This window comes from Malus domestica, chromosome 09, assembly GCF_042453785.1.
Source record: "Malus domestica chromosome 09, GDT2T_hap1".
Lineage (NCBI taxonomy): Eukaryota > Viridiplantae > Streptophyta > Magnoliopsida > Rosales > Rosaceae > Malus > Malus domestica.
Genome location: NC_091669.1, coordinates 16,569,393 through 16,640,829, shown reverse-complemented (window position 1 = coordinate 16,640,829; position 71,437 = coordinate 16,569,393). Strand labels below are relative to the sequence as shown.

Below are 71,437 nucleotides of genomic sequence, written 5' to 3'. Positions count from 1 at the left end.
ATTAGAGGTGGATAAAATTTTAAATATGTTATACATCCATGACAGTACTCATCAGAAAATAACTTCCAGCTTCCAATACTCGCCTTCGTTTTTATTTTTCTTTATGTTTTTTGGTGGTAGCTTATCAAAGTTTCAGTGTACGCATTTTTTCCGTATTTTTGGCTGTTCTAAACGTTCTCTGCTGTTATCCCCGTCACTTAATCACTGTGCTTGTGAATAGGCGAATATGTTGACATGGTGAAGGCTGGAATCATAGATCCTCTAAAAGTCATCAGAACCGCCTTGGTAGACGCTGCCAGGTGAAATCAGTAGTCGGTTTTGTGATAAATAAAAAGCTTTAATCATGCGGTGTTCTTGTATCTCAAACCAGTATGTGTCCTCTATTGCAGCGTCTCGTTGCTATTGACGACAACGGAGGCTGCCGTGGTGGACAATCCAGATCAGAAGAAACCTCCTAGCCGTGTCCCTGATATGGATGCTTTGGGAGGATATTGATCGTAGAAGAGATTCTCAAATCTAGTGGTGGTAACTTGGTCTGGATACAATACACCGGAATATGCCAGTTAGATCCGGTCCAAGAGTTGGACTGAACGGTTCTGAGTGTCGGAGTATGTATGCGTATTCCGGTGTATTTAGAAAATTTGTCAAACATGAACTGTTGTGTAACAGTATCTGGGGACTTCTGTCATCTAGTTTTTGAGAACTAGGAATAAAATTGTACTGTGGAAATTCAATAGAGTTTAATTTTAAAAGATAATAGTACTCGGATACCAATGTTTTAAAAGGCGGAGGCGTGGACGAGGCGTCTCATAAATAGCCTCTCCTAGGCGAAAGCCTTAAGACGTGAGGTCTCATGAGACCTAAATTTGATTAATATATATTATACACAATTATATATAATATATAAAAATATAATACTTTGTAAAATAAATATTCATTGTTATTCAAAAGTGCACATGTCACAAACAAATTGAACTCACATCACAAACAAGTTTAACCAAGCAATCAAATTAATCAACAGTCAAACAAATAGAGTGGAATATTTGAATAAGGTATGTAGTCTTAAAAAAAAAAAGGATAAGATAATGTATCTTTTAAATAAGGGAATTTTAACAAAAAGCTCGCAGTATTGTTCACTTTAACGAAAAATCACATTTTTACACTAAAAAGTCAAATCTGGTACTATTCACTTTACCTTTTATTTTGTCCTTATCATTAAGACTCAAAGTTTTCAAGCTATTTTCATTAGTTTTCCTTTTAAATAATATAACGTTAAAAAAAATAAAAAATAAAAAACTGATGTTTATCTTTTTTTTTCCTGCTGGCAGAATATCCAGAAAAATATGCTTCTTTATCTTAAAAAAAAATTAAAAAAAAAAAAAACTAAAACTAAAAGATGCTTATCTATTTTGAATTTGAGAAAAAAATAATATAAAAAACAAAAAGTGAACATAAAGGAAGATGGTGGGAAAATAAATGTCAACAAAGTAAGGTCATTTTAAACTTAAAAAGAAAAAAATATTAAAAAAGGAAAAAAAAGGCGCTCGCGACTTCATCTTCTTCGTTGGAAGACTGCAACTTCTTCATCTTCTTTAGACAAACGACCCCCTGATCAGAAAATTTCAGATATGGGCAACTCCAAAAAGAAAAAGCGGACGCCCATTGAATGCCTCAGGCACGCCCCGGCCACCCAGGCGCCCCCGACGAAGCCTAGGCAAATTTTTGCCCACTCCCACAAAACAGAGGCGATTTTCCTCACCCACCTCCAAGGCCGCCTAAGCGCGCCTTGGGGTGAGTTTTTTAAAACACTGTCGGCTACGCAGCTCAATTATTTTATTAAGATTTTAGTGTCACAACAACATTATAGAGGAACTTGTAAGAAAGTTTTAGGTAGCAGTGAAGCTTCGAACGCTAGGACATTGTCGAGTTTGAAGAGCCATGATTATCATGTCTTACTGCAATGGCTCTTTCTGATTGGAATTCGGCCCTACTTGGACCACGATGTGGTTGAGACGGTTGTATATTTGTCTCAGTTCTTCTAGCAACTACGTGCCAAAACGTTGCGAAAGTGAGTGTTAAGGCTTAAAAATGTCACACACCAATCCAAAGAGTCTCAAGGCCCAATTGTCACGCAAAACTTACATTCAAGCCTAAATACATGCCAAGGCACGGGATTGACGAGGAATATATTTACAAACATGCCATGCCACGATAATTAAGCCGGATACGCACGTCATGCTTATACCTATTCATCACGCCATGCTTCTCATGCTAGTCATTGCCATGCTAAGCCCAAGTCACATATTTAGGGCTTGTCAAGTGGATTGTGGTGTGGATGGTTACGGAAGATTATCGAGCCTACGTGAAATCAGGGTCATGGAAGACTTTGGGCTGCTTAGGAGCCCAATGATCCAAGCCCATACCCTTTGTATCTTACACAGGCCTCATTGAGAGAGAATTAGCCTAGTTTACCCATTTCCCTAGCAAGCCAACTCCTTTAGTTAGGACTAAACTAGGTTCTTGCATTAAATGCATGTTAAGCCCAACAAGTCAGGCATTTAATGCTAACTTTCCCTTCCCAGCTTGCACAGCCAACCTAACAAGCCCCGATCCCGATGTCCAAGGGACATCGGGATGGCCTCGTAGACAAGATATACGCCCATAGGCAGGACATTCGCCTGTTGGTAGGACATACGCTTGTAGGCAGGACATTCACTACTAGGCAAATCATTCGCTCGTAGGCAAGACATTTTCCCGTATGCAGGACATATGAGTAACCACTACATAAGCACAAAAATCATTGAACATAATCTTTCCAAAGTATAAGTATGTATATCTCAACGGAGCTCAGTAGCTCAAACATCATATCATAAATCATGTTCATAGTATATAGTCATCAATCATATATACCATGAAGAACGAAAAGTCGATAAAGCATGATAATTCGTAAAGCGTGAAACCAATTTACTCATAAACGTTTCATAAAACGTATCCATAAATCATGTTTTTCATGTATGCATTTCTAATAGTAAAATCATGCATTTTTAAAGGGTCCACTCACAGATACTCCGTCGTCGAAGAGCTGTGCAAATTAAGAAGGACGGAAACGCCGCTAATAAATGCACCTAAGCACATAAAGGGTCCAATTAATAAAACTTTATCATAACGATTGAATTTCGAAAAATGGACATCATAAACGGATTCAGGAAATCAAAAAACATAAAGGGGACCTCGGGTACCCCCCATGTGCCGCCACGGGGTGGCTGCTTTGACGGCCATGTGAAGTCGCACGTGCCGATTTAGGTTGTCAAAAAGTTGGCCGAAAAAGTCGCTGGCGCTGCCGGGGACGGCGGTGGAGCATAATACCTCCCATGGAGGCACGTGTGCTCCACGCGCCGACTGGGATCTGGGCTTCGACTGGGTTTGGGCTTGGGGTTTTGGGCTTAGGCCTGGGCTTAGAAGCTTGGCCCAAAGATATATGGGTTGGGCAGTAAGGTTGGGTCGGGTTTCAACTTGGGTTTGGGTCTGGGTTTAAGGGTTATCGGGTCAGGTTAGTTTGTTTTTGGGTAGAACTTCAAACGCCCATAACTTCTTCGATACTCAACCAAATCAAGTGATTCAAAAACAAAAGTTATAGTATTCAACGAGACGAAGAAAATGGTACTTTGCACGACACTAACTCGTCGTAGTTTAGCCAAAAATTGCCTCGAAAGTGGTGATGCTTGCTAGGGAAGCTTTCCTTATGAGATTCCTACGTCTAAACATCAACAAAACTTCTCGAAACTACTTCCAAACATACACCAAGACACGATCTACAATTTTTGGATAAGATTCAAGGCTTACCTTCACCGGAGAACGTGGAAACTCGTCGGAAAACTCAGTGAACAGTACAAGCACTATGCAGCAAGTTTGGGAGGGTTTAGAGAGTTCTCGTTTGAATCTGAGTTCACTAAGATGATGGTGGGGATGTTGATGTTGTTGTTGCGTGGTTTGTTTGTGTGAAAAGCCCTCGGAAAGGGTGGTTTGAAAGAGACTTGAAAGTGTAGAGAGGGAAAGAGATGAAAGTGTTGTGAGAGATAGAGAAAGTATTGCTTTCTAGAAAATAAGAAAGAGAGGATCATGGGGAGGGAAAGGAAGGAATCATGTGGGCCCTTTGCGCCTACACGTTCGTGGCAATAAAGACATTAAGAATCATTTAATAAGATTAAAACTACGCGTTTCGAAAAGATGGTCAAACAAAGTCAACTCAAGGGCATAATGGTAATTTCATAAGTCCGTTAATATGAAAATACACTAAATTTGGGATGGGGTTTCACACAACCAACACCCGAAAGCCATGAGGCACGCTACCAGAAGTAGCGTCTGCGGAAGGCCGCCCTGGGAAAGCCATGTCTTGAGAAGAAGAAAAATGCAGGTCTCAATAGTGCAACTATCTTACACCAAAATGGGAATAATAGAAGGGCTAGGGAGAAAGAAGGGGAAGACCAAGCCACAAAAGGAAATTCCTTTGAAGCCTAAAGAAGAACCCTTCATCTACAAAAGGAGGGAGATAAGCCATTAGAGGATGGATTGGAGGAACACACAGAGTAACGCATGGAGAAATAGAGATAACATAGTGAGAGAAAACCACCTAGGAAGAAGCCGAGAAAGTTTCATTTAGCCCAGAAGCACACTCCAAGTCTCAAGAATCACCGTTCATGCAACCTTAGTGATTCCCACAACCTTCCATCAAACATCTGAACCATTAGAAGCCTTATTATCACCCCGAGAAATCCTAAATCATGCAGCTAAGAATGCCATGCAACCATGCAAACCCTTTCTCTCTCATGTAAACTTATAATCTTCTAGCTTCCACACGACGCTTCGCTTGAGTAAGTCATTATCTTGATCAATCATGCTATCTTCGAGCCGTTGATATTACCGGGGAATTTCCTAAGACAAGCTATCTCTTTCGAGATATTCCGGGACTTGTCACGAATCCGCACTAAGTAAGATAAGAGGACATTTTCAAAGCCCAAATCCACCTCGACCTAAAAGTCCCCCAACAATGAGAAGTGGATGATATGATCGAACTTATTGTGTACATCCTATGTTGGCTAGAGCAAATACATCAACCGGCATTTTTTCACAAGTATGGTTCATGTAATGATACATTTGTCATACGAGGCCAAACTTGTTGACCGGTAAAATTTAACATAATTACAGAATAACCATTACATAAAATAACAAGTAAAACTTTTGTTTTTGCTAAACAGTTAGAACTTTTATTCATAGAACTGATTTCCTCTTATTACAAATGAAAAAAAGTTACATGATAAAATTAACCTAATAGAACAACCAAAAGAGAAACACAACAAATCAAACGGGACTCCTAAGTCCAACCTAAACACAGCTCCAACTACTCAATTTTGTGTACAAGCTTCATTGTTGAATGATGCTTCCAAATCACATTTTGGGGCATTGAACCTCTTAGACCCAACTCCCTCGGCAGTAGGCTGTCTCGGCGTTGCTGGGCACGTCACTTTTTCTGGTATGCTTCCCTTAGTTTTTCGGGTTGCCGAATCTATTTCTTTCATCTCGGTTGCTGAAATCACCTAGAACAACTACACTACACAACAATAAACAAACTCAAGATCAATTGAAGACGTACATCCAAAGCAAAATACTCGACGAGGTTGATGGTGAGCTCGTTGAGAATACAAACACCTATAGATATATATCTATATATCTGTATATCTATATATCTATATATCTATATATCTATATATCTATATTAGTTTCTTGTAGGTTAGTTTCCTTTCCACAAAACAAAGCTAACTCCTATATAGAACTTAATTCCACTGAGAAAGGGAGAAAAGAACAAAAGTAAGATGTGAGAGGAGGGAAAAAAAAAAGAATAAAAGCGGCCAAGGGAAAACCAATGCGCACCGTTATAGCGCTAATTCCTTTTTCTTCCTTCCCCCTGTTCCCTTCTTCTCCGTTTCCTACGTTTTCTGGCAACCAAAAACGCCAAGGGCAGTGACAAATGCAAAATTTTAAGGTCATGGGTACCAATGTAAAAGGATCAAAGATAGTAATTACAAAGTTTATATACTAAACATCTTTTTAGCACAGCAAGGTCATTAGAAAAATCTGTTCCTCAAATTTTGAGCACATAATAGCTACTCTACATTTTATGGGTGAAAAAAAACAAGAGGGGTTTTTTTTTTTTGTGTTTAAAAAGAAATGAAGATAGTTGTTCTTTTTTTTTTTTTTTTTTTTGGTCAAATGAAGATAGTTGTTCTATATTAGGATTTTGTGGTATTAAAGAAGTTTTCTCTATTAGTGGGATAACGTTTTGTTGTTGTTATTGTTGTATATTTAATTAAAATGAACTTATTAACTAGGGCTTTATCACTTAACTTAGTTGGTCAAGGTAAAGTGGGATTCCATGTGTTTTATTTTTTATTTATTCTTTTGTCGTAATCATTGTGTTAAAAAGCTCAAACATAAACGTACCATTTCATTAAAATTAGTATGACAAACCAAGAAACTACGACGTTCAAATGAATAATGAAGGTTTTATATGGGTCTTCTTTCTCACGAGGTGTATGCTGTAAGCCTGCAACTCATTCACCCTCATTGAATGAAACTGCTTAGACTATAAGCTCCATAACTACGTGGCATTTAACAATACAAATAAAATTGCTTAGACTGCATGTAGAACATATAGCCCTGGTACTAGAACGGTCCTTCCTGCCAAACATTTGGAGAGTCCTCGAAGGACCTTAATCGACGTTTTTTCCCAGACCTCGATGGTCCTGAGACCACCCCGGTCCCTATATGAATCTGCCCCTGCAAGGGTGAAGCGCCCCAATCAGTCGATGCTCGCTAAGTTTAGAATTATTACTCAGTTTTTGTACTTTAAGGGTGTATTCGATTAGGAGTTTAAATGATTTTAAAAGAGTTAACAAATCTACATGTATTTCATCAAGATCTTAAACGAATTCATGGAAGTCCATGGATATATATTCAATCAAGATTTTGAAAGACTTTATAAAACTCAATAGAAATCTGAGTGTATTTGTTATGGATTTGAAGTAGTTTATGAAACTCCATGTGTTCGTTTAGATTGGATGTTAAAGTATTTTAAAAGATGCAAGATTTTAATGGATTTGGAGGGATTTTATAGTGTTTTTTTAGGCTTTAGGAAATCAGGTCTCTCCCAGAAGATTTTTAATGATTTCATCCAAAATTCAAATGGAGTACGTGGAACTCCATTAATCTCCATGGATTTATCTATTTTCAAATTTTTCAAATTATATAAAGCCATTTCCAAACTCCGCCGTGTAAGTTTATCTTACATTGCCGGTCCCAAGCCCGGATAAAGGAGGAGGGGGAGGGCGTCAGGTAGTCGACAGCCGGCACTCCATGATCACGTCGAATCCTTATGAAAATGAATCCAGAACAAAATCGCGCTAAAGCTAGGGCGTCACCCGTAAGTGGCGCGCTGTGTGGCCCGAGCACAGTGATAAGTGAGCAAGGGTCGCTGTATCTCCATCGGCACCCGGATGCAGTGTTAAATCAGCAAGGGGGCCATAGAAACTTCTTTTCGAACGACTCCACTCAAAGTTGTTTGGGAGCATATGCTCCTATCAACTTTACACGGGACACACAAAAGAAGTACTTTGATCCTATTAAACGGGGGAGGGTGAAGAAGCTAGGACAGAAGGGTAGAGTTCAAGAGAGCAAAATGCGTTTAGGAACGTGGAATATAGGAACCTTAACGGGAAAATCTATGGAAGTAGTGGAAGTTATGGTAAGGAGAAGGATAAATATTATGTGCCTACGAGAAACTAAGTGGGTTGGTAGTAAGGCAAAGGATCTAGAAAACTCAGGGTTTAAGCTTTGGTATTCGGGCACAAATAGAACGAGAAACGGTGTTGGCATCATCGTGGACAAGACCTTGACACAAGATGTTGTAGATGTCAAGAGGGTAGGAGATAGAATCATGGCAATCAAGATTGTAATAGGACAAGAACTTATCAATGTGATTAGTGCGTACGCACCTCAAGTAGGGTTGGATACGAGTTCGAAGGAGAAATTTTGGGAAGACCTTGGAGACTTGGTGCAAGGAATTGCTCAGACGGAGAAGTTATTTATAGGAGGAGATTTAAATGGACACGTGGGCAGGGAGACAGGCAACTATGGAGGTTTTCATGGTGGCCATGGTTTTGGGGAGAGAAACGATGATGGGGAAGCTATCTTGGATTTTGCAATGACATATGATCCTTTCTTAGCCAACACCTTCTTTAAGAAGAGAGAAGAACATGTGATCACCTACAAGAGTGGGTCATCAAAAACACAAATAGATTTTCTTCTAATGAAGAAAGGGGATCGTATAACTTGTAAGGATTGCAAAGTTATACCAGGAGAGAGCGTGGCTAATCAACATCGCTTGTTGGTGATGGATGTACATATCAAAAGAGTGAGACAAAAGAACAAGACTTGGAAGTGCCCAAGGACTAGATGGTGGAATCTAAAAGAAGAAAAACAAGTCATTTTCAAAGAGAAAGTAATCACCCAGTGTGTGTGGGATAGAGAGGGGGAAGCTAGCCAAATGTGGGATTCCATGGCTAGTTGTATTCGAAAAGTAGCAAAAGAGGTATTAGGAGAGTCCAAGGGCTTTGCCCCACACCAAAAGGAATCTTGGTGGTGGAATGAGGAGGTACAAACAAAGGTGAAGGCTAAGAAGGAATGTTGTAAAGCCTTATACAAGGATAGGACTGATGAAAATGGTGAAAGGTATAGAAAAGCAAAGCAAGAGGCGAAGAAAGCTGTGAGAGAAGCTAAGTTAGCGGCTTACGACGATATGTATAAACGACTAGATACCAAAGAAGGAGAGTTGGATATCTATAAACTAGCTAGAGCAAGGGAAAAGAAGACAAGGGACCTAAACCAAGTGAGGTGCATCAAGGATGAGGATGGAAAGGTTCTTGCTACAGAGAACGCGGTTAAAGACAGATGGAGAGGTTATTTTCATAATCTTTTCAATGAAGGATATGAAAGGAGTGCTTCTTTAGGGGAGTTGAGTAACTCAGAAGAGTGTAGAAACTACTCTTTTTATCTTCGAATCCGGAAGGAAGAAGTGGTTGTAGCTTTGAAGAAGATGAAGCATAGAAAAGCAATAGGCCCAGACGATATACCAATCGAAGTGTGGAAAGTTTTGGGAGAGACAGGTATAACATGGCTCACTGACATTTTCAATAGGATTTTGAAAACGAAGAAGATGCCAAATGAGTGGCGAACGAGCACTTTGGTGCCTATATACAAGAATAAGGGCGACGTACAAAATTGCATAAACTATAGGGGTATTAAGCTAATGAGTCATACAATGAAGCTCTGGGAGAGAGTCGTTGAGCATAGATTGAGGCAAGAGACACGGGTTTCGGACAACCAATTCGGGTTTATGCCAGGGCGCTCAACCATGGAGGCAATCTATCTCTTACGAAGATTGATGGAAAGATATAGAGATGGGAAAAAGGATTTACACATGGTCTTTATAGATTTGGAGAAAGCGTATGATAGGGTCCCAAGAGACATTCTTTGGAGGATTTTAGAGAAGAAAGGAGTACGAGTAGCATATATCCAAGCTATAAAGGATATGTATGAAGGAGCAAAGACTGCCGTAAGAACTCATGAAGGACAAACTGAAAGCTTTCCTATAACTGTAGGATTACATCAAGGCTCATCCTTAAGTCCTTACCTTTTTGCGTTGGTAATGGATGAGTTAACAGGACATATTCAAGATGATATTCCTTGGTGTATGCTTTTCGCAGACGATATAGTGTTGATAGATGAAACTCAGGAAGGGGTAAATGCAAAGCTTAACCTTTGGAGAGAAGTGTTGGAATCTAAAGGTCTTCGCCTAAGCCGATCAAAGACAGAATATATGGAGTGCAAGTTCAGTGCAAATGGAGGCCAAAACGAGTTAGGGGTGAGGATCGGAGATCAAGAAATACCAAAGAGCGACCGTTTTCGTTACCTAGGATCTATCTTGCAAAAGAACGGAGAATTAGATGGAGATCTCAACCATAGAATACAAGCTGGATGGATGAAGTGGAAGAGTGCATCCGGCGTGTTGTGTGACCGCCGTATGCCACTGAAGCTCAAGGGAAAATTTTATAGGACGGCAATAAGGCCGGCGATGTTGTATGGCACAGAATGTTGGGCGGTGAAGCATCAACACGTACACAAAATGGGTGTAGCGGAGATGAGGATGCTTCGTTGGATGTGTGGGCACACGAGAAAGGATAAGATTAGGAATGAGGATATCCGGGGTAAAGTAGGAGTAGCCGAAATTGAAGGAAAGATGAGAGAAAATCGGTTACGATGGTTTGGACATGTGCAAAGAAGGCCTACTGACGCTCCGATTAGAAGATGCGACTATGGGACAGAGGTTCAGGGCCGAAGGGGTAGAGGAAGACCTAGGAAAACTTTGGAAGAGACTCTAAGAAAAGACTTAGAGTACTTGGATCTAACGAATGGCATGACATAGGACCGAGCACAATGGCGCTCTAAGATTCATATAGCCGATCCCACTCAGTGACTTGGATTTTCCAAGTCTCCAACCGAGAAGTTTTCCTCACTCAGGAAATTAAGGGAACACTACCTCAACCTACATGCTCTACTCACAAAGCTTCAACAAAAGAAAATTCAAAGAACTTAGCGAAGAAGGCTTTGGTGTAATTAACACAATACATTGAAATGAAGGAAAGCTTATTTATTGATATCCCTGATAAGCTACAAATATGTACATATACATAAGTCAAAATAAACAAACAAGAGGGAGCCTTCACAAAGGTTGCTTAGGAGAAGTCTCAGCAGTCGGTAGAGCCCCAGAAAGAGAAGGCACCGGAGGGGGATCATTCGGAGCCTCAGTACTGGACAGAACCCTAGAAGGATGAGGCATCAGAGGTTGATCATTTGGAGCTTCATCACGCGGTACAGCCCCAGAAGACGAAGGCAATAAATGCCTTTGGAATAAACCCACAAATCTCTGATGATCAAGTAAAACCTGACCATCAGATTCCTTCATCTGGTCAAGCTTCCTCTTCATGTTTGTAGCATAGTCATGTGCGAGCCGGTGCAACTGTTTATTCTCATGCTTGAGCCCTCTAATCTCCTGTTTGAGATTCATCACTTCAGCCGCCAATGATTCAACTTGGCGGGTTCGAGCAAATAGGCGTTGGGCCATATTAGACACAGAACCTGCACACTGAACACTGAGAGCCAGAGAATCCTTAACAGCTAACTCATCAGACCGTTTGGAAAGTAGTCTGTTATCTTTGGGAGTGAGAAGGTTCCTGGCCACCACCGCAGCGGTCATATCATTCTTCATCACGGAATTCCCAACGGTAAGAGGACCAGTAGGGGAGACGAAGGATGGGCGCCATATGTTGTCTGGAGAAGGCGGAGCTGCCTCTTCAACAATGTTCAAGTCAAAACGACGGTCGGAGGGGCCAGACATTTTCAAAGGTGTGAAGAGAGAAGAGGTCGGACAAATCAAGATCTTAGAAGTGCAAGAATGGAGCTTCTACTGGTGGAGATTCAAGTGTGCTTTGGAACTTAATGCCAGCCCCTATAAAAATCTGCACTCGACAGAGCTTCAGAAATCGAAGAGGCGCCTGCTCAGAAATCGAAGAGGCGTTTGCTTTCTCAAAAGCTGGGCTGCTCAGAGACCACGAGGGTCGATCTCAGAAATCGAAGAGGCGTTTGCTTTCTCAAAAGCTGGGTTGCTCAAAGACCACGAAGGCCGATCTCAGAAATCGAAGAGGCGCTTGCTTTCTCAAAAGCTGGGCTGCTCAGAGACCACGAGGGCCGATCTCAGAAATCGAAGAGGCACTTACTTTTCCAGCCTTGTCAGCACCTGTCACACGCACACTCAGCTTTGCGGAAATTATGGGCATTCTGTCGAAGACTTCTGGTGAAGTAGAAAGCACATGAGTCTTACTGTTCAATCACCCACTTCCCACACGCAACAGTAGCTCATGGGTACCACAGATAACTTTGCCAAAGTTCTCTGCCAAAGTTGAGCACGTGAAGCTTGCAGCTCCCATTACATCGCTCTGACCAAGAAGGGTAAAACAATAGCAAAGAAACAGCACTAACAAAGTTTAGACACATAAATTTTGAAGGTCTAGCTACCATATTATTACCCACAAGGGTAAAGGAACAGTATCACTGCTGGATAATTGGAAAGTCCCTGTGTGTCAACCTCTGTGCTTCGTGGCAAGGTAGACTAGCAAACATGCCCAACCTTTACTCACATTCAAGAAAACACTCCCAACAAGATTGCTTGCTCCAAAATCGAAGAGGCACCGTCCTCCGAATCTCGAGAGCCAGACTCCCAACATGACTACTTTCTCAAAAATCGAAGAGAGGGTAAAGGAACAGTACCATTGCTGGATAATTGGAAAGTCCCTATGTGTCAACCTCTGTGCTTCGTGGCAAGGTAGACTAGCAAACATGCCCAACCTTTACTCACATTCGAGAAAACACTCCCAACAAGTTTGCTTGCTCCAAAATCGAAGAGGCACCGCCCTCCGAATCTCGAGAGCCAGACTCCCAACATGATTACTTTCTCAAAAATCGAAGAGACACCGCTCTCCGAATCTCGAGAGCCAGACCCCCAGCATGATTGCTTTCTCAAAAATCGAAGAAGCATCGTTCTCCGAATCTCGAGAGCCAGATCCCCGATAGGATTGCTTGTTCGAAAATCGAAGAGGCAACACTTTCCCAACTTCAAGAGCCGGATCTCCTTGGATAAAGCTGTTTATAATCTTCACACGCAACATCACCTTTCCAGATACCACAGACCACTTTTTCAAAGTGCTCTGACAGAGTTAAAACATGTGAAGCTGGCAGCTCCCACTACCGTGCTATGACCAAGTAGGGTAAAGGAATAGCATTACTACTTGTTGTTAAGGAGATTCCTATATATGTCGACCTCCATCCCCAACGGACAGGCAGACCTGCAAAAATGCTCAACCCTTCCTCATATCTGAGAGGGCACTCCCAACGAAGCCTTTCGAAATATTCAGCTTTCTTTCCCCCCGATAATATCTCTGCAAACAAGCTATACTAGAGCAAGAATATCTCATATCATCAGGGTTAAAAGCAAGAGTATCCCATATCATGCTTTTTCCCTGTCTTTTCCTTTGGCCTTGTTCTTATCTGCAAGACAAGGAGAAAGAGAGCAATCAGTCAGCACTTGGAATCAAGCTTCCAGCCAGGAACTGACTGCCTGGAACCCCTTACCTGATTACTTACCTGCCATTGCTCTCGAGTACTCATCTTCAACATCTTATGCTTCCAGGGAAGATACCGCATCTGCCTGAGGAACAGATAGGGCAAGGGAGAAGGATACAAGGAAGCATGTGGAGACAAGCGAAACAGCACACGTGCCGATACATCCATTACTCTGTCAAAGCAAAAGTATCCCATATCAGCAGGGTCGAACGTACTCTAGATTTGATGGACTTGTTTTGACCCTCAAATTCTTCAGTCGGCCTTATACTCTGGAGGAAACCAGAAAACCCTCCAACTCAGTTCAAGAATAAGCCTGTGGAAAGTTACTTCTTCAAAAGCAAAAGTATCCCATATCATCTCTTCTCATGTTCTTCTCTTTATCCTTCATGCTGCCTGCAAGATAGGGAGAATGTGAACAATCAGCCGGAGCTCTGATTGCTTACCTCGTCTGTCACCTCTTTCAGCAGATCCTCTAGCTCGGCGACTTGGGGGACTCCTACTACATGGTTTGTATCGCGCTTGACCAAGCCTGAAACTACAAGTAAGCTTCAAGTGAAATTGATACATTACCTTGTGCATCTCCACCAGTTAAAGATACCACCCCTAGATGGAGGAAGAGTACTTCCAAAGAAGATGCCACATCTACCTATGAGACAGATAAGGCAAGTCAAGATGATACCGCACTCCGATACTTAGAAGTTTCGTGATTACGAGATCATTCTCCCACAATATTTCCTAATGTCATTCGTACTAAATCATTCACTTGTACTCACTAAAGGAGAGCTTGAACCTATGTACTTGTGTAAACCCTTCACAATTAATGAGAACTTCTCTATTCCGTGGACGTAGCCAATCTGGGTGAACCACGTACATCTTGTGTTTGCTTTCCTGTCTCTATCCATTTATATACTTATCCACACTAATGACCGGAGCAATCTAGCGAAGATCACAAAAAGCGACCGTTTTCGCTACCTAGGATCTATCGTGCAAGAGAACGGAGAATTAGATGGATATCTCAACTATAGAATACAAGCTGGATGGATGAAGTGTAAGAGTGCATCCGGCGTGTTGTGTGACCGTCGTAGGCCACTGAAGCTCAAGGGAAAATTTTATAGGACGGCAATAAGGCCAGCGATGTTGTATGGCACAGAATGCTGGGCGGTGAAGCATCAACACGTACACAAAATGGGTGTGGCGGAGATGAGGATGCTTCGTTGGATGTGTGGGCACACGAGAAAGGATAAGATTGGGAATGAGGATATCCGAGGTAAAGTAGGAGTAGCCAAAATTGAAGGAAAGATGAGAGAAAATCGGTTCCGGTGATTTGGACATGTGCAAAGAAGGCCTACTGACGCTCCGGTTCGAAGATGTGACTATGGGACAGAGGTTCAGGGCCGAAGGGGTAGAGGAAGACCTAGGAAAACTTTGGAAGAGACTCTAAGAAAAGACTTAGAGTACTTGGATCTAACGGAGGACATGACACAAAACCGAGCGCAATGGTGTTCTAGGATTCATATAGCCGACCCCACTTAGTGGGAAAAGGCTTTGTTGTTGTTGTTGTTGTTGTATATAAAGCCATTTCTGATTTTTGCTTTCTTTTGGTTGATGTGTTCTTAAAAAGACCTTTTGGTACAAATGTTTTCTCAAATTCTTGTACTTGAGAAGCGGAACGGGTTGTCAAGCGGCCGCTACTGGTTTGTGCTTACTGTGTAGAGTGAGCCATTGAACGGTAAGATAGTTCGTAGTAGAAATCATACGATAACATAACAGAGTCAACTATATTACAGGCAGCCCCACAAAGTAACCTTATGCCAGTTTTCCAGTAACTATTGTACAATGATTTCTGTTACCATTTACGTACACACTTGAGGTTCATTTTGTACACATAATTGGATTCTATACATGATTGGTGCTACCATTACTGTACACATGATTGCTGTCTAGTGAGTTGGTGTTGGTGGAATATGCTTAAAAAAATTTAAAATGTTTAATCCCATGTTCTATAGTACAAGTTGTGTACGTGTGAGTTTGAAACAATTTCCCTAATGAAAGTTATTACATGAATGTTTTACGCTGGTCTTTTAATGTTCCCCCGTCTTCAGGTGTATGCCTAGAAGGAAAACGAAACAATTTTTCCAATCAAAGTTATCAGTTATCGTATATGTTTTCTTTGTCTATGATAGTGGCGGAGCGAGAAATTGTACAACGATAGGGTTATAAAATGGAAGCTTCCAAAAATTTGCAACCCCAAATGGAGCACTACGCGTGCAAGGTCTCGACCGTGGTGGGTTATTGCAGGAAGGAAGCCACATTGTGAAAAACATATCAATGGAACCCAATGCTTGTGTTTTTGGTGTCCTTAATTCTTGTAGGATGCACAAGAATACAGATATTGCAGAAGAAATCGCCATCAACGTTATCACTATGAACTTTGAAATGACCAGGAGCTACATTATGCTGTCGATTATATATGCTGCTAGCGGGAGATGGGAGGAGTCATCAAAGTTGAGGATCTCAGCGAAGACAAAAGGGTTGAAAAACATCCGGGGCGAGTTGGATCAAGGTGAAACGATAAGTTCTTTATGTTCTCGGCAGGGGACACTATGCAAGTAGGCTTTGAGTTGATTTGAGGTATCCTTCAAGACTTGGCGCTTCAGATGGAGAGTGAGGGTTATTTGCTCAATAAGAGAATGATTCAACATAGCTGGCTACAAATGTAAACATTTCCAAATGATAAATTGGATTGCGTTATTCTTGGAAACTTCAGTTATACTATCAATATCAATGTGACCATACTATACTATATGCATTGTTGCAATTTGCCACCCCCAACAAAGAAAACTAGTCCATTAATTTGTTATGTTGTTGCGGTATGCCACCTAAAAGCCTAACTCCATCTATTCTTTCGTCCAAAAAGTTGTGAGTGATTCGCACTTGACCTTTTTATTAATGTCTAGAATATCGGTACCAACTTAGTTTGAACATTCATGCGTAAATCACATGCAACTTTATGAATGGAAAAATTGATGAAGTTAGCCGTAGGTGGCACAATGCAACAAAAATTTAACTGAGATCTGTAATGTTTAAGTAGTGTTGGTTTAATTTTCCCATTGTTTGGAGGGCCAAAATCTGTTTTTAGATGTCCTAAATTTTGGGTTTAGACCCTTAAGCATTGGACATGGTCTTATTCTACAAAATTAAAAATTTCTTTATGGGGGAAATTGTGCGTTCTCATATCCGTTTACCAAACTTAATAACACCAATAGGAAAAATACTAATTAATTAAAAGAATTGAGCTAAAAAAAGATGATTGGTTCTGTGCGAGCTCAACAACTGGTAAAATATGTGAGGATGAATAAGAAATTCTTATCGTGTGGGGCAACTAGGGATTTCTAGCTCAAGTGGTAAAACAACTTTACCCTCAAACCTAACCCAACTATCTACCTCAATTTAAAAATAAAAACTGAATAAATAAATAAAAAACATTAGGATGACATGAGTAATTCTGTGTTTGTCACTAAGAACCTTTGTTGATGATCACCATTAATATCGATCACCTCCCCATTATTTCTCTCATGATCGTCACCACAAGCAATCTGATCAACGAACGGCTTCAAATCCTCACATACATTGGTAATCCCATTCATCCCACCACCACATTGCTTGATACCCAAGCAAGAGACAGAATCCTGCATGGCCCACATGCTCAAGTCTTCATGCAAATGCTGATGTGGATATGGATGTGGGTCCCCATTAGTAATGTCACTATTGTTGTTGCTATTAGTATTGTTTTGAACAAGCACATAAGGCACTTGTTGTTGTTGTTGTTCTTGTTGCAGTGCAACTGCATGGTGAGGAGGCTGAGGTTGTTGAATGTAATAAAAATGCCCTATTGGGTTGCCGTACAAGCTCCAAGGGTCCACAACTTTCAACGGATCGCACGCGTTTTGATCTCCGATTTCGGGCATTGGAATCTGGTTTTGGTGTTGTTGTTGATGAACTTGTTGTGCCTGTGCTCTGCATATGGCTAGCTGGTGAAGAACAATGTCGAGCTCGGCCTTGTTGTACTCGATCAAGCGCTGCAGCTCACGAATGATTCTGTAGCAACCGCCAACAGGGTCGTTGGCGCGAACGTCAGACTGGAAGATGATGGTGCGCATGGCATCGTCCTTGTCCGGCTGGTCAAGGTGTTTGATGATTTTCTTGATGTTGCTGACACCGAAGAGCTTGTGAGCGTTGAGGAACTGGCGCTGGCGGTCGTGGGCAAAGTAGGGGGCTAGAATGCAGTCGGAGGCGCACTTTCTGCGCTGGTATTTGCACGCAGCGCAAGCCTGCGTGTTGGCGTTGGCGTTGCCTTTGGTTGGTGGTGTTGTGGTTGTTGTCGTGGAAATGTGATGAGTGTGTTTATGGCTATGGCTACTACTACTCATGATAAATTTCTTTGCTTTTTTGGGGGGTTGATGCGTTGTTGGTGCTGTTGGAATCGGATGCGTTTCCGGCGGGGGTGGTAGAGGCGGTTTTTTTTCTTGATGAGGCTTTTTTTTCTGGGGGTTTCCCTTATTTTCTCAATGGAAATGAAGAGGGAAGGGGGAATGAGGGATGGGGAGAGATGAGAGGAAAGGTGGACACATAAGAGAGACAGAAGGGCATAGATCTTAACGGTTTCTGTTGGGAAGTTTTTGATATTTTTGGCTAATGAAATGTGATTAATTTAGGTTGGTGTCTTAATCTGATCATTAGCCAAAAATAGAGAGAGGTTGTTGGTCTGTTTTTTGGGTAAAACCAGATAAGCATTGCACAAATCAGAACTATCACACAATATGTGCAAGCAAGTAATCTTAATTTCAATAAAACTTATGATCAACGAGTTAATAAGCGTTGAGGTATGGAAAATATTACTACACGTTTCACACATGGTCTAACCCCTTGTGAGGGTGCGGGTGTGGGTGTTTATGCGCGGCCACACATAAGAATTTCTCCATGCGCAATGTATGTTAAGTTCAGAGCTTAGAGGAGTGTGCACAGGAGTCCGTCCAGGTCTCCGGTCTGATGAACAAAGTAGCAAACTCGAGTGAAATTATAATCGGCTTGGGTTTGACAGTACATAATGCGAAAAAGAAGAGAGATTAGGGCAAGTTTTGCGTATGTTTTGTAATGCATTTCACATCAACGTTGGCACCGTGAGGGAGCATTTTGACATGAGGTTTTAGACTAAAAGTCTGGGATTTATGTTCGTGATTCGAGTATCATCGGCCTAAAACGTGCACAAAAACAACGGCAGGAGATTTGATAGCTTACGAAGGAACCAAAAAGTGTCAGTAAACCTCCATCTCGTTCCATGAAATTGTCTATAGATACAAAGAGCAGAAGAAATGACAACACCTCAGCAGCTAAAATCAGATACAGAAATCAGCCTCAATGTACAACAATAACTTTAAAAATCTGCTCAATAACTAATGAACATATAGTACACCAGAAAACAAAAACTATCCAAAGCTCGCCCATGCTTCCTCTTGAATTTCGGCAGTTGTGACCTGAATTCATGTTTCAAAATGGTGGTAAGTAGCTTGTTCCATAACGCTTTGGAGATCGTAAACAATAAACACGCAATTCCTTATTCTGATTTCTGAGACGGGTGAAGTCAGAAACAGCAAAGAGCATATATATAGTTACTTGATCGAAATTCTGAAACAGCAAGGCGCCAAATGCCAAGGAAAAAACAATTACGAGTTCTACTTTTAGAAGGAAGGAAAGATGGCTTTACAATTCACAAACAGCTACGGCTCAGACTTGAGGAGGTCTTCAACAGATTTTCTGTACTTGGTCATCAAGTCCCTGGAATTCAATTCGATAACAAGAACAAAAGCAACATGTCATATAATTGAATCAAGAAACCAATATATTTACGTAGTCTTAGTACATCCAACAGAGCACTCGAGTGTACACACCTCCTCTGATGCAACGATTGCTCACTTTCTTCCAACTTTCGCTTCTGTCCCTCAACCGTCTACAACCAAAAGCCACACAAATCTTCAACATTCCACTCCAATACTAAGAAAAAACTACCATGCTATATAGTGTGGCATGTTCCGCTACCAAATTATTAACCCGAATCATTGGCCATGCTTAAATTCATGAACCAAATGGACTGACAACATAACATGCCGGATATCTTAAGCAAGACCACATTACAGATAAAACTATCACACTAAACAATGTCATACCCCATTGATTATTCTGCAACCAAACAATCAAAACAACTCAATTACCATGGCCTTGGTGCCGATCGATCCAGATATGGAGTTGAGCAGCTGCTGGCACTTCTCAAAATGGTTCTTCAGATCGCTAACCTATCAGAACCCATAACACAACTCATAAATTCAGCCCTAAATTCATCACAAAACTTCAAAATAACAACTCTAACAAAAAAAAATATTCAAATAAAAACCCCAATTACAAAATAATACCAATGCATCAGACTGCTGATCCCTAGTTCCATTCTCGATCGTGTCAGCTAATTTCTCCACCAACTGCATTATACCAAACCAAACCCAACAAAACTAAGCAAAAATTCAAAACCAATAAGCATGTATGATTGTACGTACATACATACATACATATATATATATAAATGTTAGGGTTTTTGAATTTGGGTACATGGAAGAGATGGAAATGTGAGGCGAGCGACTGGTGATGCTGCTGCTGCTGTTGTTGCTGTTGTTGCTGTTGCTGCTGCTGCTGTTGTTGTTGAAGAAGAAGACGCTGCTGCTGCTGTTGAAACTGCTGTTGCTGTTGCTGCTGCTGATGATGGAGGTACATATGGTCCTGGCTCGACGGCGTAGAGGGGTTACTGTGAGTCGGCACGCTTGGAATCATATTCCAGCTTCCTCCTCCTCCGCCGCCGCCACCGGAGTACGAATGTTCCATTCTCTCTCCGCCGTACAGATTCTCCGGAAATGGAAAAAGGTTTGAACTTTGATTTGTGCACTGCAGACGGCAGAGATTGAATCGAACAAGAAGGAACCTGGTACGGTTCGACATGTCGTACGATTATATGACTAATTGGGCTGATAAAGATTGGGCCTTTAGCCCAAATGCAGCCCGGTGCAGAAACTACGTCGTTTGTAGGAGAGGGGACTGAGGGCATTGCCCTTGTGAAGAGTTGCAGACCCCAATTCTAGCTTCCGACGAGTTGGGAGTTATATAAAAGGCGGGGCAGCGCTTGGATTTCCATCTTCCCCAAATTTTCCTTGCAGACAATAAAAAGTTTTTAACTTGCGCAGGAATCGGGCTTCTTTTCTTTGGGAGGTTCGTTTTCTACCTCCATCATGTATGTATGTATGCAAGTATGTATGGATGAATGCATGTATGCGATGTTGGTATTGGAAATGTTGTGATTTTGGGTGATGAAATTTTATGATGATATGTGAAATTACCATCTGGGTATTTGTGATTTGATTGCTTTATGCAAAAGACACCTACTTTCTGAGGTTAGGAGTCTGATTGAAAGATGGGAAATTGTTGCAAGGAGAAATGTTGTCTGTTGACCCATTCGATTTCTCTGTGATTTTTTTATTATTTTTTTATGTGATATTTTGTATTGAGCTACATGTTATGCTGCAACATTGCGCCAAGTAAATTGCAGTCTGCAACAAACTCCATGCCTGCGAAAGTTGTATGTTGATGGACTCTTTACCATTTTGTTTCAACTAGTTTGAAGGCTTTTGTGTTGCTGAAAACGCCTCGTCTAAGAATTTCGTATGATGAGAATATTTTCTAGGAGTAGGAGGTCCATGAAATGAAATTCTGCAGAAGGTTAGTATTTATAGAGATTTCCATTTGGGAGACGCATTCGGTTATCGTGCATTCATGTAGGACATGAGAACCATTTGAAGCATATGCCCCTTTCAGTTTCAGATGCGGTGCTGCGTAATCTGTGATTGCTGCTAAATTTATAGCAGGAGTATACGGTGTAATGCATGATCATCGTCATTTATCAATTCCTGGTGTGGAATGCATAATTTTTAAGTTGAGGTTTTCTTTGGCCCAACAAGAAAGAGTCCAATACCGATGGAAATTTGCAGGTAGCGGGATAAGATATGGCAGTAAAACCAACAGTTGCCTTGAGAGCTATGTTAGTGGGAGGGATAGCTGCATTTGCCAAAGTAGCTGGTGTAGTCAAGGCTGCCGGTGGTGCCAAGGTGGGTGTGGCGGCAGCTGCCATGACAGCAGCAGCAACTGCAGCTGTAGGAACAAGACAAGACGACGCGAAGAAGCAAATGGAATGAGTTTTTTCTTTAGATGTAATCTGTAATTTCTGTAGCATTAGTGTTGGCTGTCCTGGTGCGTCGCGGGAACAGATTTGCTGCATTTGATTTGGAATTTTTGAATGTAAGACAATGTTGAAACACTTGAAATAAACGAGATGACTTCCTAATTAATCTCAATTTACTCCACATACAATCTGTACAACACAGGTTTCTTTTATTTTCTCGTTTTTCCTACCGAACAAGAAACCGTGTACACTGCCACCCTGTTAATTATTATTGACAAACACTGTAGTAAAATTTTCCGAATGATCAGCATTTCTAAATGGAGATCTACAGTCCGGTTCTCCATGTTTTCATACACGAACATCTCATGTTAACAGTGGCACTAAAGCTGATGCACATTCGATTTCCCTTGACCACAAGTGAAGTCTGGCTGATCAACAAAGCGTACCACAAGCTCCGGGTTTGGGGACTCTAACTCAAATATGACCTGTGCAATCGTAAAACAGAAACAAGTGGATGTTCAAGCCGAAGTAAGCACTGAAAAAAAATAGGAGAAACGAATTGTTTTTTTGTTGCAGCCACTGGAAACAGAAGAAGATAACTCAGTTCAAAATAAGTGACAGAATAATAACTTTTGGATCTCATACCACAACATTATTCCCACGATGAAGGACAGGAGCGGGAACATAGAGGTTACACTGCGGTCCCTTTAACTGCAAAATGGAACATATTTCAAAATCTTAAAGAGAAAGAATCAATGTTCTGTAACCAACACACAGGAAAATTTGTACGACAAGGGAAATGGAAGCATTGTTTTACCGGCCAAAATCTTCCGATGTTGAAATTGTTAATAGTTACTATCCCTTTCCCCCAGTCACTCAATGATATGAATGTATCTTTGATTTCGTCCTCTTTGCTGATAGAAATATATCCAGCATAGAATGCTGGCACGTTCGAATCATTCCCTGAAAAGGAAAGCAAATGTTTTTAATCATTGTTTCTCTTGATTACAATTGCGACCTAGCTTATGTCGTGGTTTTGCAACATTGTATGGGAAAGAACATGGAGAATGTATTTGGGACCATACCAGACTTTTTTGGTTTTAATCTTTTGCGCGCTGACATAGTAATGACTCCAGAATGTGAAGCCTGAATTATGGGATTGATTTTAGGAACCTCATTCAGATTTCCTATAGGTATCAAATGCATTTTCCATCTTCGGAGAATTCTCCCGTCAAGATAAACAGGAGATAGAATACCCTGAAAAAGAGAGTACGAAATACCAGTCAAATATCGTCAATTACGCTAGGAAGCAACTTGCTTTTCAGATGTCAAGAGATAAACTGACAGAACTGCAATTCTAGACTTCAGTTAGATGCCAAATGGTACAATTGAGTACTGACTTTACCTTCCTGTCAAAGATATATGGTCCATAATTTAGACGGCCCATGTTTTCAACCTATAAGAACAGAAGAACAGAATATATCAAATTAGGGGGAAAAATCTGCTGAGACATATTTGATGTTAAGAAATGAAAGTACGAATGAACAGAAAAACAAATAGAGACGATATTCAAGTACCAACACAAATAAGCTGATGTTAGAGTGACATTTCATATTAGGAAGGGTTAGAGGTTGATTTGACCATCTTTCAAAAGTGCCAACATATTTTGGTCTTCCATGACCATCTTCAGAAGAGCACGTTACAAAAACTTGGGCTCTGTCGTGCACCTGCAAGTTCAAACCCGAAAAAATTAGTAAAACATTGTTGGCTATTTTATACACACTCAACATATGGTAGATAGATGTGTGGCTTGGACTCTGAATAATTGTAATGTCTACAGTAATGAACAGGTAATTAACTTTATATAGTAAGGGAAAGCTGCACCTTTGGTATGGATACAACTCCGCCACCATTGTCTTTTGCAGCATACTCAGTCACGTATAACATAAATCCGAACATCTGAAAATAAGAAGCATTCATCTCAGTGTAATAATTATATCACATGATCACCATGAGCAATTGCAAACAAGTATAAAGCTACAAAGACATAATTTTACATACCTGTCCCGCTGACTCCATAGATATTGGGCTCTCGGATTCAACCACATCAAAGTAGTGGATCATATCAAATAAAGTCCCTGTTTTAGTTACATTTATGGATCCATATGCTTTCTTCTCATTATCGGCTGGAACTGCAGGGATAGATCCTAAACTGTGTTGCTCTATGACCCTCCTAATTGCTGAAAGCAGTACAACATTTATGATAAGCAATCTTGTTGCAAATTTTCAGTATCACATAGCAAGAGGATTTCACTCTTGTATCAACAAATTTACAGCTTGCAGCGATACCTTTGAATTTTGCATTGTTTACATCCCCAGATTCCCTGATTGGTGCATCCTGGGAAAATAAGGTGTTTCAGTTTTGAGTTTATAGTTTGTAGCTCAAATTAATATCAAGTTACAACAAAGAAGAAAAATCTTCCTCACATAATCATAGGAAGTGAGGTCGGGCTTGTAATCAGACTCGTCTGAACCACTATTTGCTCCATTATAAAACCCAAAGTTTGTTCCCCCATGTGCCATCTGGAATTTAAAATTTTAAAGTTAACGAGCTTTCCCATAAAGATATACTTGAAAGAAGGAAAACTATGACTTTTAGAACATACATAAAGCACTGCAGAACCATTTCTTTCCAAAATCTTTTTCAAGGCAGCTGCTGTAAAAGCAGCATCAGTCTGCGCATTCTTCTCTCCCCAATGTGTAAGCCAGCCTGTGTAAAACTCTCTGATGCAAACATTATGAACATTTTGACTGACGCCAATGAAATTATTTGACCAACATGAAACTTACGAAGAAAGTGGTGGTGATTTCCCGGGGGCATTGAACTCCTTTTGCAACTCAAATATAGGCCAAGGATCATCACCAGTAGTGAAGTCAACAGCTGCAAAAATAAAGGTCAGGTTATAAGCAGAACACACACGATAATGATAAACTAATGATCAAGCTATATGCACCAAGGTGTTTAATGTGTAATAGTTTACGTTGAAGTTGAATTTACCTGAAAAGACAGCATCTCCACGAATTGTTCCTTTCTCAAGTGTTTCCCTAGAACCTCCATCCGTAGTATACCTAAAAACCATTCCATTTTCTCTAAGTGGTGTAATTATAGCACCTTTCTTTCGTATATTTTAGTTGGAAATTGGAATCCAAATAGTTGGATAACGGTTAAAACTTAAAACTAGGTCATATTTATAGGCAAAATTAGCAAACACCATGAATGAATCATGACTGCTCTGTGGCATACACATCAAAATAGCAATAAAACACATCTCTGAAGAACAATGAACATAAAGCAGAATGACTTACAAAATTGCATCTTCCCCAAGGTGCTTTCTAGCCACTGACACCAAGTGGTGAAGATAAGCTTTGTCGTCCCCATATGATCCAAATTCATTTTCAATCTGTCAGAAAAAAATACTATTTTACTGTAACTTTCCAAGAATACCATCTCAAAGTATCAAAGATTTTGAATCAAATTTGACAACTTTTAACTATAACTAAGACACCTCTAAGATGATATAAAGATCAAAGTAATGCTATCTGTTAAGCATCATGGAGAAAGGCCAAGCCGAAAATTAAAGATCCACATACCTGAACCATTATAACAGGACCTCCACTTCCATAAAGAAGGGGAGCTACCTTTGGAAGCAGGATTCCCCACCATGTATCCACCTTAAAGTTCACATTGAGTCCCGTATCAAAACCATGAAGAATTATCAGACATTTGCACCAAGAGAAATGATCAGAGATATGGTGCACAAAGATTCTTTTGATGAGTAATAAGTTTACTGAAATGTGCCACAGGGTTACAATGCGGGAACAAAAACAAAGAAACAAATCGGAAACTAAGAATAAAACCATAAGAGGATAGAATCTGGTAAAAAGTAGCAATTACGATTTCTTTTTATTTCATCATTTGTTTATTTTGGTAAGTACTTGAATATCAAACTGAAATCACCAGAATTCAGAAGACAGTACCTTTTAATGAAAACTTACATTCACTAGACTAGACCAATGCATTCTAAATAGTACATAAAAGATAATCCAAAAGGAAAACATACCAACCGAAGGAAAGTGGGATCTGATGATCGTAGTCTGGGAGCTGGATTGATGGAAAGTAACCAAGGAGGGAAACCTCCCAAATCCCACTCTGCAATATAAGCACAAAATTATTATCACCAGTTTGGTTATATCATCACTAACACCAAAATTAATGGCAACTAAATGATTAACAAATGCAAAAACAACAGGGACTGAAATATTCGAATAATTTTCAGACATTCAAGCGTGGCAGTAGAACAGTTAGAGCTATGAATTAAAAGACCAATTAAAGGATTCCATTTAGGTTCCATACAAGAAACACTCCAGTAACAAGATGCATAGTAGGGTAACACAGGGGCAGAGGGCATGTATATATTTAACCTAAATCTGACACAGTCAGTCACTACTGACCTGCACATATATATGGTCCAGGTCGAAGCATTACAAGAATACCCAGCTTCTGGGAGAGTTTGAGAAATGCAACCAAATCTGCAATACCGTCAAAATCCAAAATACCAGCTCTTGGTTCATGTAGGTTCCAGGGAACATAAGTTTGAATCGTATTTAATCCCAATGCCTTTGCTCTCAACAACCTATCTTCCCAGTACTGCATTAATAAAATATAACGTCCCAGATCACCACACCAATAGAAGAAAGCCTTCACTAAACATAAATATATGGAACGGCCTATGATCAAGATGCTTTTTCAACTTAATGTGCATTTAATGCTTCAATTAAGTAGTGCATCCGTGGAATATGATCCACGACTAGGTTCACCTAGAATTTTTTCTGAAGTCGTCTTCGATTCATGGACTTTTTAATCCATGTTCCACTGTTTAGCTCATGTAATACAATGTATATGCCTGTAGATTTCACCTTGTAGTACTATAACTTAGTGATTTTAAGGAGGAGAACAACACAGATTTTATTTATCTCATTGCTTCCCACTACAGTTTTCTCTCTCAAATGAAAATTTTCAGAAAAAAACTCTAGAGATTTCACAACTTGTTCATACATTCAGGGACATGATTTACTAGGATTCATTGGCAAGCAGATATTTCTTTGCAGTATAAGATCAAATAACATATGCAGGAAAGCCACCAGGACATAATTAAGATTAATACCTCAGGAAGAACCCGGAAATAATGCAAGTCACCCCCAATGATCTGGAAAGGCTGACCATCTTTCCAGAACTTGTCCTCTGAAATTTCAAACTTTCTGGCATGATCCTGATTCTGAAAAAGAATCAACCAAAGTCCTCAGTCCTCAATCACTAGATGATCAACTGTCACCCGGAAATTTTTTGTTTTTTAATTTTTTTGCTAAACATACAACCAGGAGATTCTTACTATCATCCCTCTATTGGGTAGCTGAAACACAGTTCAAAAAGTAAAATCTCAATCTCAAAAGTCGTATTTATAGTTTCAAAACTTCAAGTGGAAAAAATTCAACCCAATTGGGCAAACATGTGCTTGGATTGTCAATCGGTTCAAACTTCAAATGCACTTTCCTTTTAACCCAAAAATCAAACAGACCCAGAAATCAAAATCCAGAATCTATTTCGACTCAATTTTTCAACTTTCATAAAATACCAGAAAATTTTGAAAAGACTTACCCTTTTGGAGCTGGGATGGTGCTGCAGTTGGTGGGGAGAGTGGGAAGAAAGAGGAGGTAGAAGAGCAAAGACAGGGACAAAGATGCCAAAGGCTATTAGAGAGAGAAAGATGAGGAAAAACCAGGTGAGCGTCGTGCTTCTCCTCCTCACCATTGTTGACAATTTGGAGCTTGACGCTGAGCTATGATTCTTCTTCTTATACTACTTCATTACCTATTGGTGGAAAACTGGGTCTGTCTTCTCACATGTTTCACTTAACTGTCAAGTGTGTCAACAGTCAACTTACCTTAACCGCTAATGCTCCATATAAGTAATTCATGATGGAATTGACCGCACAATATATAATAAACGGACATGATTTGAGGATTCCTAAAATTCTCACAAAGAGAATCTGAAGAGAATCTGAAAAGGATCCTCCTGTCCTCTATGAATTCTTTTAGAGGTGTGATATTCACACACCCCATTTTACTTCTCACACACCTTTTTAATTTTCGACCACATGATCAGATGAATTAAAGAAGATCAACGGTTAAAAATTATCAAGGGCAAAGGAAAATGGGGATAGCACATGCTTCTTTTATTGGACAAAAGAAAAGCCTTATTCTTTTTTATTGTGGATCTTTTATGTTTGCTGTGAAATGCCGTTTGCTTGACATTTCAACTAATCTTTTTGTCCTTTGGAATTTTGTTGCAAATGATATTTTATAGGGGTGTGCTATCCACACACTTCATTTTAGTTCTCACACATCCCTTAATAATTTCTATCCGTTAATCTTCTTCAATTCATCCGATCCGACGGTTGAAAATTAAAAAGGTGTGTGTGAAAAGTAAAATTGAGTGTGTGGATATCACACCCCTATTTTATATCATGAAATATGCCATTTAATTATATGGGTTCGATTTGTATTTCAAGTTGATCCATCCTACACCTTAGCCTTAAAATGACCACTATAAAATAGAGGTCATAAGGCAAAGGTTGGAGCATTTTATTCCGTCTCATTAGTTCAAAACCATCTCACTAATCTCTATCTACATGTGGAGAAACTCCTGGAGGAAACTCCACAAAAGCACTTAATTTGTGTCTTCTTATTCGTGGGATTTCTGAAGACACTTGTAATCTTGAGACAACAATCCAAATTCGAAGAATTCCACTAAATATAATCCTATCTTATCTTGAGTCATATTTATAGGCATGAATTTCCAACGTTGGAGAATAATGACATTTCAAGCTTTCCATTTTATACGTCTCTACATTTGGATGAAGGTGTTCAATCCTATATCCTTAAAAAGCTCCTAAGTTGTGGGTTTGATGATGATAATGTTTGCGATGTACTGATGGTGGACAATAGCAACTTTTCACTTTTTGTCTTCCAACAGCAACACATTTTAACTACAGACTAATGTAATTCATAAATAAGTGGGAGGTCGAAATTTTGACTTTAGTGAATGATAAATTAGACATCAATTTATTATGTTGACTCATTAGGTGACTTACCCAAATTCTTCACCTTCTGATGGCTAGTTTAGGATTGATGTGTTTTTTCTAAACTACTCATATTGTCCTGTGAGAATAAACAGTTGTAAAAAAAAGTAGGTAAGTGTTTTGTAAACTATATTGCTAAAAGTGCATTTAGTAAAATATTAAAAAATGGCATAAGGATTATCAATAAGAAAGTTTTATTAATTGGTACTGTTCACCCGCCTCCTATAAAAATAAAAATAATTAAAAATATTCACTTTTTTTATAAGCATGGGTAGAGCTGCTTCTGCGTTCTGCTGCTTTACATCTATGATTTTGAAAAAAAAAATACATTTTTTTTTTCATTTACCAAACATAAGTTTAGCCCTAACTTTTTAAAAAATCCGCTTTTAAAAAAATTTAAGCAACCCCAAACCAGCCCTAAGTCTTGTCTTACTGAGACATATAGTTAAGGATGGCAATAGGGTTGGGAATGCCACCTCCATTGTCACGCCCCGATCCCTAGATATGTTCAGGATCGACACGTGATGTCACCAAGTACCTGTATGTATCTCTTGTCTCGCCCTCTGAGACATGACCAAAACACAATCAATTCCACCAAGCAGTAACTTTTCTTTTATTTCATGGTTGCATCTAACCTTTCTATCAAACTGCTTACGTACCTAAGATGGGATCAAGTTATTCGTAGTTCACCCTTCATTTAAGCTCTAAAATTCTCAAGGCATTAACGACAAGAACATAGAGTTTCAGAATCACACAAGGGAACCAATTGAACAGTCTCGCTAGAATTTAGTCTACATAACAAAATCATATGTGAAAATAGATTGTCATTCACCTATATCACAATATCTTCCTATACAATCTACAATCAACAATTAATCGATGCAATCAACCAAAGAGGCACAATATTAACTTTTAACTACGTTAATCAATCCAACAAAATCACATATCATTTCACGAAATTTAGTAAATGAATTCTCCATAATTCTCTAACTAGATTCCAAGCAATAACATGTAACAGTTTGACTCGGTTTTTTAAACAAATCTTCAAACCCGCCCCATACCCGTTTATTGTCCTCCATAACCGCTTCATTACGGTTGAGTATCCATGGATACCCAAACCTATGGGGATTTTTGTCATCCCTACTATAATTGACTCATTTGCCACAATATTACGGTTTAGTGGTATTCTTTATAAGTAAGAGACTTTATGTCCTACTTTTGTGAATAAATGTTTGATACTAAATTATTATGGCCTGGTTTAGCATAAATTCCCGCCATAGTTGACCCATCTATTTTAACCCAAATGAGTTGGGCCACGTCTAAAAGCATGGGCCGAAAAGAATTAAAAATCATGGGCTAAGCCTGTTTCTTATGACTTGTAAATGATCACCTCTTTACACAGGTTTTGGGATCAGTCGGCATTTGTTCTTCCAATTTTGGGACTCAGTTCACATCAAATATAAACCCTTGCATGTTGCTTCAGGCTTTATGCTGGAGCTAGAAAAACTGGAGAAACTATACGAGTAATGTGAGAGAAAATGCATAATTATATTATATTAGTGTGTCATCTGTTGTGAAAGTGATGTATATGATGCGTAAAATAAGTTAACACACAAATTAAACCCTCTTTTTGACAATTGTAGTATAGATGTAAGTAGGGTATCGTTCTAGGCCGGGGATTAGGAGGGATTGCTAATCTATTCTAAATTAATTTAAAAATATTAAACAAGACTCAAGGACACAAAACTAGGCTAAAAACTCTAATAACTCGAAACACACTTAAAATGACTCAAAATAATGAAAACAATTAAATTAAACACTAGGAACTGAAATGGATGGAAATTAAATTAAAAGACTAACAATAAAGAAAACTAAATAAATAATATAATTTAATAATGGATGGGTGTTTGGTTTTGATGAAAAGTAAATTAAACTTAATTAAATTACAGAATTGACAAAAACATGAAATTAAGGTGAAATGATAAATGACGGACTAGCTAGAGGGTTCTTCTCCACACATGTTATACTTGCATACAAAATGATTTCCAGTTGTTCATTTAATAAATTGTGAATCTCAATACTCCAGATTAACCGTGAACAGCACTTTTTTAATCTTCAAGTTTTCCTTAAGTTATTGAATTGGACGGAAAAACGCATACAACAATTCAAAACATTCTTCAAAAGTCCCCTACGTGAAAAGCACAATAGCGATACAATCAAAGATCATTAAACTTTGTGAAAACTATAAGCATTGACGAGGCATTCGTAACTATGAAAAGCATGATACTCTTGCCAAGAATTTACTTAACGTGATTGTGACTAGCAACCTTTACTACTTGTGAAAATAAGTTCATAACGATTAGGTGAAATTCACTTATATTCTAGCATCAAATTCATGCATGTAAATTAAGCGTGCACTCTTAACCAACATACACAAATCAGTTTTTATACGAACGGATAAGTAAATTGAAATCACAACTTATGAAATCACAACCGAATGTAATCAATTCATATTACAAATATATTCATGGCTTTGAATTAACCTCTAGCCAAAATAAATTTAATTACACATTATTTTCTAATTAAACCATAAATTAAACATGAGTTTGAGAAAATAACACCAATAAGAATGGAGTGAAGCCCTCTGCCTCTGTCCTTATTCTTTGCGCCGTTCCTGCACAGTCCCTGACCTTTTATTCCCCCACTGCTCTCTGCCCTTCTGCCCGTCACGTCCCTTGCTCACGCTGCTAGGCAGCCTTCTCCTTCCAGTACTCTTTCTCCCGCTTCCAATCCCGTGCCTGCTGGTCTTCTGCCTTCTGACATGCGCCTCTCTCCCCCTCGGTTTCTCTATTTCTCTTCCTCAAGCTGCCAAATGGCAGCACCTATTCCGTCCCTGTGGACTCTCTCCTGACCTCCCTATTTCTGCTATCTCTTTTCACGCTGCCCAAAGGGCAGCTCCCTCTCTCTCACTCCAAGACCCCCCTTCATCACGCCAGCCTCTTCTTATTTTTATATCTTTCTTCTTCTCTATCAGTCACGCCAGCTGCCAAAGGCAGCTGTTTTTTTTTATTCTTTCTGCCTTTCTCACCTACTTGGCCTCTTCATTTTGTCTGCCCGTTTCTTTTCTTATTTTATTCTTTTTCGTTTTTGACTCCCCCCAGTCACGTCCGCTCCTTGCTGCTTTCCTCCAGCTGCAAAGCAGCATCTTTTCCCCTAGTCCCCACGTCTCTCGATGTAAACCAGCTGGTCCACCTGCTAGTACCCACGGCAGCTTGCACTTGCCCGTCTTCTTATTTCCATTGGATTCTTCTTTTCTGCCTTCCTTTTAATATATAGACATAGAGAGGGACAAACCTTGTTTATAAAATGTAAATTAGTATTATCATGTGACAATAAAGGGTAAATTTGCATAACAGATCCTATAAACACAAAAATAACGTAAATAGCTCAAAAATATAAGGAACTAACCAAGAAAAGACGAGTGAATTCGAAGTAAAAATATATATAAATATGATCCGATCAGTATACAATTAACATTCAATGAAATAAATTCATTAAGTGACGTGACATGTATACATCACTTGTCGTATCAGATGGTACACGAATGTGGTACGGAAATGTGAGTCTCCTAGTATTTTCTAGAAATTATTGAGCTTCTAGTTAAAGGCCACTCCTTCTGGCTTCTGCCCCTCCAAAGGAAGCAAGACAACACCCCAACCCCAACCAAAGGCATTGGAATTCTACCAATGCTTGGGGTTGAATAGGCTTTGGCCCATCTTTTGTCCATCCATTTTTCTGCACCAACTGTAAGCATTCATATACTCAATTATTCGTTTGAATGATATTTCATTCGAGGACGTCCATAAGAAATCAAATTTCAGTACTTGTGCTATTACTAAATTGCGTGGTCAGTTAGATTTTGCTCATATATGGATGCAATGTTTTCCAAATTTAGACCTACTCTTCACGTGATCTTTCTGAAGGAGGATCCCCCTCGCGATTTTGTGTTGTAATTTAGTTTGTTCTTATTTATTTATTTAATAACAATAGCATTAGTCTGCAGATAGTGATGATATGGAAAGTATAGCAATCTAACAAAAACTTCGAATTAAAAAACCCTAGCCACTAGAGAGAAAAAAGCCAAAGAAAAAACTTACCGCCGCGGACTCTAGCTTTTGGTTTTGGGATCGGTTGTGATCCTTCTTGATCACTTCCTTCTCTTTCTTTTCCTCGTTTTAGTAGTGGTCACTCTCTCACTTTGTCGATGAGAGCTTTTGTAACGGTTATGACTTATTGCTCAAGTCAAGATCTTGATTTTGTGGTTTATGCACTTGGCAAATGATTATGTGGAGGAAGCTTGACATTTGTTGGAGGTCACTCATAGCAAGGGGGTTTTGTCAACGATTGCAAGATCATTAAAGGGTGGTGCGGTCTTTTCCTCTTGGGGTCATTGCAGTGGTTTGAGGGATTCACAATCATGGTTTTTTGTCGTTGTAAAGTCCTCATGTAATGGTATGGTGTTTACCTTGTGTATCTTGACAGTTTTAGGTCCAGCTCGTAGGGTTTAGGCCTTGTGAGCTTATCTTTCTTGTTGGTGGTGTGGGTCTCCCATGGTTGAGAAATCGTACCTCTGAAGAGTTTATTTTGTATTGTGACGGTTTTTTTTGTTGTTGTTGTGGTTTCGTTGTTTGTTTGCCTGGCAAAGGACTATGAAGGAATCTTTGTAATGTCTCATAACAGGGTTTATTTGCCGAAGCACGTTGTCTTTTGCAAGTTCATTAGAGAGTGATGCAATTAAGGTTTTTGCCTCATGGTTATTATCTTTCCGTTTGGTTAGATGTATGTGGGCTAAGTTTTATTTATCTTTCTATTGCGTTTGTAATTATGAAATTGTATTCCTAATCAATGATGTTCCCCATTTGATTTGATTATGAAATTTTTATTACCTTAAAAAAATTAATGATATGAGAAAAGTGGCTCCTTCGACTTCAGTATTATCACAGCTCAAAATACATAAACATAGGTAGCCAATTGATTATATCATTACAACTCTAGGAAGAAAATGAAAAGAAATATGGGAGAAATTACCAGCTATGGTGACGTAGGTAATATGGCGGGATGAATTAAAGATCATTGAAAGACGCAAATCGAGCATCAAGAATAAAGCTTTGCATATTTGGGTTGTTCGGTTTGGGGCCATGACCCGTAGTTTTAAAGAGAACAGTGACGCGCATCAAACACAATGTACATGTGGTGTATATGTTTTTCAACCAACTCTTCATTTACAGTATTTTATTAAGGTTTTAAGTTCTAAGGATATTTTCAGAATTTTGTTGATTACAATTTGGTGAAGAGGCTTTATAAATAGAACTCCTAAAACTCATAGAACATATGTTTAGGTATTGAGTTTGTTATCTTATTAATTATCATTTAATAAAACTTTGAGGAGCGATTCTCATACCGTTGAATATCCTTCTTTGTCAGCTTCGTCATATGGGATTTTCACATCAATAATATATGCTTCATTACCAAGATAACTAACCATTTTTGCACTTCAATAAAGGGGTGTGTTATCCACACACCCCATTTTACTTCTCACACACCCTTGATAATTTTTATCGGTTGATATTCTTTAATTCATCTAACCCGATGGCCGAAAATTAAAAAGGTGTGTGAGAAGTAAAATGAGGTGTGTCATGTGTGGATATCACACCCCTTCAATATATCACCACTTGAGGGTTATTTTAAACCTCCACAAAAATAAAGAAATTAATAGATGTATGTTAAATAACGAAAAGAAGATATGATGTTCTTTTTTCCTTGTAGATAGTTAGGGTTTAGATTTTTTCTTCAACCTACTGAGTTCTGAGTAAATTCTTCATGCACTAACATTTCTTTTAATATAAATTACGGTAGAATGTCGATTGTATTAAAAAAAAAAGTTTAACTAAGCATTCATTGTATTGTCATTTATATTTTCAATAGACCTGTAGTTATTGCTAAATAAGTAAAAGAGAAATATCATCATTACATGTGCAACAAATTCAGACCAATTTCCAACCATAATTCAACAAAATGATTGTTCATGAGAAGATTGAGTAGTAGCTGGCTAGCCTGCTCTTTACTTTTTGAAAAGAGAATATAAGAGAGATGAGTCTCTCTCTCTCTCTCTGTTTCTCTCTCTCTCTCTCTGTGCATGCATCCATGTGTGTACTGTGCATGTTAAAGAAAGCAAGCGACCTATAAAAGCTTAGAGGGAAAGATGATAAGTCAAATAAAAAGGTGAAATTATTAACACAGGGAGCAAAACATCTTTACAACGACAAGTCAACTGGTTTTTTGCCATGCCAACAATAAAAATACGTAATCAAAAAACAAAACAAGTTAACCCATTTGCCATTCCATACATATGGCCTCGTTTGACAGCTCAAATTGTATTAACTATTTCTATCGGATATGATAAATACTATTTATGTCGGATAAGATAAATAGTCATCGGATAGTACTGACTAAATTAATTGAACGTTTGATGCAACATCAGACTAATGACTGTATTATTTATACTATGTTTGGTACTCTGCTGCAGCCAAATCACTGTATTATTTATACACCGCACCCAGCATGCTCATATTATTGAATTCATCATGCTTCATCACAGATGCCAAGGTTTTATAAAATAAATCAAATGCACTTTCAATTTCCCCATTTTGGATATAACCTGCAGTTATGGATGCCTAGGAGACTAGGAGTAGTTAAATTAACTGAAAATATGACTTTAGCCCTTGAAATTTAATTTTCTCCACATAAAACCCGTCATAAGTTTTTTACTCAAATAAAACCCATTAACTAGATTCCACATCAGCAAATTCATTAATTATATTTGACTTTACACATTTTAAAAAATTCAATGCCCAAAACACCCCTATTTGAATGTTTGATGTACACAATTAGTTCCATATAGATTGTAAGGGATAATTAATGATTTTACGAAAATAATAAATAATAAATTTATTGCCTAATATATAATAACAACAAAACATGCCTAATATATGTAATAATACATGCTTAGTTAAGTGAACAAATTATATTTTACATATAAATGTAGGTAAATTATTTCACACACATATATATAACAAAAATAAAAAAATAAAAAAAATGCCTGGTATACGTAAAAATTCATGCAAAATAATTTACCTACAAAAAATGTTATTTGATTCAGTGCACCTACTATTTGAATTTTAAAATGTTAGATTGCTTAAAAAAAAGCAAAATAATTTCCCCACTGTATGTAAAATACATGCAAAATAATTTACCTACATAATAAAGCAAACCCAATGTATGCAAAATAATGTACCTACAAAAAATGTAATTTGATTCAGTGCACCTACTATTCGAATTTTAAAATGTTAGATTGCTTAAAAAAGCAAAATAATTTCCCCACTGTATGTAAAATACATGCAAAATAATTTACCTACATAATGAAGCAACCCCAATGTATGTAAAATAAGGTACCTACATAAAAAAATATTATTATTTTATTCAATACTATTTTACCTATTATTTTGTACATATAATAATAAAATGTGCCCAATATATATGATGATACATACAAAATAATATACCTACAAAATATATGTTACTTGCTCATCATAAATTTACATATAGGTAGATTAATTAGTATAATATGTTTGATCATATATGTAGTAATGTGCATACATACGTACATACATATATACATATATTGAGCTTGTGGTAGTACTATATACATTTGAATGTATATATGTGTGTGTGTGTGTGTGTTAGGGGTAATAATATGCAATAAATTATTTGTTCATTGTAATTAAGGTGAGTAATAATATTTATTGATTTATTTTGAATGTTGTGGTACAAGTTGTAAATATTTTGTATTAATAGGTCAATTAGCTTCCTACATGGCAATCCTTTTTTAATTTGGGTTTTATTTGAATGTTTATAATTGGGTGGATTGTTATATAGGAAATAAGAGTTATAAGGGTCTATATCTAAAGAACCCTTAAATTAAAGCATCTCCAGGCATAATCTGATAAACCCAAAGAAGAGTAGAAATCAATAAGCCCACTTCAACTGAATTCATCTCCCTGCAGGTCGTACTCATACTAAAGAGCTTCAACTGAGATAATAACCAAATTCACCAAAAAGCTCAAAAGAAATAAGAGAGAGAAATTCAGAAGGTTATAACCCACACCAACCAAAATTAAACTCATTTAGCAGATTAACACAGAGATAATAAATACCCCAATTCACCAAAAAGCTCAAGAAGTTGGGAAAATTTGCCCAATTAATCCATTTCTTCAACTGGGTACGAATTTTCAACATATCTAACTTAGGATCTTTGCAATTCTTTCCAAAAACCCAACCAAATTGATTTTTTTTTCAACGATTCAACCCATACCAGGAAAACAAACCAAGTGGGTAGTGTTCTTCTGTCAGGGGAGATGGGCGCAGAATGAATAAAAAAAAATATACAGGTCCATTTTTTTCAGTGAAAACAGACAAACCCTAAAATTTTAATTAATAGAAAAAATTATAATCAATTGCAAAATTAGGGAGAACAATAACCAAATTCAATTAATTGAAAGGAAATTGCAAAGAAAGTAGATGGAGGAGGGCATAAACTGTCACATACTGACCCGAGCTCCACCACATCCCTGGCTCGACTCCGCCGTAGCACGATATTGTCCGCTTTGAGCCTCAACCACGTCATCACGGTTTTGTTTCTGGGAACTTACACGAGAACTTCTCAGTGGGTCACCCATCCTGGGATTGCTCTTGCTGTGATCTCGCTTAACTTCAGAGTTCCTATGGAATTCGAAGCTAATGAGCTCCTAAAAAGCCTCGTGCTAAAGGAGGTAGGCATGTATATATAAGGCATAGAGGATCCACTCACCTGGACGATGTGGGATCTAACAATCCACCCCCTTTAAGGGCCCGACGTCCTCGTCGGCACACTTCCAGGCAGGGATTGGCTCTGATACTAAATTGTCACATCCCGACCCAGGCTCCACCACATCCCAGACTCGACTCCGCCGTAGCACGATATTGTCGGTTTTGGGCCCCGACCACGCCCTCATGGTTTTGTTTCTGGGAACTCACATGAGAACTTCCCAGTCCTGGGATTGCTCTCGCTGCGATCTCACTTAACTTTGGAGTTCCTATGGAATTCGAAGCCAGTGAGCTCCCAAAAAGCCTCGTGCTAAAGGAGGTAGGCATGTACATATAAGGCATAGAGGATCCATTCCCCTGGACGATGTGGGATCTAACATAAACTGATAGAGAAGAAGAAGAAGAAAGATTGCAAGAAAAATAGATGAAGGAGGGCATAAACCGATAGAGAAGAAGAAGAAGAAGAAAAATTGCAAGAAAAAGAGGAAGAGGACGGCGGAACAGAGAGAAGAAGAAGAATAGGAGGAGAGGAGAGGGCGAGCGATGCAAGTGATACAGAAAAAGCAAGAGAAGCGTGTTTTCTAACTATCCGACTAAATAATACCGTATTCTGGGAGAGTATAATTAAGCGGGCATGAAATGGATAAAATGGATAGGCCCAGATAATTAATCTGGTGACTATTTAATACGTACAGGCACTAAACATCAAACTCCGTATTATTAGTACTATTCGGTGTTTTATACGGCATACCAAACGAGGCCTATATGTATATGATTATGATCCTAGAAGAGACGCAAGAGACGCACAGTTTTGAGATATAGGAAAAATTAGGTTCTCATTCCTATTTTTCCTACTCCATTGATTAAAACCTTATTTCTTTTTAATTTTTAATCAAGGTTCTTAGATTTTAATAAACGTCATTAATTATTCCAATAATAAAATATTTTTTATTTCTAAATATATTCATTTAGTGTTAGAAAGGTTACATTTGGTATATTTATATTTATGGTTAAATTCTTTATCATATATTTTTATTTTTAGTTTGTACCCATTTTTAATTTGCAGCCATTTTTTTAATTTGTACCAATTTTCTCTTCAGTTATAATTTGTAACTATATATTAATTCCTTTTTGTGCCCATATTTTTTAAACTTTTATTTGTATTCGTACCCATATTTTTTTAATTTATTTGTACCCATTTTTAATTTGTTAAATGTACCCATGCTAATTATATGTATTTATTTTATGTTTTAAAATATATCAATAGTTATTTAAAAAAAATATGTTAATAATTGTGTGGGTACATTATTTTTTTGCTATAATTTTTGTGAAGTTACTCTAAAATTGATTTTTAAGTATTTATTATATTTTAAAAAATATTATTTGAATTTGTTTAAATTTCATAATTGGTTGGACATTAAATGCATAAATGCATGAGTTATACCTCTTAAACGAGGCTAAGGACCTCGATCAAAATATTTAAACAAACAAGGTTTCAGTGTAACAATTAGGTTGATTAGGGACTAAAACCAAAATGACCATTTGTTATATATTTTAATATCATTTTGTAGCGTTCGTTTCAATGTATTTTAATGATCCAAAACCTTTACATTTTAGTACATCATTCATAGATCAGCTTTATAAAAATTGGACAATTCCAAAAGTATTATTAAGACTTCATTTGTAGTGGAGAAAATAGACAAATAAGACTATAAAGAAACATTAATTTTAATTTATCTGTCATTTGATTTCGGATTTAATCGAATTTTTGTAGAAATAATCTTTAAGGAAAAACCTAAAAGATAGATTATTCGTATAAATCTATATATCCACATCGGATTTAGTCGATTTTTCAAAAAATGGGGACTAGTTGTGGGACCAATTCCACATCGAACTTCAACGATCCGAACAGTCTATTTTGTAAGTCTCGATTTATAGATCATCTATGTAATAATTCAATTCAATACGATACCATTTGCCCAATTAATTGTCACGATGAAATTTCAATGTTTCTTGATATAGTGTTCGTCAATTTCTTCGAATTCAATTAGATGCCTCAGATATTCCCGATTTGACTAATATTTTGTAAGGATGATCTATGAGGTGCAACTTGAAAAATAGGTGGTTCAAATTGTTGAAGTTCGATGTGGTATGGACTCCACAACTAATCCCCATTTAACAAAAAAAAAAAAAAATCCCTTCCATTAAAACCATATCCAACTCTTAGTTTAAAACCTCAAGTTTTGAACCCAGAAATGGTTTTACTAATCCAACCCTTTTAGGTTAAATTTTTAGTCTGAGATTATTAAAAAATGAATTTAGGATAATTTTTTTCTTAAAGTAACTTTGAAAAAGGAAAATTATGTAGACTATTCTAATTTAATTTTGTATATGAACATTTTAACTAAAAACATTTAGATTTCGATAAATTATTGAAAAATCGCTAAACCGATACCATGAAACTCGTAGAATACTATGAAAGAATATGAAACACATGAAAGAATTTTTAAAATTATTTTAGTCATTGGATTTAAATTTGGATCGTTAGATCTTTTTTTTTTATTATTATTATTGAATTTGATCAAATTAGATCTTAGTAGTTGAATTTAATGAATTTATATATATAAACCTAAAAAAATACATATATATAGTGGACCAACCCAATAACTAGGGAGAATTCTTGCTTAAATTTGTCTCAAAAATGAATTTTGAGTTAAAATTCATATTTAACTTAAGAATTGAATCAAGTTGTATAAGTTAAAATTCATAGTCTGCTGCAGCTTTTTTTGTTGACACCACGTCTTATATATATATATATATATTTTTTTTTTTTCTAGCTAAGCTGAATCCACCAGACAAAAAGCACGCACCAAAGCATCCAAATTATATACACACTAGCTGCCTAGCTGGGGCGCCAGTGGGCAGCTTTCAACCAAAAAACAAAAAAGCTAAGCAATAGGCAACAGCCTTGGGCATGAGACCGAGGCCCACCTTCCCTACCTATTTAGCGAAATAACAAACATTCTCTACTGCATTTCTCATGCTCACAGCAAACATGAAAATGGAATTAATGTTGGTATGTGCGTCCTCTCGCTCTCTCTCTTTCCCTCTCTCCCTCTCTCTCCCTACCAATTTTTATAAGAACAATACTTGGTTACTCATAGATGAGTGGGAACTCCTACTCAAAATTTTTAATGTTTTAATCACGGAGCTTTGTGTTTATGAACATAACTGTTCATACTATAAATCACACTATGAAGATCATCTCTGCAAAAAATAAATTAAAACTAAGGTCGTTTAGTCAATCTATTGTAGCAAATACATAGACGGTTCATAATGTTTTTACAAATACTGTTCATTTGTTTCTAAATAGTTTGATGACTAAATAACCTTAGTTTTAATTGATTTTTTGCAGATGCGATCTTTATATGGTGAGTTATATTATAAACAGTTCTGATTATAACATGAAATTCTATAAATTGACAACGAACAATTTTGAGAAATTTTGAATAGGAGTTCCTACTCATCTTTAAGTAGCCAAATATTGTTCTTTTTATAAAATATACATTTTGAAGTCCTGCGTGAGGAGGTTAAAGAGAAAGTTAGAGAATAAACGGATCACATAACAAATCTTTCTATAAGTTTTTTAAATACTAAAAATTTGATAGAAACTCTTTTTTTTTTAATAATAAGATGAATAAGATAAATAAATTACAACTTTAAAAGTTGTTTAAATAATCTTAAAAAAATTAGTTTCGAAAAAAAAAAGCCAAAACGGAAAATTACGAAAATTTCAAAATCAACTTTAAACCTTAAAAGTGATTATTAACCTACTAAACATTATTTAAATGATAAAATTCATCTTATGCTATATAGTTGTGTGTTGGACTCGTCTAATCGTTTCTTTTCCAGAACGGTATCTTAAATGGAAACAGAAACCAAAAACTTAAAAATGATCTATTCGTCGTAGAATCACTGCTCACACCAAAATTTCTTTTCTAATAAGCTCTCATATTCCTATGCTAGTCACTTTTCCGAAGTGTCAAATCTGAAATAAAAAATGACATATTTTATTGTATCCCTAAACCCGAAATCATGTTTACGAGACGAGTCTAACTCTAGGTTCGCAGGGGAGGGCTTAAGATTTATGGTTCATGGACTTAAGAATGTTATAACCATAACCAGATATATATATTATGAGTCTGAACTATAATTTTAGGTAAATGTATAACAGTCGTACTGACAAACTTGTCTCGTTGCACCTCATATGCCATGTTGGTGCTAAACATGCCTAGATAAGTGGGAATTGGGAGGAATTTTTTGTTAATCTAAATATGTTTACTTTTTGAAAACCAATGAATGGATAAGTACCAATTAGACCACTCTCAAAGTAGGCTCAGACCCATCTATACATGCAAAACACCATCTACAACATTGACCTAAACAATTTGCAACGATCTTTAGGGATGAGAATCTCTTAGGTTTACACCTTTTGATTTTATAAAAATCTACTTTATCTGATGATAGGCTAATCATATCTTAATTGATTACTCAACTCAACACATAAAATATTAATTCTCTCTCTCTCTTCTCTGGGGGTCGCACGTGGACACAAAGGAACACCAGTAAGATTCATATGAGTTCTTCGCTGCATGAACCTTGAGTCTCTGGGGAAGTTGTATCAGGAGGCAATCAATCGTGGCTGGTTTGTTAACAAGCCACTTAAAAAGAAGCACTAACTTATCATGCACTTATAAATATATACCACAAACCAAAAAAGGGAAATATTTCTTTGAATTATTATCTTAATAATGGCCATCCATAATCAAGGCTTGCATTGAAAATATTTTCCTTGATTGATATGTGCTTACGTACAAAGATTATTGAGGTTAATTAATATAAGCACTGATCATAAGTTTTAATTATTTACTGGCTGTTGCTATCTAACACAATACAATATCATCTGGCAATAAAAGATCATGAAGGTAAAGTCTGCAGGCTACACTTATATAGAATTATATTCCTTGCTTGCAGGTCACATCAAATTTTCAATTTCTTTCCACTTTTTGACGAAATATTCTCTCAAAAACCATATGAATTGATCCCACTAATGTAACTGCTGAACTTTAAATCATAACACTCAAAGTTTCTTGGCGAGTCCTGTCAATCGTTTACATTTCTTACTTGTCATGTTAAGGAAAAAATCAAATATCACTTTTCTTATATTTACGAAGAAGTTATTAACCATAGTCATTAGTGATGACATGGTTACTTAGTAATGAAGAATATAGTTAGTTGAAATGTGTTGGTAGGTTGTCATAAGGATAAGATTGGTTAGTATAGTTAGAAGGGTATTATTGTAATTAGGTTATATGGCTATATAAGGGATTGTATAGCTATCATTTCCTTAAGTGCTTTTGTATACATTTTCTCCATTTTAATCAATACAATCTTTCTTGTTTTTCTCTCTATCATCTTCATCTTCCTTTGTAGCAATTCTTCATCTTTTACAATGTAGTTAATATGGTATCAGAGCCACCAGGCTCACGCCTTTGATTCTGGTGGTTCCATTTTTAATTAGATTTCGTCATTTTCATCGTTTTTATTTTCATTAGGTTTTCTCTTCAAATTTTCTTGAAATTTCCGTCAAGTTCTTCGGTGCTTCCGCTAATCGACGAGAAGGTGTGAATCAACGAGATCACTGGGTGAATCAACGAGATCACTCGCTCCCTGCTCCAATCGCTCCCTGCTCCAAACCGATGTTCAATTCAAGCTTGTCCGCACAATTTTCAAACACCGTAGCCTCAACGCCATGGTCAGCTTCTGTGGGCTTCAAATTCTCGACATTTGACGAATCTAACGAACTGGGTTTTACCAAAACCTGCAAATCGCTCAAACCCAGATCACAATTTAGAGCGATCATATCGTCAACCCGGTCATCGACCCGATTCTCTTTCTTCTTGCTGTTGTTCTTCTGCTTTTTCAACGGTTTCTTTAAGTGATCCCGGTTCTTGCCGTTGTTGTGTTCTTAGACGGCGAAGCGAGCGCGGTCTTCAACTTGAGCGTTGTTCTGGGTGCTGCGGGATTCTTGGATTCCACCGAGTGTGGTCATTAGAAGTCGCCATTGAAGACAACAAAGCTGAAATCTTGAAGAATGGAAGTGGGTTGTTTGGATTTCTGGGAAACAGGGTTTCTGCAGGCTTTGTTCAATTTGTACAGTGAGCTTCTGAGATGGGTTTTGGTCCTGCACGCCGCAGAGAGTGCTGCGAGCAGAGAACCGATCGAAGTGCAGAAATTTCCGGGAAATTTGGGGTTTATGCGACTGAGAGCAGAGTTTGAGTTCTTTGCACCGTTGATTCAATGCTTCTTCTTCATGTTCTCGTGCTGATGAGAAACGAGTATGCGTGTTGCTGATTGGACAGTGGGATCTTGGCCTTTGTCGGGTTGTTTCTTGTATCTGTCATCTTCTTTATGCATATATGGTGTTTGTGAAAATGTCTGAATGAAACTAAATGCCGCAAGGAGATTGATGATCTAGAAATTTGGTTCTTTCCGCTGTTATCGTCTTCAAGGGTTGTTGCAGAGGTGCGAAATCAGAGTGTTGGATTCTTCTAGGCTTTAATTCGAAGATTATAGTCAATTTTTTTGATTTCTGGGTTGCTAAACTCTCAAGATGTTGAAGTGGGATATTTCTGATTGATCTGGGATATATGTGTTGATTTGGGTGTTTGTGTTCATCTGCATATATTGTATTGGATATGGTGATGTGTTGAAATACGAAGTTTTTTAGTCAAGAAAATGTCAATCTTTACAAGACAGTGTTATTCTTTCTGCATCAAACATCGTGTGGGAGTTTCTACGATTCTGATGATTTGGTGACGACTTTCGCTGGTTTGGGTGCTGCTTGAAGATTGCGTGTTTGGTGATCTGAAACGGCGCTGTATGGTTGTTTGGAGATTTGGTGGTGCAATTTTGGTCAATCAGGTGAATTCGTTTACTGGTTTTGTTTGTTGCTTATTTCTTGAAGCTGTGGTCTTTGATGTACTTTCAAGGTTTAATTGAAGTGAAGCTGTGGTCTTGATGTGTTGATCTCTGCAAGTATTAGTTTTTCTTGTCAATTTAAAGCAGAAAGTGTCATTCTTTCTATGAATCTTGGAGTTTCATTCTCCTACGTTGCAGTATGATTTGGAGTTTCATTCTCCTCAGTTGCAGTATGCTTTGTGTTCATGGAGTGTCAGTCTCCTAAGTTGCAGTATGATTTGTGTTCATGGAGTGTTAGTCTGCTTATTTGGTATTTTTAGTAGAAGTGTGAGATTTGTGTTGTGCTTTGGAGTGTCATTCTCCATGGTAGATTTAGTTTCTTGGCAGTGTCAACTATGGCTTCTCAGTTCACAGTCGAAAATTTGTTGGGTATGTTCAGACCAAGACCACGAAGCACAGCTCTTTCTCCTGCAACCATCATGTACTTTGGAACATCCTGTGCCATCACAGAACCACCACCAATAAATGAGAAATAGCCAACATGGCAGAATTGATGAACGACAACAGCCCCTGCAGTCATTTTTGTCTTGCAGTTCCAGATCAGTTTCAGTGTTCTAGCTCGTTCAACCTTCACTTGGCTACACCAAGTTCAGTTTGAGGGGGGAGTATTAACCATAGTCATTATTGATGACATGGTTACTTAGTAATGAAGAATATAGTTAGTTGAAATGTGTTGGTAGGTTGTCATAAGGATAAGATTGGTTAGTATAGTTAGAAGGGTATTATTGTAATTAGGTTATATGGCTATATAAGGGATTGTATAGCTATCATTTCCTTAAGTGCTTTTGTATACATTTTCTCCATTTTAATCAATACAATCTTTCTTGTTTTTCTCTCTATCATCTTCATCTTCCTTTGTAGCAATTCTTCATCTTTTACAATGTAGTTAATAGAAGTAAATATAATGACATATTGATTTTCTACGTTAGGACATAAATATGATCATTTTTGTGTGTAATTTGCTAATTTTTTTTTTTTTTAAATTTATGCATATCCAAAAACCAATTCTCAACTTCTCTAATTTTCTCCAGAGATCATTCGGTGGTTTCCTCCTTCCTAAGATTTTTTAAATGAAACTTTGATGTATCTGTTCTAAATGAGTCGGCTGTTGCAAGTTTCATTATTCGTTTTCAGATGGGTTCTCCCATAATTGCTAGAGCTAAACCTCTTGGTTCTACAAATTAATGTGTTTTTAACCAGCTGCATCGCTCAGTCTAGGCCTTCCTCAAGCAGTTAGGGCTGGTTACTAGAAAATTGTAGTGGAATGAGACTCAAAGATTTTGATTGATTGTGTGAATGGTGTTTACTCAATTCCTTGGAAAATTGTAGTGGAATGGGGACATCCATAAACTTTCCGATAATTTTGAGTGTATTAGTTTGTTTGGCTTACAAATTTTCTGTTATAGAGCACTCTATTTTTTCCTCATTTTATTGTAACTAATGCCCTACACTTTGATAATTGTTGTACTGGTTGCCAAAGGGATTTTGGTTTAATTTAACGTCGTACTTAAAAAAAAAAAAAATTCTCCCACACTATAGGTACTATGTAAATATGTGTGTGTGTATAATATTTTGTATATTTAGTAAGAGAGATGCTAAGGAAACTCTCTTAAAGTGAAATTATCTGACATCTTACATTTTAACTTCAATTTACATACTAATATTATAAAATATTACGTTAAAAACATGAGGGTAAGACGATGTATATGGAGAGCCTCACTTTATAGCATTTCTCATTTAGTAGAGAGTGATGTTCCCTCGGGATTGAATCCCACTTGCATTGCACCCACAACAGGTGTCAAACAGCATCTCTCTTTTGTGTGTTGATATGAGCAGCACAGCAGCAGCAATATCTAAACCAAACGAAAGCTAAGTTGCTCAGGTTTTACATGTTACATGTACAAACCCTTTCTGTCTCTCACATTTTACGAATCTTTCTGTATTGGAGAATCCAATGCTTTTTTGTACCCATAATCCGTATATCCCCCTCCCCTACCTTTTCCTAACATGCATTTATTCGCATATTCAAAGTCTCCTACTTTAATTAAAATAATTAGATGCATCGTTGCACTGATCTCACTTGTTGTGAGAGCTCACTCAAGCAGCCTTACAAAAGCTTTTTTTTTTTTTTTTTTCTTTTTTGGTCTCTCTTCCTGATTTCTCAGAAGTGCTCATGTGGGTTAACATGCATTGAGGAATAAGGATTAAGCTAATCAACATATAATTTGTACACCTTTGAATCATTAATTAATATAAACTTAAGTATATTATCCAATGATTAAGACAAATAATTCCTACTTTTTACAAATTTTGAAGTGGGTCCACAAATTGGACCACCATGATTTTGGGGTTAGTGGCTAGTATAGTTTATTATTTTGCCTTTAGTGGTGAGTACCAACAAAATATAGGAGAGTGAAATTTAACATAAAAGAAAAGTATACATACCTACTGAATCTCTGCATGGTACTCTTGTTTAGCAAAGTAAATAGCTAGTTTATTAACAAGAAAGTGACTAGATGCACAAATTTCAAGTCTAACTCACACTAATTTGTAGTCAAACCAACTTTTTATTCAACATCTTGTTTTTAATATTTGTGGAACCCATATCAGATTAACTGATTAAGAGCAAGAATCATTTATAAGGAAGAGGTTTTAAGTTCAATTCTTGTCAAAGGCGAATTTGAACCACATTATTGCTAACTCCCATTGTGAGGCTTAGCCCACTTCCCCACTTCCTAGTGTAGATAATATTATTTTGTTATTAAAAAAAAAAAAAAAATAAGACTATGTACGTATTCATAAATATCGTAATATGACAGGAAAGGCTAACAATATATACATAATTCAACGTGTAAATTGGGGTTAATCATGCACTCTAATGGTTGATTCGTTATGGATAAAAAAAAAAAAACCTTGTCCTTTGAGAATTAAAACCCTAAACCCTAAGAAAAAACAATAAAATTTTCAGCAATAAATCCTTAAATTGTGCCTGGCATGAATGGAATGGGGAGTAAAGGATGTTCTTATTTAGATCAAATATAAGACATCAGCTTTTTGGACTTTTCTTCAATACGGCTTCATCACATTTTATAATTGAAAATAGAAGATCTAAAAAGTTGTGAAAATCAAATCTAATAGCTAAAATATGCGTAGCACTGAAAGATATATATAAAAGCCACACCCTATGTTCATTTTAGGCTTATTTTTAGTTACGCCCCTTGAAACTCTATTTTTATCTCACTTTGTAACTCAAAAGTTATCATTTTGCTCTCTGAAACCTAAAATTCGTTCCATTTTAACGATTAGATGTGACGGATTGAACTTTTCTTCATAAGGTATAGACTAGTAGATCATCAATGTATCCATACATTGTTGTAGGGTAGAAACCCTAAGAAATGATAGACTTAAAAATCGAGGGCCGAGATTCGAAGTGATCATAAACCCCCTTTTTTTTTTATCGATGGAAAGTAAACTTACTATTGTACATGCTAGGGGTATATTATTAATTTGGCTTTAGACAAGTTGATTATATAGTAGGGCGGTGCTCCTTCTGCCTCGGAATTAAATCCTCACTCCCGCAGTTTAATTTAATTTAATGTGGATTATCACTTATATACAAAAAAAGATAGTTTAATATGAAACATTATATTATTGTTTTGACAAAACCTAAACCCTATCATGCAGAAGCACATAATATGATGAATTACAATTAAAAAAAAAAAAAAACTGAAGCAAAGGCAATAGTTACGTAGTTCGTAAAAAAAGCCACATGAGCCATCAAAATGTTGGCATTTCGTCAAGTTTGATCACGAGGCCTTTAATTCCCTTTGGGAAGAAGATCGAGTCTTGAGAGTAATTAACAAAAGAGAAAATTGACTATATAATTAACAACCCAAAATTATATTTAAGTAAAAAAACAAAAATAGATGTCTGGTCATGATCCGTATGTAAGAGCTTAGCTCAGCCGATAGCTAGCTAGCTTAACCTTGCCAAGGTTTTTGGTGGTCACGGGAAGCAGTATTAGCAACAGCAGCAGCAGCAGCAGCAGCGTTAGCACTGCTTACACAGTTTCCAATACCAGCAATGTTCAGAATGTCACTGTGAGACAGTGCTCTCAGTCCCAAGAAATCTCGGGTCAAACCTTCACCGTTTGCACCGCCGTCGTCGTTACCACTTTTGTTGAAATGGGTCGAATTGTTCGAGCCTTTTTTTGCATTGTTCAAAATATTAGGGAGGGAGCCGAAAGCCTCCAGCTCAAAAGCAGCCCCTTCGAACCCAGTTCCGGAAGACAGAGAGTTCATCATATCATGGAGCAGAGACGCTTGATGATGTTGGTTTTCATGGTGATGATGAACACCTGAGACTGCAGGACCAGTTGTGATATTAGTAGCATTGGCCCCTGCTGCTGCAAAAGCAGACACGTGACCACTGAACTCAGACATGTGACCCTGGCTGTGCTGGTGGACCCTCACCATGGGCTGTGGTGATGCAGAGGCTGCAGCAGCTGCTGCTGCTGCTGTAGTAGTACTATGCTTGCCGCTCATGGTTGCACCCATCTGAGCTGCCTTCTGTAGCAATGCAGTGGCTGACATGTGAGGGGAAGGTGCAGGGTGGAAGGGTGGGAGTGTGGGGCCCAAGCTGCTAGGGCAAGGGTTAGGGTTTTGTGATGTGCCATTGTGGGAATCATCGAGGGATAAATCCTGGTGGTGGGTTGGGGAGAAGAGTGAGGAGGATGAGGAGAGGTCAATGGTACAGTTTGGTGGGCCCAACCAAGGTGGTAAATCTGGCCTTAGGGTTGTAAAACTCTGCTGCTCTTTTTTCAGTGAAAATCCGTGGATGTCTTGATTAAATTGGTGCCCTAATTGCACTTGGTTAAGATTCATCTGTTGTTGTTGCTGAGAGAAGAGAAGATGATGTGGGTTGTTCGCTGAGGTGATGGCTCTTGCACTCTCTTCTGCTAAAGCATCACAGAAGGCTCTGTGAGTGATGAAACTATCCCTCCTGTTGTGATGAAAATCCCCAAAAGCAGACAAAACACAAGCAAACAAAAGCAAAAAACCATGTTATAAAAGTGCTTTTGCATAAAAATACATTTTTTGCTGAGAGAAATATATTGACTTCCTTCCCACACACTCCCTCTTTTGCTCTCATTTCTTTCTGTTTTGATTCATTTTTTTCTATTTCAGATATCCAAACATAGGACAAGACTGTCCGCATCAGGCCAGGTGCATTAAAACGTTTCAATCTTGGTTCACTCAATGAACCAAATAAAGAATGTAACTTGATTAGTACCCAAGTAACTTATTTGAATTAAATTTACAATTTTGAAATCTGGGTTTCTGAGAAATCATCTTTTCTAATGACCCATTAATTCATAGATGAAGATATGTGTCTGATTAGTTATTGCTTGGATTAATTACTAATTAAGAGAGTGTTCTTGCAATTTCTCATGAATGTAAATGCTTGGAAAGATGAGGAATTTGAGGGTAATTAATCAGTTTACCTCGAGAATAGGGTTCCACAGTCACATCTGTACTCCCTAGTGCCACAGGTTTTGGAATGAGCTTTCCAATCCGATTGAACCGCATACCTCTTTGAGCACTTGTCACATTTCCACTTCTTCTCACCGTGCTTTCTGCAAAAGTGCTTCTTGATCCCAGTCAGGTCCCCAAGAGCCCTTGAAGGGTCATGGTGGACACAGCTGGCTTCTGGGCACACATAAACCTTCTTCCTCACCTCCTTGCTTGTTCTTTGCTTGAGCTTCCATGGTAGGTTGTGCCCTCTTCTGTGAAGCTGCAGATTCTGGTCTCTCTGAAACCCTTTGTTGCAGATCTCACAGATGAACCTGTTTGTTGCCATGAGTGTCTTGGGGGACAAGGCTATCACTTCTGCATCTGGGTCTGATCCAAAAAATCAACCAAAACATCCAGAAATTAAAGAAAAGATAGAGATTAAGAGGTGATTAATATTAGGCTTTGATAATAATTTGTGATTAATTAATTAATTATACCTGGATTGCCTGGTAAATTTCTCTTCTTTTTGAGAGCGGGTTGAGCTTGCGGTGGTGTGGTAAAAAACTGCTGAGAAAAGTTGGTGCCAATTTCATTTCTGTTGCCAGATGAGACGCTAGCAGCTTCACCTGATGCTGAAGTTAGATTGGACATGTTCTCATCCACCAGCTGCTGTGAGTGTTGTTGTTGGAAGAGCATCATTTTTTTGTTGGGTATCAAATTTCTTGGATTACTAGAAAGCTTGCATCTCTAGGTCCCCCATATACATGTGTGTGTGTGTAATTACATATGGATTTTGATTTCTCTGATTGATGGTGAGGAGAGTCCAGGATCTGATTAAAAGACAACAAAACCAGGAAAACTACTAGGGAGAGAGAGAGAGAGAGAGAGAGAGAGAGAGAGAGAGAAGGAAACCTAAGATGCAAAAATGATGTTTGAAGTTGTAGTCTTTGAAACAATTAACACACACTATGCACACACTCACACCTTGATTGTTTCTTACATATATTTGTTTGGCACCGACCCAAGAGACAATTTTTGTTTTTCTGAAGGTTGAGAGAGAGAGAGAGAGGAGCAGCTAAACCAGATCCTGTATGTATAGGTAGGTAGCTACTTTTCTCTCCTTCAATATAGTTGAGTAGCCATATTCTTGAAAACACCAAGAAAATCCAAACTATGGCCACACGATTATATATGAACACAAAAGATAAAAACTGAGAGAGAGAGAGAGAGAGAGAGAGAGAGAGAGAGAGAGAGAGAGAGAGATGTGGATGATAAGAGAGATACCTCTGTAATCCTGAAGCCACAGTCCAAAACAACAAACTCACCAAAACCACAACCGAAGGGGAAGCCAACCCTACGGCCAAACCTCTGACGTCTACACTTTCTGTCTTTTCCTCTGTTCTCTTTCACACAAACCCCAGAAAGAAAATAAAAATCTCTCCTCTCTCTCTCAGCTCACTCACTTCTTTATTATTTGTATGCACAACGAAAAGCTTTTTCAAAAGTTTATATTTTTTTAGAACTAAAAACTCTTTAAACTAATCAACTACTATGCTCTCCAACCTTTCCCTTCTATCTCTTATAAATAAAGTAAGCAGGAGAAAAAGAAAGCATAAAAAGCAACCTTGTAAAAAGGAGTATCATTTGTATATATATATATATGAGAGACAGAGACAGAGACAGAGAGAGAAATATTGATTTTGAAATGTATGTTTTACATCATGGGCAGTAGACCCTTTTATCCCAAACTTTCTACAATTACAGTGGTATGATTGAACCATTGATTAATTTGTATCAGGGAATGGCTTAAAAAGCTCATTCAGCTTTTTATTTATTTATTTACTCTAATTTTCTATTTATCACTTAAACTATTACTTACCAAGATACAAGATGGTTGAATATATACATGTCTGTCATTTTTGCATGGTTCGAAGAATAAAAAATATATAGGATCGATGCAGATTTGATCAGATTATGAATCTCCCCTCCAAGCTAAAGCTAATACACAGCTGCTATTGGCCGCCTGTTTTGCTTTATCGTAAGACGCACTACGCATATTCTCACAAGTTTACGATGGCTAGGCTACTAAACTAAAAAAATTCTCATGAATTAATTAATTCTCCAGAGGAGAAAAGGTCAAAAACTAATTGGACTAATTCAAACAAAGAGCTTGGAAGAATGATCCTATAGCTATAGAAAGGTATAACTGTTGACTACAATGTCAAGAGAGAGCAAGAGAACAAGAGCATGCATGACCCTAATTAATGATAGTAATTGGCTTTTAATCATGTGCTAAGATGTGTTTATGTTGACTTGAACCAAAGTGTAGAAGGGATAATTTTCTTCTTCCTTTGTAACGGGAATGAATGATTTTATAAATATCAAGAAAAATATCACAAACATATATAACACATTTTCTTTTAAATTTAGTAATGGGAGAAAGATGATCTAACACAAAAAGTATATATATGAACATTGGATAGTAATGCTAGAACATCAATGAACTACATCATCTTATGATCACATAACATGGTATGTGTAATTTTATGTCACTGTTCACATTTAGTCCTCCATTTAGTTTCTAATTGTCACTTCACATTGATCAACGCTTTTCTCAGTTGGGGCCCGTGATAAGATGATGGATGAGATTGATATGGACAAGATGATGGATGAGATTGATATGGAGTGATGCAAAACTAAATAATGGGTTTTGCATATTTATGCTAACATGTAGGGAGTTTTTTTTTTTTTTTTTTTTTTTCATAAAACGCGTTTACGTATTTGTAATCAAAATTAATTTACAGAATTGAATTCTGATTACATGATACTTCTTTGTTTACTGAATTTTGTAAAATCAAAATATATGTGAAGTCTACATGAATTTAGGAATTCAACTCCTCTGAAGTCCACATGAATTGAGGAATTCAACTCCTCATTTTGGAGGAATTGAACTCCTAGATGAGGGAGGGATTGAATTCCAGGACATGTGGAGAATTGGAATGAATTTCTTTTACCATTTATGTCTTCACTTGGTTTTGATTATTCCAACATTGCCCTTCATTCCACAAAAACTCTCAGAGCTACCATTATTGAAAATTAATAAATGTTTTCTTTTAATTTGACTATAAAATAATTTATTAACAAAAAAAATCATAAAATAATTTATTAACAAAAAAATTATAAAATAATTTATTTACCAAAAGAATTATAAAATAATTTGCCAACCATAAAAAGTTACTATAAATAATTTATTGAAATATATGGATAAAAATGAATAAAACTATCGAAGATTTATTATATATGGTTAATAATTAATTGGTATAAAAAATAATTGAAAAACAATAAAAACAAAATAATTTATTTAGAATAAGGACATTTTAGTAATCATATTGGTTTTTATTCCGATTTATTTTTTTAAAAGGGGGACAACTGGTGATAAGCCATGATTATCCATCCCTTCCCAGAAAGGCTATGAAGAATTTCACCCTGCCCATGACCACAATCAAGCAGACTCACCAACTTAGAAATTGATCAAACCGGGACCTCCCACATTTTTTTTTGTTTATTAAGGAGCGTAGTCCGCGCCCTTACCACTGGGCCACTTGCTATGGTTTATTCGGATGCAGTTGAATTAGTTAGTAACAACTTATATAGAATTAGTACCATTCCTACTCCGAATCTAGAAAATTTTAGTAAATAGTTTCAACAAGAATTTGATTATGATTCCTCTCTATTCCAACTCCTCCTCAATTCAATTCCTCTCATTTTGATTAAGGATTAGCAAATGAGCTATTAGTACTGTTTAGTTTGTTTTCAGTATTAGTACACATAAGTATGGTTGAGGTTGATGTGTGTTTTATAGTCTCTCTGACATATAATGGAGATCAAAGAGAAACTACAGGTGAACATAAACAACTCACCACTATAGAAATTCACCAAAGAGATAAGAGTTTAGGGATAGGAAGAAGACCCTCTTTACTAAACAAGTTCATAAATAATTCTCAAATTTCTGGATGATACATTCCATACACGAGGAAGGCTTTAACTAGTGCGGGCACCCTCCATGAATTGGTAACCCTTATTAATGATCATACATGAACCATATGACTTAAAGTTATGTATGTACTTAATTAATACCAAACATGAACTTAAATGAAAACATGGAACTCAACTTTGAGTTAAATAAGATGAATGCACACTGTGATAATTAGATGGGACCAAATTCGGTGTAACTCTGTGTTTTTTTTGGTATCGATCTATTGGTTTATGATGTTATGCGGTCAAATTTGTATCGATGGCTTGAGCAGGTGTGCTTTGGTGGCTCAAGCAGGACTTTTTCTATATGTTGGTTTGCGATTGATTCTATGTTGATCATTTCGACTTTGCAATTCAGATTCATTATGAAGGTGATGTTGAGACTGGTCATTAGAGAAAAGGTTTTACACATATTTTTGCAATTGCTCTTCATGTTGACGACTCTTGCAAGTAGGATGAAATACTACCCAGCTTTTTATGTTGTACAGCTTAAGCATTGTACGTAATCCTTATATAACTATTAAATATATTGCTTCTTTAAAAAAATAAAAATAAATTAAAGAGAGAACATTTTGAATAGTTTATTATTATTAAAATTCTCAATAGTGCTAAGTCAATTATTTAAGAGATTCATTTAGTCCAAAGAAAAAAGACAGACCTAAGCACAAGAGAGGGTATCTAACAACATCCACACTTGATATGGTGCCATTGACACCAACCAGTATTCCCATTGGAATAGGAGAACTTTGTTTCAATTATTGAAAGAAATGTCTTTATTAATTACATATATCTTTGTCTGCATTGTTCTGCTGAGGCTAAGATGGTGAAGCACACTAGTAGTGTTCACCAGATCAAACACAACTGAATTTTCCATCAAAATTTACAATCAGATATTACAGACAATTTTGAAAAAAAGTTGTAACCAAAATCAAATGACTACCATAAAAAGATATTTTGTAACCAAAAACGAATAGTTGAATATATAGTAGTTGGTACTCGTGTATGCGTGTGTGTGTGTGTGTTCATGTCTGTCTGTGCGTCTGTGCAGAATTTAAATAATGCAGACACATTTGGAGCTACATCATCTCAATGTTTTAGTTCATGTTTTTCGATAAGCTTTGTGTAAAATAAGAGGTTTTAAAAAGGACTAGATATAAAAGAAATATTATCATTTTTGTCATTTTCTTGTTTTATTCCTCAATGATTTAGTTTTTGAAATGGGATCTGGCTCGACCAAAGTCTCAATATGCTCTCCCAGCTCATCTGTGTTATTATATTAATCCAAATGCATGTTTATATTAAAGAATGAAATTTAAAATTTATGAACGCCATAAAAAGTGTGAGAAAAGTTTCCATGCACACAAATGCATTTGGAACCATCTGGCTTTATGTATGATGCAAACGTATGATGAGATGATGATATACATTGTATTCTCAGAGTACATGTACAAAGGAAGTTGGCCTAGATAAAACACAGCCACATGCATGGTTTCTGCACGAGTGATGCTAGAAAAACACACAAAAACTAGTTACAATTATTTGAATTCGAAATATGTGGGTAGTGTCAAGTAAAATATTGTTAAGTCACATGTCGTAGTCTTAACACGCCGTCTTCACGTGTGATGTTATTTTAGTTTAAAATGCGACAATATATATTGGATGACATGCAAGTACATGAACAATTGTGACATATGAGTTAACCTGCTTTAATACCATAAAAAATGGAGGAGCTTAAACTCCCAAGGAACTATATTATAAAAACTACCAATGAACAACGCAAACGCTACAAAGTTACTCGACATCTAAAGCACTACAAAGACACTAAGCCAAAGGATTTCAAAATGACACCTTATTTAAAAGTTATTTCAAACGTATATATGGCACCAAAGTCATTTTCAAAGTCTCTCTACATATATATGTGTGTATATATATATATAGGAAATCTTTAAGGAAAGGGATCCCCATTTTTTTATAAAAATGGGGATTAGTTGTGGGGTCCACATTACATCGAACTTTAACGATCCGAACCGTCTATTTTTCAAGTTGCACCTCATAGATCATCCTTACAAAATATTAGCCAAATCAGAAATGTTTAAGACATCTAATTGGGTTCAAAGAAATGAACGAATATTTTGTTATATAAGAAACAATGAAATTTTATCTTGATAATTAAATAGGCAAATGGTTTCGGATTAAATTGAATTTTTGCAAGAATGATCTATGAATCGAGACTTACAAAATAGACGACTCGGATCGTTGAAGTTCGATGTGAAGTGATCCCCACACCTAATCCCCATTTTTTGAAAAAAATGGGTATCCCTTTGCATAATGGGCCTGTATGTATATTTAATTTTTTTTTTTGGTAGTGCTTAGGAACTTCAAAACCCCTCAACCAAACATATTTTTAATTCTCAAATGTGGGATTTACACTCTCAACAAAAGAAAAGATTCGATTTTTTAATGTAATAAGAATGAAGTAATTTGTATATCAGCTATATATATATGTCTATATATCTGAGTATGTATTTTGATGCTCGTATTTCATAGTATTTCGAGAAATTTTATGTGTACTCAAACATGTATTGCGTATTATAACATGGATTGATGACATAATTAATATGTCCAACTTCTAAAATTTCTTAAAATCAATACGGATGTAATAATTTTAGTTCAACAATAACACCTCAATTAAAAACTCATAATATTTAATCTTGAGATTGAATAAACGTGTGAGCTAAAATGTCAAACACAGCAAATAAGCACTAACTAGAACCATACAAAATATCACATTCCATATGAGTTGGACATAATTAAAATTTATTGCAAATATTTATAATATCAAATTAAGGTCGGCAAGCCTATATGGACTTATAAATTTACTCAGTGGTAGGTAGGCGGGAGATCCAAATTTTGCTTTCTTGCAAAGCCCTAGAATTGTACTCTGTTGTAAGTTGTTACCTTGAGCTAATTATAACTATTAACCTTTAATCGTAGTAAAAGTGCAACAAGAGGTAAAATGTTGGGACTAAAGAGGTGTTTCGTGTTGTTTCGAAAGTTGCTATGGTAACTTCCTCCTCACATGCATTTCTTTTCTTTTCTTCCTTTTTCTTTATTTTCTTTCTTCTACCATCCATCTAAACAATTGGCCTCGTTGCAAATTAACATTTAGCACAATTAAATTAATAATTTTTTCAGTGCTGAAAACATGTATTTTATGGGATATATATTGAGCAAGGCCAGTCTTATTCCATCAGTTTTGTGACACTGCTTTTGTAGTTGTTGAGCACTATAATAAGTAGTGTCTCTTTGCTATTAAATTTAGGCTAATTACACTTTAAAGTTTCAAGACTTGAAGTGATTTAAATTATATTTTTGACATTGCACTATAAAGGTTTTTATATCATTCAGTTTTTGTTTTTATGCATGTTTGATTTTTTCATTAACACAAGCATGAGATTTATCTTTGAGTTGATATATAAGCCACACCTGCACTACATAAATCAAAACTAGTCATTATAGATTATAGAGAGATTCAGCTTCTCCATATTAATGCTTCATATTCCAAAACGATAACCTATAACACAGAGGGAAACTAATGTGTGGCTTCTAAGCATCCTAAGAACGAGTCCTACATTTGCCACAACAACGATTTAACGAAGGTGGTACGGTCAAATAGATGGAAGAAAATTAAAATGGTTTCAAAACCGTAGCCCGTGACCTTTTTAAGAAATCACGCTTAAAACATAACTGAGTAGAGTGTCTTAGAAAGTGCGGTGACTCAGTCACTTAAGTAGAGTGTCATTTTTGTTACCAACTATTTTAACATGCATAGTTCTAAGGTAAATTTTTTATGTTTAGCTCTTATTAATATATTACCTTCTCTAGCTAGTCATTAATTTCACTTCCCTGGCGAGCTTTGAAATTATAGTTCCTTAGAAAGTTCTGTAAATCGGCCACTTGAGTTGGGAGTTTTACCGACTCCCTTAACATGCATGGTTCTGAGGTAAATTTTTCTCTGTTACAAAAGGAATTTCATATTATATGTTCAAACAATCTATATATAACTGCTTTCCAACCTGTATATTCGAACGTTTTTACTCTCCTCCATGAACATGATGTGACTGCTTATGTTGTATCACTTATACTCATCGATCACATGTGCGTGTGAGTGTATACACCCGCATCTAGTACGAAATTGCACCATATGGCAAATCATGTAAAACATATCAAGCTATGGAGCAAGACAACTCTTTGACACTTTTGCCAAATGTTTTTAAGCTATGACTTGACAATTCATGTTTGTTTGCCATTTTTGTATACAGCAAAAACTTGCCCATGAGTTTCATATCCCCATATAATTCACAAGTAGAGGAGCTAATATTCGCTCAACCGGAGCCTAATAAAAAATCTTCAAATGCTTTTTAAGGGATTTTCACAAATTACTATCTCTTACACCCTCTTTTTCATTTTTTGTCATCAGATTAAATAATTCAAACAAAAACAACTAATATAACTAAGCAGAAGTGTGTAGAAAGAAAACAGGTGTTTATAATTTCACATAAATTATTTTGAGTGTCTATGCACATCACTATACACCTATTGGATAAACATTTACGTTTTCTTAGTGCACATGCATTAAATCCTTACAACATTTGATGCACGTCCTTAATTAATTACTTGCAGAAAGATGTAACACCAGTCTATATTTTTGTTTAGATTTGTTTTTGGGTCAAAATAAACAGAGGGGGAGGGGGGGGGGGGATTTAACCTCATTGTGTTCATGCTCCCAAATCCTCCCCTTTTACGTAATTTGATCGCATGATCGACATGCATCGTACAAAATCTGAAAGCAGGTCATATATTCGTCGATATAGGCTCCAGGACAAATAGAAAAAGATAAAAGAGACTCATTGGAAATTATGGGTGCTAGGTAAGATGTCCTTAATTCCTACATATATAACGGCCGAGATTTTTTTCTTCAATAATTTCAATCCTTATGTAATCAAGATTATTATTGTTATGTATGGTTGTTGTTATTATTATTATAATATTCGTTGTTATGACCTTATTAAGTTCAGTCAGCAACAAAGTAGCCATTTGCAAGCCTCAACTCTAGGTAGCTAGATCAAACTTTCTTTATTTTCGAAGACAACCCTATTGATTCAACTTTTCGAAAGGCACCATATCAGTCTAATCTCTCTCTCTCTCTCTCTCTCTCTCTCTCTCTCTCTCTCTCTCTCTCTCTCTCCTTTTTTTTTTTGGTAAATGCCATTGGCTTCTCTCTTCATCCTTTATTGGAACATATCAATCAATTTTTTTGTCTAAATTCATCCTCATCCGCAAATAAAAAGAACACTGGTAATGCTGTAGTCAACTGTAGTATGTATATATGCAAGATGTCAAGATACATACAAGATACCCACACACACACACACACACATGTATGTATGCAACCATATTTTTCTGTAGTGTGAAGCATGCGCAGCCTTAGTTGATGTGATTTGTACCCCCTATTCCCCAAACGCTCATTGGACTGTCTCTTGGGTTGTATGATATCGTGTTGCACTCATGCACTGGGAGTTCACGGGGTTGTGTACTTGAGGTCTCACACAAATGATTGAAAAGGGTAGGACCCAGCGTGTAGTAGATTATTGTCAAATTGTCAAGCATGAAAAAAGCAAGAGTAACCCGTCCCTCCATGCACCACTACTACTCTACTCCACAATTTTAAACCTTTGCACTCCTAATTGATGTGTTACCTATATAAAGTTGACACACACTAAAGCATTGATTATAACAAACATATTATTGATCTCCTCGTGTTTATTATATAAAATATCAAAAGAGGTCTCAAATTCAAGTTATTTTTACTAAAAAAAACAAATTAACTACAATATGCATGCTACGTTCTAACCACAAATATGCGATCAAGTTTAGTATCATACTACCATATCTCCTAAGAAGGTATATCCCGCAGTTTACGCACATCATGGGACTATATGTGATGAACTGTAGGAGAATCGTAGAAAAAATTCCTTTCATATTAGGCACCCTTCATTGTTTCGTGAGTCTTTCTTTCACCATGTGATTCAAACACCCCTGAAAAGGACCACCCAGAAGACCCATCTTGGTCCGAGAGTTACACGTGGCACGATGTGATTGGACCGTAATGGAGAGACTTGTGCAAATTGTGTGACTTGAGAAAGGAGATAGAGGAAGAGTTCTCTCCCTCCTGAGAGTTGAGAGAGTTGAGTTGTGAGCATTGAAAGAAGGTGTTTGCTGTTAGAAGAGGTGGCAAAAATTTCCTTTGACACCTTTCATGCCCTCCTTTATTTGCTTTTATACTCACAAGTTCTTACAATGTGGCTTACTGGACAATCACTCCCCAAGAGGTAATTTTTTCCCATTAGGCTAATTTAAGATTGATCGAGTTGCAAGCATCGTCTACTTTGTGACAAGTCCAACAAGTCCGGTTCCTCTTAGTTTACACGGCCCTTGATAGAATTTCGGCTCTGCCAATTTGCCAAAAGGTAGACAAGTAAGAAAGGGGTGCAACCACAACGTGGGCATCCACTTAAGGCAATCTCAAACCGAAGGATCCAGAGGGTTAGAGGGCTGAAAATAGCCCGAAAACGGTCTCCAACTGAGGGCTAGGCCAGAGGGCTCGTGGACCCCACTGGACAAAAAGGGCCATACCATAGGGCTAACCGGCTGGGCTCCAATTCAAATTTGTAATGGCTAGTTGCTGACGTCAACTAGCCGTTATTTTTAATTATTTTTTATTTATTTTTTTACAAAAATAAGTTTTAAACCTTGTAAAAATTCTTTTTTTCTCTCTATAACTTCTAAACCATTAAACATTACATAACATTAAATAACATGAAACAACATTAAACAATATTAAATAACATTAAATACATTAAGCAACATAAAAATTATATAACATAAAAAAAAAACATTTAACAACATGAAACTTAAACAACATTTTTAAAAACATTTAACAACATAAAACTTAAACGCCGACTCCATGCTATTTTTGGCCCAAAGATGTGCAACAAGATCTTGTTGTAGGTACTTGTTTGTGGCACATGAACGTATCATTCTATAGCGCCTCATGTACTCATTTATAGAAATACTACCGGTTCTTGGATTGAAAGGCAAATTAGGCCTATCATATACTTTTGCACGAGCGCTTCTTAACATATTTGGATTGTCTTGGTCATCATCGGACACTCCATCAATATACCCATCTCGCTCATCCTCCACTATCATATTGTGTAATATGATGCAAGACATCATGATGGAGTCCCAATTTTCTCGACTCCACCCTCTTGCCGGTTGGTTGATGATCTTCCATCGTGCTTGTAGACTACCGAAAGCTCTCTCAACATCTTTCCGGTATGCCTCTTGGTGTAAGGTAAACAACTTCTCCGCGTCATTCCTAGGGTTTGGAATTGCTTGGACAAGTGTCACCCACTTTGGGTAGATGTCATCTGCCAAGTAATACCCCATATTGTACTGACGACCGTTGATGTAGTAGTCAAGTTGATGTGCTTTACCTTCCGTTAGGGTATTGAAGAGGGGTGAACACCCAAAAACTGTAATGTCATTTTGGGATCCAAGGACTCCAAAGAAAGCATGCCAAATCCATGTGTCATACGAGGCAACCGCCTCTAACACAATAATTGCCTTTCTTGACCTTTTGTAGAAGCCTCATTGCCATCCGGTGGGACTATTCTTCTAATCCCAATGCATGCAGTCTAATGACCCTATCATGCCCGGAAACCTATGGTCTTCAACTTTGCGAAGAAGTTGATCTAGATCTTCTTAATTTGGCTCGTGGAGGTACTCGCCTTTGTAAACCTGAACAATTATGACATAATTGTTTAAGAGTATCAAGGCATGTAGACTTGGACATACTATGGGTTTCATCCATCGAATCAGCTGGGGAGCCATAGGCCATCATTCGGAATGTAACAGTAATCTTCTGATGAGGTGAGAAACCAGGGCGGCCTACTCTGTCCCGTTTCTATCGAAAGTATGGATTGACCAGTTGGACATCACGAAGTAAACGCTTGAAGACATGACGCCTCATCCAGAAGTGACATTTGAAATCCTTTTTTGTGTACATCGAGTTGGGGTTCAAGTAGTTGTTTATCAAATTGGCATGCGTCATCGCTCTGTTTCGTGGTTTGTAAGAGCGACTAGCAACAGAGCCACCCTATTAAGGTTGTTGCGTAGTTGGCTGACACACCATGGCTGCTGCTTTGTTTTGTGCGTTGCGCCATGCTTCATCTTCTTCATCAGACTCCTCATCTTCTCGTCTCATACGTGCCCATTTTTCTTCCAATTTGGAGTTGGATGAGGACCCCCAGTTGGAATCCGAAGAGGATCCAAAGTTGGAATTCATTGCAAACTTGAATTGAAATAGATTGAATTCAAAGTTGTGTGAATTATAGCCCAATATTCACCCTATTTGTAGCCCAAAAAAAAAAAAATCAAATCTAACAGCTAGCTGACGTCACTTAGCCGTTGGATTTGAATTTAAGTTGTAGTTTTTAAATAATAAATTATGTTTTGCCCTATGGCCCTTTGGCCCTCGGTTAGAGACGGTTTTTTGTGACAGAGATAAAACGAGCCATATGGCTCTTGGGCCCTTAGTTGGAGATGGTAAGGCCATCTCCAACCGAAGGGTCCAGAAGGCTAAAAGGCTGAAAATAGCCCGAAAACCGTCTCCAACTAAGGGTTAGGCCAAATGGCTCATGGGCCCTACTGGACAAAAAAGGCCAAAGGGCCAATCGGCTAGCCAGCCCTGGGCTGGGCCAAAAATTTTCATTATTCCTATCGGTTATATCCAACAACATTGTACTTATTCCTGTTGGTTATATCTGACAGGAATGGTAGGCCAAAATTTCAAATACAATAGCTAGTTACCATTGGAGTCAATTTTTTTATATTTTTTTATTTTTTTGGGCCAATTATTATTATTATTATTATTATTATTATGAATTTAAATTGTAGTTTTTAAATTTAATTTGTAGTTTTTAAATATAAGTTGTTGCTTTTTAAATTTACGTTGTTGTAGTTTATAAATTAAAATAATAAATTATGTTTGGCCGTATGACCATTTGGCCCTCGGTTGGAGATGGTTTTTTGTGACAGGGCTAAAATGAGCCATATGGTCATTTGACACTTGGTTAGAGATGAAGGCAAATATGACCATGTACTGTTTATTAAAATATTAATATCTTGGAGGGCCAGAGGGCTAAAATGAGCCATCTAGCCAGCCTTCAGTTGGAGATGGCCTAAGAAATATGGCCTTGTACTTTCATTAAAATATTAATTTCTTGGAGACCCAGATGGCTAAGACAAGCCCTCTGGCCAGAGGGCTCGTTTTAGCCCTCTGGCACTCCAAGATATTAATATTTTAATGAACAGTACATGACCATATATTTGCCTCCGTCTCCAACCGATGGCCAAAGGGCCAGATGGCTCGTTTTAGCCATGTCACAAAAAACTGTCTCCAACCGAAGAACAAAGGGTCAAACATAATTTATTATTTAAATTTAAAAACTACAATAACTTAAATTCAAATTTTAGTTTAAGCATTATTGTCGTTATAATCGACATGAATACATTTATATTAAATAATAACCGACAGGATTGGTGTTTTTTTTGGCCAGCCCTTTGGCCCTTTCAGATTCCGTGGGGCCCTCTCAGATTCCACGAGTCCTTTGGCTTAGCTCTCGATTAGAGACGATTTTCGGGCTATTTTCGGCCCTCTAGACCCTTCGGCCATCTCCAACCTAAGGGTTTAAAGGGCTAGAGGGCAAAAAATAGCCCGAAAATCGTCTCTAACCGAGGGCTAGGCTAGAGGGCTCGTGGGCCCCACGAAATCTGAAACGGCCAAAGGGCCAACCAACTGGCCTAATCCAACCGGCCAACTGGCTGGCCTAATCCAACCAGCCAACTCTGGGCTGGGCCAGAAATTCTAGTATTCCTGTCGAATATAATCGTCTGACAGGAATTCTAGGCCAAATTTCAAATGCAATAACTAGCTGACGTCAACTAGCCGTTATTTTTTTTTTAAATTAATTTTTTTACACAATTTTTTTCCTATTACTTCTATTTTTTTTCTATAACTTCCTATAACTTCTAATTTACAAAATTTGTTTAATATTTTTTTCCTATAACTTCTATTTTACAAAATTTGTTTCATATATTTTTTAAATTCTATTTTTTTCCTATAATTTCCTAAGCCATTATACAACATTAAATTCAATTAAGTAACATGAAACAACATTAAACAATATGAAACAACATTAAATAACATTAAGCAACATAAAAATTATACAACATAAAACTTAAATGCCTACTCCATGCTATTTTTGGCCCAAAGATGTGCAACAAGATCCTATTATAGGTACTTGTTTGTGGTACGGGAATGTATCATTCTATAGCACCTAATGTACTCATTTATAGAGATACTACAAGTTCTTGGATTGAAAGGCAAATTAGGCCCACCATATAATTTTGCACGAGCCCTTCTTGACCTATTTGGATCTTCTTGGTCATCATCGGACTCTCCATCAATATACCCATCTTGCTCATCCTGCACTATCATATTGTGTAATATGATGCAAGACATCATGATGGAGTCCAAATTTTCTAGACTCCACCCTTTTGTCTGTTCGCTAATGATCTTCCACAGTGCTTGTAGAATATCGAAAGCTCTCTCAACATCTTTCCGGTATGCCTCTTGGTGTAAGGTAAACAACTTTTCCGCATCATTACTAAGGTTTGGAATTGCTTGGACAAGTGTCGCCCATTTTGGGTAGATGTCATCTGCCAAGTAATACCCCATATTGTATTGACGACCGTTGATGTAGTAGTCAAGTTGAGGTGCTTTACCTTCCGTCAAGCGATTGAATAGGGGTGAATGCCCAATAAATGTAATGGCATTTTGGGGTCTAGGGACTCCAAAGAAAGCATGCCAGATCCATGTGTCATATGAGGCAACCGCCTCTAACACAACATTTGGCTTTCTCGACCTTCCGCAAAAGCCTCATTGCTATCCGGTGGGACAATTCTTCCAATTCCAATGTATGCAGTCTAATGACCCTATCATGCTCGGAAACCTACGATCTTCAGCTTTGCGAATGAGCCGATTCAGATCTTCTTGATTTGGCTCGCGGAGGTACTCGTCTTTGTAAACCTGAACAATTGTGTCACAGAATTGTTCAAGAGTATCAAGGCATGTAGACTCAGACATACCATGAGTTTCATCCATTGAATCAGTAGGGGAGCCATAGGCCATCATTCGGAGTGCAATAGTAACCTCCTGATGAGGTGAGAAACCAGAGCGGCCTACTCTGTCCCGCTTTTGTCAAAAGTATGGGTTAACCTATTGGACATCACGAAGTAAACACTCGAAGACATGACGCCTCATCTGGAAGCGACGTTTGAAATCCTCTTCTATGTACACCGAGTTGGGGTTGAAGTAGTTGTTCATCAGATTGGCATGCATCATCGCTCTATTTCGTGGTTTGTAAGAGCGACTAGCAACAGAGCCACCCCATTGAGGTTATTCCTCAATTGGCTGACACACCATGGCTGCTACTCTATGTTGTTTGTTGCGCCTTACTTGAACTTCTTCATCAAACTCCTCATCTTCTTGTCTCATTTGTGCCCATTTTTCTTCCAATTTGGAATTGGATGAGGACCCCTAATTGGAATGCGAAGAGGATCCAAAGTTGGAATTCATTGCAAACTTGAATTGAAAGAGATGAATTCAAAGTTGTGAGTTATAGCCTAATATCCACCTTATTTATAGAAAAAAAAAATTATCAAATCCAACGGCTAGCTGATGTCATGCTGATGTCACTTAGCTGTTGGATTTGAATTTAAGTTGTAGTTTTTAAATAATAAATTATGTTTGGTCCTATGGCCATTTGGCCCTCAATTGGAGACAGTTTTTTGTGACACGGCTAAAACGAGCCCTATGGCCATTTGGCCCTCGGTTGGAGATGAAGGCAAATATGGCCCTATACTGTTCATTAAAATATTAACTTCTTGGAGGGCCAAAGGGCTAAAATGAGCTCTCTGACCAGCCTTCGGTTGGAGATGGCCTAAGAATTAGGAAAGGCTCGAGCGTATCCTGAAGTTTCTTCTCTTTGTAGCTTCTGTTCATGTGTTTTTGGTTGGATATTTTGCATTATTTGATTTATGTGTTTTTCCTTTCAGCTAGTTTTATTATATTTCTCTAATTGACCCAAAAAATGTGTTTTATGAAACCAAAGCATTATATCAACTAGCCTTCCTTAGCTCACCATTTTGCATGATGGATTGTTGTTTTGTAATGAAACTACATATTATGGATAGAGGAAGAATTTATCTTGAAAGACAATTTTCATAGTTGCAGTTTGAGCCATGATTATTAATTTTTGTTCAACTTCAATGTTGGAACTTATAAAGAAGTTTGGCGATTATGATATTATTATCTCAATCTTATTTTTGTTATCATGACTCCCCTACTCTCTTTTGATTATATTATATTATTTATAATTTTTTTTTCAAATTTCTTTCATATAGCTTAGAGGCCCCTCCTAGGAAGATTTCTAGCTCCGCCACTGAACGTGGGTGCATCATGTTTAGGGTTTACGGTTGAGAAGTTTGCTCTCCTGCGCATTAAAGGACGAAAAAGAATGGTTGAGATTTGAATAAAAGAGATTCAGTTAAATCTCAATGTTCGCTTGTGAAAAATGTACAGGCGAGAATTTCTATTAAGGTCTGTGCTTGATATTATCTTTTAGCCTCTATCTTTTTGGAATTTAAACAACTTGGAGCCAAATCAAATCTGTGATCAAAATCTGTGTGGAATTGACGTTCATTGGCATTGACTTTGAAGGTTTCAGTCTCCATACTCATGCTGTTCATTGAAATTTGAAATCATTCCCTTTTTTTAATCACACAATTTAATAAAGTGATGACCATTTTGATAACGAAAACTGCAATTTCCCACAAGCAAGCATCATCTTCCGAAACCACGCCAAGTCATATTGGGCAAGGGGTGATTTTTTTTGTCAAATTATTGTGCCAACCGAATTATCAACTGTACTACACTGATTTTGTGCCAATCGGTAACGTACTGAACCGAAGTTTTTTGGTACAATATTGGTATTCGATACCATTACCACGGTATTACCATACCGTACCGAAAAATATAAATATATATTTTAGTGTTTAGTACATGAAGTGTGTGTGTGTATATATATAATGAGTGTGAATTACATGAAATCTACTGGGATTTGTGTTGGTGTACTGCTGCCCGTGCTTTTTACTTTGTGCTTCTTGCATGCAGTTTTTTACTGTGCTTGCTACCTGCTAACTTCAATCAAGTATGATTAAATCATTTGAAAGGTATGAATTAGTTGCATAGTTGATGAAAAAAATTGAAAAAGTGGGCGTGGGTTGTGAATTTTTTTTTATTCAAATTTTGACCCAAAACAGTGACCCAAAATAAAATGGTAATTACTATTACCATACTATACCAACCGAAGTATTTGGCACACCGAACTTTGATAATATCGAAAATTTGGCACGGTAATAGTAATCGATTTTGTAATACCGAAAATTTGGTATGATAATTGGTATGGAAGTTTTACTGCGGTAACCGTACCAAAACCATCCCTAGTTGGGGCAATTTCCCATAGAGTTTGTGTTGACTCTTGTGTTGACCATTGACTGCCAAGAAATTAGAGAATGTCACTTCTGTAATTATCCATGCATTTCCAATAACTTATAGGAAATTCGAGGACTTTACATAATTTAAAGTGTCGGAATAATCAAAATCCAATATCGTAACATCAATAAAATATTAATGACAAGTCGAAAAGATTTTGAAAAATGACCATTAATCTTATTGGATATTTGGCATCAGGGAAAGCCAAGATGACTGCAAGATATAAACCACTGAAAAAGTTGAGTACATTGAGTGGCAATTGAAATTGGTATTGCAAAGCTCATGAGAGATCAAATGGCATTTCAAATGAAAAGAAAAGTTAACCGTGAAACGCTGCTGGTACACGAAGTCCGTCATAGCTCAGCTGTACGTCAAGACCCTCTGTCTCCTTCAATTTCAAAAGATAATCGTTCACCTTTTCATGATCCATCAGATGCATCATACCTTCATCAGTGCAGGCCACGAAAAGAAGCAGAATTGTTAAATTTCTATGCATTCCTCGGTACTAATTATAACGGTAACACCTAACACCTGATCTTCAGCAAAATGGGGCGAACACATACCAGTGAACAAAGTCTTTCTCGGTTGGATTTTCCGTACTTCCTCCAAAGCCTGAAAATGAAATAGATAAAACTTGAAGCTTACTGAAAATGAATTATTACAAGAAAGCACAAAATAGCTCACCCTTGGGAGTCCAAAATGCGTTGAAGAAGACCGATCTGGCCGTAAAGCATCCTGAACAAATTATTCGACATATCAACCCAGTCAGAAGAAAAGAGATGTCAGGCGTTTGTGAAAGAAATAGAACAGAAATAAACAAATGTGTGGGTGCACGTTTGTTAGAGTGAGGGGAAGGCACCAGAATCAGGAGTTCACAATCTTTCAGAAGTGGATAAGTTTCTTCAGGTATGTCACTAACGTCACTGTGAATGTAAACAAATGATTAGCAATTTAGTCGTGATGAACACTACACAAGCGATCAAAGTAGAGGCATAAAAATAGAAAGCAATGAGTGACCTGCATTTGAGGGAATAGAAGCATTACCTTATATAACAAACATTACCAAAACGAAATCCAAGGGAACGATAACCCTGACCATGCCACACAGGTAAAGGGGTAAACTGGGAACACAGCATTGAAAAGAAAATATGAGTGCCAAGTCATACAGCAGATTACTTTTCAGCCAAGTGACAATACCATCTACTAATATTTTACTGTTAAATTTCTACCAGTTTCTATATTAGACCTCACTCCTCTTACATGTCCCCGTTAAAAAGCATGGTCTAAATTTCAGTTTGATATGGTTGATATAAATTCTGACCTTCAAATCTTGTACTACAAATGGATCCTCACGTATGATATTAAATTGCAACTCAGAGACTGCAGCACCAGCAAGAACCGCCCTTGTATCCACCAAATAATAATGAGTCTTTTTCATTACCTGCAAATAACTTTCTCAGTATCATACACGTGTAGTGAGAACGGTAAAAATTAAGTGACTATGAAGACATAATTAAAGAAAGCATCAGTATAAGACCCATTATTCAATGGAATACAAGAAAGGAAGATGCTTGGACCTCAAAATCACGCTGGGCAACATAGATCGGGATGCTGGGTTGGACATTGTTTGTCCAATCGCGAAGATCATCCAGACCTGGAGACATATAAATAGAGCCTATGATTAATGTCAATATGTATATTAAAAGGAAAAAAGGGAATTTAAAAAAAAAAAAAAAGAGAGAAAGAAGATTAAAAAGATCCAAAGCTAAGTTTGTTAACTGTTTAAATAACAACGTTAGAAAGTGTTCATGACAGAGACCTCCAATTGCATCAGCATGCGAATGAGTAATAATAACCGCATCAATTGTTCTTATCCTGACAGAAATACAACTAGTTACTACAAGGAAAATACCAGAAAATACACATATTAATGGAAGCACCACCTTTAAGTATATATGAAAGTCCTTGAATACAAAGATCCTTTAGAGAAAAGAAACCGAAGAAAAAACATAGTTTTGCCACTTTAACAGTCCAAAAAGAATACCTTGAATTACGTCCAAATGATTCCAAGGAACGTAGAAAAATCAAAGCTACAACAATGATGGCTGGACCTACATAACATATTGTGCATATCTAGGGATACATGAGAGTTATTTTACAGTACAATAACACTAAACGTTTCATATGGCACTAGAAATAACCAAGTTTGAGGCGGATATTGAGTCCAAATCAGTCCTCAATATCAATGTCAGAAAGTTTCCTTATGTTGAAGTTTCCTTACAGAACACACAATGTTAGTATCTAGATCTTCTAGCAACTAGTCCAGATAATTTAGAAGTGTCACATGAGATACAATTTGAGATCATGAACTCTTATATATGATAGCTTAAAGAAAAAAAGTTGAAGCAATAACTAACCCATAGGCAGTAAACCATTGGAGAGCACTGTGGTAGAAAAACCTGTGAAACAAAAATAGAAATTCAACTTTCACCAACAAAGTGTCTAGAAGTTTATCATCGAGGGACAAAAAATCTCAGTCATGTGTAACCTTTCTTTTTCCACGTTTAAAGTTTAAAGTTATAAATACAAAGAATTCTATTTGTATCTTCATTGTTAACAAGACAAAACGACAATGAAACCATTAAATCCATTTTTACCAACCGTCTCATATTATGTAATGTAAGAATAACCTTGACTAGAACTATAAATTTCATTTTAAAAGTATTATTGAGGTAAATTATCCCTTAGCTTTGCCAATATGGGAAGCTCCCATCAACCCGCCTCATAAGGCTGCAAACGGGGTCCTATTTGATTGGTCGATCTTTGCCTTGTGCAACAATACCTGTGCCCTGTTGTGCTAAACTTATCCAGAAAATATGGTTCTTGGATGACACACCCACTCATATTTTACCATCAACATACTGCATATGAGAAGCAGATAGTTACGTGGATTATCTTCCATGCCTATCAATGAACTTAGAAACATATTTAGGTTGACAAAAGTCTTACTTTTTGCAAGTCTTAGATTTAAACTATGAGTATTTGATACATATTTCTTTCCAAGAAATCTTTGGTACACAACTGCAGAATTTAATATTTTTTATCCATAACCAACCACAACCATGAATTACAAATTTTTGAGATAAAGAAGTAAAAGTACATTCTTAGGGTAACATGCGCACAATATGCATAAAATTGATATATCACTTACTTTCCAGCATCTATAAGAATGTTATAATTTCCAGAGGGTCTAGGATAACGAACAAGGATGCTTGTGTTGAGCCTCTTATTTTTATTCCCTGGTTCCACAGCTTTCAAGCAAACCTTAAAAAGTAAACAAGCAATCATTTCCTTACTAATCGGATGCACATTTGATTAGAAATAAAGTAGCCAACATAAATCTTTGGATAGGACATGCCAA

General features: G+C 37.2%; 7 protein-coding genes across 8 annotated transcripts in view; 2 read left to right on the top strand and 5 right to left on the bottom strand.

Annotated features, from left to right (window-relative positions):
• Positions 1-768, top strand: part of LOC103453565 (chaperonin CPN60-like 2, mitochondrial) — a 5,403-nt gene extending 4,635 nt beyond the window's left edge. Inside the window, exons 16-17 of the mRNA XM_008393106.4 lie at positions 221-299; positions 390-768. Coding sequence (XP_008391328.1) covers positions 221-299; positions 390-495 — 185 coding nt within the window. The 3' untranslated portion in view covers positions 496-768. The remainder of the gene's footprint in view (positions 1-220; positions 300-389) is intronic.
• A 15,787-nt stretch (positions 769-16,555) lies between these two features.
• LOC103414758 (LOB domain-containing protein 22-like) lies at positions 16,556-17,814 on the bottom strand. The gene has a single exon (XM_008353125.3). The coding sequence runs from the start codon at positions 17,718-17,720 to the stop codon at positions 16,776-16,778; it is 945 nt and encodes a 314-aa protein (XP_008351347.1). The 5' UTR covers positions 17,721-17,814; the 3' UTR covers positions 16,556-16,775.
• Positions 17,815-18,603: 789 nt separating this feature from the next.
• LOC103414757 (mediator of RNA polymerase II transcription subunit 9-like) lies at positions 18,604-20,531 on the bottom strand. Its single transcript, XM_008353124.4, has 6 exons — positions 19,948-20,531; positions 19,758-19,820; positions 19,560-19,640; positions 19,239-19,297; positions 19,055-19,125; positions 18,604-18,824 (listed from the first exon to the last, which is right to left on the bottom strand). The coding sequence occupies exons 1-5, from the start codon at positions 20,329-20,331 to the stop codon at positions 19,068-19,070; spliced, it is 645 nt and encodes a 214-aa protein (XP_008351346.1). The 5' UTR covers positions 20,332-20,531; the 3' UTR covers positions 18,604-18,824; positions 19,055-19,067.
• An 858-nt stretch (positions 20,532-21,389) lies between these two features.
• LOC103414755 (uncharacterized) lies at positions 21,390-21,731 on the top strand. Its single transcript, XM_008353120.4, has one exon. It carries the CDS (start codon positions 21,390-21,392, stop codon positions 21,576-21,578), a length of 189 nt encoding a protein of 62 aa, XP_008351342.1. The 3' UTR covers positions 21,579-21,731.
• LOC103414756 (beta-galactosidase 17) lies at positions 21,702-27,589 on the bottom strand. The gene is made up of 19 exons (XM_008353123.3): positions 27,282-27,589; positions 26,791-26,901; positions 26,078-26,273; positions 25,687-25,775; positions 25,217-25,297; positions 24,932-25,026; positions 24,624-24,694; positions 24,416-24,506; positions 24,232-24,349; positions 24,053-24,148; positions 23,915-23,963; positions 23,627-23,805; positions 23,450-23,524; positions 23,143-23,292; positions 22,971-23,021; positions 22,651-22,822; positions 22,383-22,528; positions 22,211-22,276; positions 21,702-22,050 (listed from the first exon to the last, which is right to left on the bottom strand). Exons 1-19 carry the CDS (start codon positions 27,432-27,434, stop codon positions 21,946-21,948), a joined length of 2,094 nt encoding a protein of 697 aa, XP_008351345.1. The 5' UTR covers positions 27,435-27,589; the 3' UTR covers positions 21,702-21,945.
• Positions 27,590-48,353: 20,764 nt separating this feature from the next.
• LOC103424146 (protein indeterminate-domain 7-like) lies at positions 48,354-51,633 on the bottom strand. Of its 2 annotated transcripts, NM_001328862.1 has the most exon segments (4): positions 48,354-49,728; positions 50,231-50,627; positions 50,738-50,909; positions 51,525-51,633. In NM_001328862.1, coding segments are annotated over 3 exon segments (1,572 nt in total). In that variant the 5' UTR covers positions 50,892-50,909; positions 51,525-51,633; the 3' UTR covers positions 48,354-48,707.
• Positions 51,634-68,171: 16,538 nt separating this feature from the next.
• The window catches only part of LOC103424145 (putative hydrolase C777.06c), a 4,330-nt gene continuing 1,064 nt past the window's right edge, over positions 68,172-71,437 (bottom strand). Inside the window, exons 3-12 of the mRNA XM_008362222.4 lie at positions 71,228-71,340; positions 70,434-70,475; positions 69,836-69,891; positions 69,594-69,670; positions 69,338-69,457; positions 69,061-69,137; positions 68,876-68,939; positions 68,701-68,751; positions 68,580-68,628; positions 68,172-68,460 (exon numbers count right to left, since the gene is read on the bottom strand). Coding sequence (XP_008360444.1) covers positions 68,336-68,460; positions 68,580-68,628; positions 68,701-68,751; positions 68,876-68,939; positions 69,061-69,137; positions 69,338-69,457; positions 69,594-69,670; positions 69,836-69,891; positions 70,434-70,475; positions 71,228-71,340 — 774 coding nt within the window. The 3' untranslated portion in view covers positions 68,172-68,335. The remainder of the gene's footprint in view (positions 68,461-68,579; positions 68,629-68,700; positions 68,752-68,875; positions 68,940-69,060; positions 69,138-69,337; positions 69,458-69,593; positions 69,671-69,835; positions 69,892-70,433; positions 70,476-71,227; positions 71,341-71,437) is intronic.

What these genes read in the sequence shown, in the direction of transcription:
- LOC103424146 (XM_070827293.1), bottom strand. Translation starts at nt 50,939, where the DNA reads ATGATGCTCTTCCAACAACAACACTCACAGCAGCTGGTGGATGAGAAC. An exon ending in AAATTTACCAGGCAATCCAG is followed by an intron (nt 50,628 to 50,737) that starts GTATAATTAATT and finishes TTTTTGGATCAG; the next exon opens with ACCCAGATGCAGAAGTGATA. An exon ending in TGTGGAACCCTATTCTCGAG is followed by an intron (nt 49,729 to 50,230) that starts GTAAACTGATTA and finishes TCATCACAACAG; the next exon opens with GAGGGATAGTTTCATCACTC.
- LOC103414758 (XM_008353125.3), bottom strand. Translation starts at nt 17,720, where the DNA reads ATGAGTAGTAGTAGCCATAGCCATAAACACACTCATCACATTTCCACG.
- LOC103414757 (XM_008353124.4), bottom strand. Translation starts at nt 20,331, where the DNA reads ATGTCGAACCGTACCAGGTTCCTTCTTGTTCGATTCAATCTCTGCCGT. An exon ending in ATCAGCAGTCTGATGCATTG is followed by an intron (nt 19,641 to 19,757) that starts GTATTATTTTGT and finishes GGGTTCTGATAG; the next exon opens with GTTAGCGATCTGAAGAACCA. An exon ending in CAATCGTTGCATCAGAGGAG is followed by an intron (nt 19,126 to 19,238) that starts GTGTGTACACTC and finishes ATTGAATTCCAG; the next exon opens with GGACTTGATGACCAAGTACA.
- LOC103414755 (XM_008353120.4), top strand. Translation starts at nt 21,390, where the DNA reads ATGGCAGTAAAACCAACAGTTGCCTTGAGAGCTATGTTAGTGGGAGGG.
- LOC103414756 (XM_008353123.3), bottom strand. Translation starts at nt 27,434, where the DNA reads ATGGTGAGGAGGAGAAGCACGACGCTCACCTGGTTTTTCCTCATCTTT. An exon ending in ATCCCACTTTCCTTCGGTTG is followed by an intron (nt 25,298 to 25,686) that starts GTATGTTTTCCT and finishes GTGAACTTTAAG; the next exon opens with GTGGATACATGGTGGGGAAT. An exon ending in ATTAAAACCAAAAAAGTCTG is followed by an intron (nt 22,529 to 22,650) that starts GTATGGTCCCAA and finishes TTTCCTTTTCAG; the next exon opens with GGAATGATTCGAACGTGCCA.